At 41.5% G+C, this 71,404-nt stretch overlaps 4 protein-coding genes, 2 long non-coding RNA genes and 1 pseudogene across 12 annotated transcripts in view; 3 read left to right on the top strand and 4 right to left on the bottom strand.

The window, feature by feature from the left end:
• LOC106589226 (5-hydroxytryptamine receptor 7-like) overlaps positions 1-1,556 on the bottom strand; it is a 4,415-nt gene extending 2,859 nt beyond the window's left edge. Inside the window, exons 1-2 of the mRNA XM_014178943.2 lie at positions 778-1,556; positions 1-351 (exon numbers count right to left, since the gene is read on the bottom strand). The exon at positions 1-351 is cut by the window's left edge and continues 2,859 nt beyond it. Of these exons, the coding sequence (XP_014034418.1) occupies positions 1-351; positions 778-1,259 (833 nt within the window). The 5' untranslated portion in view covers positions 1,260-1,556. The remainder of the gene's footprint in view (positions 352-777) is intronic.
• Positions 1,557-3,231: 1,675 nt separating this feature from the next.
• On the top strand, positions 3,232-14,328 carry LOC106589384 (pantothenate kinase 1). Of its 3 annotated transcripts, none has more exons than XM_014179279.2 (7): positions 3,234-3,945; positions 6,779-7,131; positions 7,450-7,709; positions 8,201-8,377; positions 8,495-8,618; positions 10,854-10,979; positions 11,401-14,328. In XM_014179279.2, exons 1-7 carry the CDS (start codon positions 3,657-3,659, stop codon positions 11,458-11,460), a joined length of 1,389 nt encoding a protein of 462 aa, XP_014034754.1. In that variant the 5' UTR covers positions 3,234-3,656; the 3' UTR covers positions 11,461-14,328. The 3 variants fall into 3 exon arrangements, with proteins under 3 accessions (XP_014034755.1, XP_014034754.1, XP_014034756.1); XM_014179281.2 differs by lacking the exon at positions 3,234-3,945 and adding an exon at positions 4,664-4,904; XM_014179280.2 differs by lacking the exon at positions 10,854-10,979 and having other exon boundaries at positions 3,232-3,945.
• A 5,649-nt stretch (positions 14,329-19,977) lies between these two features.
• On the top strand, positions 19,978-49,142 carry LOC106589385 (monocarboxylate transporter 12-B). Of its 4 annotated transcripts, none has more exons than XM_014179282.2 (7): positions 25,525-26,053; positions 31,695-31,748; positions 33,119-33,222; positions 45,401-45,544; positions 45,741-46,329; positions 47,290-47,549; positions 48,333-49,142. In XM_014179282.2, exons 1-7 carry the CDS (start codon positions 25,926-25,928, stop codon positions 48,575-48,577), a joined length of 1,524 nt encoding a protein of 507 aa, XP_014034757.1. In that variant the 5' UTR covers positions 25,525-25,925; the 3' UTR covers positions 48,578-49,142. The 4 variants fall into 4 exon arrangements, with proteins under 4 accessions (XP_014034764.1, XP_014034757.1, XP_014034760.1 ...); XM_014179287.2 differs by lacking the exon at positions 31,695-31,748 and adding an exon at positions 32,690-32,922 and having other exon boundaries at positions 25,528-26,053; XM_014179289.2 differs by lacking the exons at positions 25,525-26,053; positions 31,695-31,748 and adding an exon at positions 19,978-19,998.
• LOC123731472 (uncharacterized) lies at positions 29,600-40,606 on the bottom strand. The gene is made up of 3 exons (XR_006762616.1): positions 40,328-40,606; positions 30,368-30,443; positions 29,600-30,154 (listed from the first exon to the last, which is right to left on the bottom strand). It is a non-coding gene; the product is annotated as an uncharacterized lncRNA (long non-coding RNA).
• Positions 49,143-55,756: 6,614 nt separating the features above from the next.
• On the bottom strand, positions 55,757-58,827 carry LOC123731414 (interferon-induced protein with tetratricopeptide repeats 1-like; annotated as a pseudogene).
• Positions 58,828-65,980: 7,153 nt separating this feature from the next.
• On the bottom strand, positions 65,981-68,921 carry LOC106589386 (interferon-induced protein with tetratricopeptide repeats 5). 2 transcript variants are annotated; one of them, XM_014179291.2, is made up of 2 exons: positions 68,901-68,921; positions 65,981-68,002 (listed from the first exon to the last, which is right to left on the bottom strand). In XM_014179291.2, the coding sequence occupies exon 2, from the start codon at positions 67,981-67,983 to the stop codon at positions 66,562-66,564; it is 1,422 nt and encodes a 473-aa protein (XP_014034766.2). In that variant the 5' UTR covers positions 67,984-68,002; positions 68,901-68,921; the 3' UTR covers positions 65,981-66,561. The 2 variants fall into 2 exon arrangements, with proteins under 2 accessions (XP_014034766.2, XP_014034765.2); XM_014179290.2 differs by lacking the exon at positions 68,901-68,921 and adding an exon at positions 68,659-68,859.
• On the top strand, positions 68,745-70,834 carry LOC123731473 (uncharacterized). Its single transcript, XR_006762617.1, has 3 exons — positions 68,745-68,840; positions 69,814-69,951; positions 70,083-70,834. It is a non-coding gene; the product is annotated as an uncharacterized lncRNA (long non-coding RNA).
• Positions 70,835-71,404: the final 570 nt, after the last annotated feature.

Here is a 71,404-nt window from a genome sequence, read left to right on the forward strand (position 1 = left end):
AGTTTCAGGGCCGCTGTCACGCAGTCAACACTGTTACGCTCGTCCTCCGCCTTGGGGAAGCCGTGGATGGTGTGCTTGGCGGCGCTCACCTTGGCTGCTCGGTAGATGCGGTAGTACATCATCAACATCACCGACATGGGGATGTAGAATGCAACGGCGGTGGAGTAGATGGTGTAGCCCACATCTTGGGTGATCAGACACACCTTGTCATCGTTGACGTTCTGGGCCCAGCCGAACAACGGGGGCAGGGTGATGGAAGCAGACAGCAGCCACACAGACAGAACTATTTTGGCCATGCATTTCCCACTCTGTCGCACAGGGTAGGTCAAGGGTTTAGTTATGCCTAGATACCTGTGACAGCAAAGAGATTAGTTTAAAATATTAGTATAGATCAAGAGGTGTCCAAATGTATTCCTGGAGAGCTGCTTTGCAGGTTTTTGCTACAGCCCTGCTTTAACACACCTGATTCTGCTAATCAAGATCCCGATGAGCAGCTCATTAGAAGCAGGTGTGTTAAAGCAGGCTTAGAGTAAAACCCTGCACACCCCAGTGACTCTCGAGGAGGAGGGTTGGCCACCGATAATCCATTCTTAATGATTCATTAATGGTAGAATAAAAAAATGTAAGCAAGTACTTTGGTGTTAATTGCTGTTGACATATTTTTTTATAAATTAGACTAACCTGCATAGATAATGGTTTTGGGAAAAGAAAAAAAAAAACATTTGCAATAATTGAAAGATTTGTTGGTTTATCATTAGGGACGGCATCTTGACTCACCTGTCTATGCTTATTACACACAGGGTCATGATCGAAGCAGTGCAACACATCACGTCCATGGCAATGAAAACGTTGCAGAACACCTGTCCGAAGATCCACTGCCCCCCGATGAGGTCCGTGATGCTGACAAAGGGCATCACCGCCACCGCTATGGACAGGTCAGCCACGGCCAGAGAGACAATTAGATAATTGGAGGGCTGTTTCAGCTTCTTCACAAAGCACACGGATATCACCACAAGTAAGTTCCCGCAAATAGTGAACAAAGTGAGCACCGTGAGAACTCCTCCGATAAGCACCTTCTCCACATTCCTGTGGCTAAGAATCTGCTCCCCGCAGCTGGTGTCATTTTCCGTGAAGCTCAGAGTTGGCAAAATTGCGATGGTTGTTTGGGGCGCTCTCAGCAGACGCAGATCCATCCCCGCTGTAGTCATGCTGGTCCTGGCAAATTCCTTCATCAGGTCTTTGGTCAAATATGATCTCATAAGATGAATACTATTTCATTGGAACCATTCATTTAATGCCTATTAATCCGTTATTAATAATGCATTGGGTATCCATCAAATCACAATGTTAATTTCCTCCCAACTAAATAAATTGATACCTTTGTCTTTTCCACAACTTCCAAATTACCAGTCCGGGTAGGCCAGTTATCCATCCACCGGCGCCAAATCAGCAGGTTAATGGGATAGAGCAGATTAATGGGATAAACAGATTCCGGTTAACAAGCTTGGTTTGTAATACATTGTCAATGTAATGCGATTCATTGGTCACCATCACGCGAGTGGCTACCGCAGCAAAGAACTCACTGAGAAAATGTTTTATTGGCGAAAGGGAATATACCGGGATGACGTCAGAAGAACCCGTGTAGATGTAGCCTAGTCTGGTTGGACATTATTCAATCAAAATAAAGTATATTCATAGGCCTATCACAGAACTTCATGCTCTATTTGTACTTTTTTTTTTACGGAGCAACACATTTACATTTAAGTGTGTGTGTGTGTGTGTGTGTGTGTGTGTATGAGAGAGAGAGAGAGAGAGAGAGAGAGAGAGAGAGAGAGAGAGAGAGAGAGAGAGAACAGAAGCTGGGGAGGGGGAGGGGAGATGGGAGGGGAGATGGGGGCGATTGATACACTTTGAAACACATCCTTTGGCGCCATCCTGTGGCTTTATTTTAGGTATACGTAACAATATCACATTTTTTTTCACATAGATTTATATAGGTCATATTATAGCCTATTTAGGATTAATCTATTTTAATGGCAAGGGGCAATTTGGGTAGGTTAAATCTATAAATGTAGTCCTAATCAAATGTAGGATAGCTATTTTTTTCTATTTAAGTTTTTGAAAAATATACTGGACACACCTTTTGTTCTAGCAGTACTGGGTTCTTATTAGGCCTACTTGTAGGTAGGATACAACACAGCCTATAATTGTAATGAGGCTTTTTACATTGTTCTTAAGTAGACCTAGAGTGTAACAATGTAACATAATTAGCCCAATTCTTGATAGGCTACACTACAAGAATAATTACACAGTAATACACTGTTAATTTAGCCTAGTCAGTTCATCAAATCAAATTTTATTGGTTGAGTACACAGATTTGCAGATGTTATCGCAGGTGCAGCGAAATGCTTGCGTTTCTAGCTCCAACAGGGCAGTAGGCCTAATACCTAGCAATAATAACAATAAAAAACAATACACACATAATCCCCCCCCCCACCCAAAAAAAACAGTAACTGATTTGGGCAAGGGAGATAGAAATAAGAGTCGTTTAGAAATGTAATAAACCAACCTGGTCTCAGAGGATTTCGTATTATTCTGTACATAAATCTGACACCATTTAGTATGATATGCTACGTTTCGCATGATATGTACTAGTTTGTGGATGTCCATCAATGATATGTTACAAATTACAATTCGTTTTATATGTTATGAATTTGCAAAACGTACAATATCTTACGAATTTATGAAACCTACAATGGATTACGAATTTGCAAAACGTATATTTTAAAAATGTGCAAAACATATGACATGTTACAAAAACTAGCTAGGTGGCTAACGTTAGCTAGGCTAGGGGTCCGGGTTAAGGTTAAGTTTAGGAGTTGGTTAAAGGGTAAGGTTAGGGTTAGCTAAAAGGGTTAGGGTTAGGTGAAGGTTTAGCTAAACAGGTTAAGGTTAGGGTTCGGGGAAGGTTTAGTTGACATGTAAATTAGTTTGCAGAGTAGCTAAAAAATTGTAATAGTTGAAAAGTAGCTAATTAGCTAAAATGCTAAAGTTGCCCATGATGAGATTTGAACTCTCAACCTTTGGGTTGCTAGCCGTTGGTGTTATATGGCCACCGATCCACCGTAAAATTATGTAACTATACCAAATGTAACATATCATACGAAAAGTAGTGTATCGGATTTACGTACAGAATAATACAAAATGCTCTGAGACCTGGCTGATGAAACAGCCTGTACAATAACATAGGCTGCCGGCTGTTTTAACTCGGAAGCTGCCGCAAGAGGAGCATGTTAAAGCAATGTAATAATAATACCCCCAGGGGAAATTGGGGGTTGTAAGAAACAGCCTATATACAATGACGTAGGCTGCTGGCTGTTTTAATTCTGAAGCTGCCGCAAGAGGAGCATGATGAAGCAAGATGACCGACAGTGACCCATAGATTGTATAAAGACAGTGACCTCAGTCAAACGTCCTAGCAGTTGTTGTCCCATTATCCTCATCGACCAAAAATCATATTTTTTTTATCGTCGTAATAGATCTTTACCAAATAGCCTGACATTCTTTTGAAGAAACATCGCCGAGGAAAGCGGACTGATTTCGCCTTTCTGAGACTGCCCGCTAGTGCTTTCCCTGCGCAAAAAAAAAAAAAAAAAATGGATAATGGCAAAGCATCGGATCAGAAAAGAACAGGCGCTTGCCAAGAGAATGGTTTGACAAATGGATTCAAGCCTACACAAACTGACAACGGGAGCTGCAATGTTTTAGGTTCAAACGGAACCAGTAGCTGTGGTAGTGGAGGGTGTAGTAGTAGTGCTGGTGGTTGTAGCCATAATGGAATTGAAAATGTCCACCATCTTCAGGAGGATGCCCATAATAATGGGTCGCCTCCAAAGCGGTGCAGACTCAGGAGAAGGATGGATTCTGGCAAAAAGAACCGACCGCGTAAGTAGGACACAATATGAATTGTTTCCACACTGTTTCAGACATGTCAATCATGTCGGCTGTCTAAAATCGGCTACTTATGTGCATTATGAAAATGATACGACATTGAAACTACACATTCGGGTCTTTATTGATTGCACATAACTCTGGGTGTCCAAAGTGACAGTCGCCTAGATTTTCTATGGTGCCATATCTAGTCTATTTGTATGATACAATGAACCAGTTAAGACATTATGCTGCAGGATAGAATATCGCTTTATCGCGTTGCGAGGCTTTTCCAAGAATGTAAATAAGGAAGCCTATCCGCCCAATTCTCTTATTGATACTGCTTCTGCAATGAATAATGGGCCTGGACGCCTATGTGGAGAAATTATTTGTTTTCCTGTATCCTCAAACTACATTCCATAAGCTATTTATGTCTATGAGAAATGCACAATTTAGCAAGCAATGAGAATCAAGCACCATATTCTGTGTTATTTATACATGTTTTAATCATACGATGCAATAATGATTTGTAGTTTACACGAATGTAACCCTCCTGGTAATAGAGCTGTAGCCTCTCTTTCTCTCCTCCCCTTTGTTATTGTGAGATCTTTGATGTTGTCCGTCGAGCCATTTTTCATTGGTCGCTCCAAAGTCAGGAGGTGTGCTGAAATCGCTGCTGATATGAGAGCCAAATCATTTCGACCAATCAGCCGTCAGCATTTGCCTAAGGAAGTTGGCTGAAGAAATTGACAGAGCAGTGAGCTCCATGAATAGCACAGATCTTTCTTTGTCTCCAATATAACACTGTAAAACAAATGTGTCACTATGTCAGGGAAATGTAGTGTGACTTATTGCTGTGATGACATCATGCCACAATTCATTAGGATTGAGTGATACTACTTGGTATGAAGTGAATTTGACCTTAAGCAACTTGACCTGAGGATCACAATTAAGTTTGTTGTTAAAAAAACCAGGTACGAGTTTTTACTCTATTTTAAATGGATGAAATATACGTATTTGCATACTTTCATTTATTTGTTTATTTACATCTCCTGCTACCTCGGCAGAATCAAATCTAAGCAAACAAACAGCAATTTTACAAATTTTACACTTTGGCGCCAGGAACTATTTGGCTGGTGTAGTAAGAAGCGGCCTTTATCTGTCTTCAATGCATGCAACCCAGCCATTTGTCCAAGAGGTTGCTTCAACACTGCTGGCTTGTCTGCATTCCTCTGGGAACTGTGGAAAGAAGTCTGGAATCCCAAAATACCACTTCTATTATATAATTGAATAGAAGGGATTGTGGACAATTGCTGCAAGTTGCTAAAATGCACTTGGCATGAAAACAAATAACCACATTTTTACCTTCCTGTATGATCAATTAAATAAGCATCATATGCTTTGCTGATGTCTCTTATTGGTAGTTCCCACTTGAATGCAACAAACTGAATCCGAATTTATTGAAACTTTATTTAACTAGGCAAGTCAGTTAAAAACTAATTCTTATTTACAATGACGGCCTACACCGGCCAACGCTGGGCCAATTGTGCTCCGCCCTATGGGACTCCCAATCACGGCCAGTTGTGATACAGCCTGGAATCGAACCAGGGTGTCTGTAGTGACGCCTCTAGCACTGAGATGCAGTGCCTTAGACCGCTGCGCCACTCGGGAGCCCAAATAGACTTAGGCTTTGCCAATCAGACTCAACGATGAAAATTTATGCCATTAAAGTCATTTCCATTGACTTGAGCTTTGGTCCTTTGTTGCACATGCATGTGACCACTGTGAAATTATAGTAAAAGCAATATAGCTCAGCCATTACTTGAGAATGAGTGGCAGAAATTCGAGCATTCAGTCCTCTGTAAAATTACAGTGAAACCATTGCAATGCAGGATCTGTCTGTAGCACAACTGACTGAAGATATTGAATGCAGGTGATTAAGTCAGTGAAGATTCCAGAGTAGACACTCACACATTTGCTGAGATCAATATATTCATGTTATGTCAAGTTCCTCTATTAGAAATTGATTGTCCAACCCAGATTACATCACCAGTACACCTCTGATATATTGGATCAACCATATATCAGAGGTGTAATGGTGTTGTAATCTGGGTATCATTGCAAGCCAGAACCAAATCAACAATTACATCTCAAATTTGACTATTTTAAGCACCTCAAGCATGTCTTTTGGTTACTGATTTTCTGTAGCTTCACACATAGTTGAATGTAACCAGGCTGGTTGGTGGAATGAGCCGTAAGGGACGTATAGTCTGTCAAATGAAGTGCTATTGAACCAGTTTGCCTGCCGATGTATTGACTATATAATCATTGTACTGTACACTCAAGAGTTAATTGAGAGTTAGGCAGGATATCCAGGCAATCTTCTCTCCATGCTGGTGTTTCCATGGCAACAAAGCCCTCATCTTTTGTTGCAGAACAAACACACTGCTGTGAATTTAAGACGACCCTCTTTCTCTCCCCTCCTTCCTCTCTCCAAAAAAAAGAGAGAAACATGTCACAATGATCTACTAATATGAAGACATGATGTGTGCATAATATGCCATCATGCTTTCGTCTTCAGTGAAATCAAGTTAGAAAATGCAACAGGTTTGAGTAAATTTCAGTTAGCACAGTTCATTGGTGGACTTATATGGAGCAATAGCTTAGTTGTGACATAGACAGAATACTAGAGCCCTCTGTTTTGAGCGCTTGTGTATGCATTTCTCCATAGAGGATTTTGCACAATTCCAAAAGAGCTAAACAGTGCTTTTCTACAGGCAACGGTGACCAAGCTTTTCCTGAATCTACTAACTTAATCTCTCAAAATACCTTTTGTTTTCTGTTCCAGCCTTCCCCTGGTTTGGGATGGACATCGGCGGCACCCTGGTGAAGCTGGTTTACTTTGAGCCTAAGGACATCACAGCAGAGGAGGAGCAGGAGGAGGTGGAGAGCCTGAAGAGCATCCGCCACTACCTGACCTCCAATGTGGCCTACGGCGACACAGGCATCCGCGATGTCCACCTAGAGCTGAAAAACCTGACCATGTGCGGCCGGAAGGGCAACCTGCACTTCATCCGCTTCCCCACCCAAGACATGCTGGGCTTCATCCAGATGGGCAGAGACAAGAACTTCTCCAGCCTGCACACCACACTCTGTGCCACCGGCGGAGGGGCGTACAAGTTTGAGGATGACTTTAGGACGGTGCGTGGTGGTTGCTAGAACGATTGGGTGTTGTCAGCCAGGGAGAATGACTGAAAGTGACAGGCGATGTGAATTCATGTCCTATTGCATGTTATTACATGTCGTTAGTCAGTTAAATATATTGTGGCATGATCATTACAGGCAACATGGTTTCTCATGTGATTAGATGGGAGTAGGTGTTGATGGTTCAGGCTTGCCTGGTTGAGGTGTGTTATAGACAGTTCATGCTCTTGGAGGAGTTAACATTGCATATCAAAACCACTCCAGTTTCTCTTTCTGTCCTATAGTCTTATAGATCTTCTGCTTTCCATCTCCCAGATCGCCAACCTAGAGCTACAGAAGCTAGATGAACTGGACTGTCTTATCCATGGTCTTCTCTATGTGGACTCAGTGGGGTTCAATGGCCATCCAAAGTGCTACTTTTTCGAGAACCCCTCTGATCCCGAGAGTGAGAACTGTGTCAAGAGAGCATGTTGCCTTGACAACCCCTTCCCCATGTTGTTGGTAAACATTGGCTCAGGGGTCAGCATCCTGGCAGTCTATTCGAAGGACAACTACAAACGGGTCACAGGCACCAGGTAAACAAATGTAATCTGTTGCTGTTTTAGTGTAGGCAAACAGATGTAATCCTGTGTCACTCCACGTCATGATAGCTGTATTTATTTGATCTGACATTGGTAACACAGTCCTCTCATTGCTCACATTCATCTGTATTCAAAGTATTCTTGTTTTGAGTCTAGATAATAGTTACCGTGGTAACTAGTTAATAACTTCTTAATCAAATACAACTTTCCCACTGGGCAAAAACTGGTGTTTCCATGTAATCTCAACAAACGAAAAATGTAATGTGATAAAAGAAAAAGCAATCAACGTAAGGGAATTTTGTATTTTATTTTCACCAAATTTATAACCTAAATCCAATGACATGGTGATATTTTTTCTTGAATTTACGTTAGTTGACAACTCAATCAAATGTAAACCAAAACTAGACATTGACATGATGTCTCTGCCCAGTGGGTTGTTTCCTGCAAGCTGAACAGTAGGTCACATAATTGCCTGTCCCCCACAGTTTAGGAGGTGGTACTTTCCTAGGCCTGTGCTGCTTGCTGACTGGCTGCGAGACTTTCGAGGAGGCCCTGGAAATGGCAGCGAAGGGGGACAGCAGCAACGTGGACAAACTGGTGAAGGACATCTACGGAGGAGACTATGAACGCTTCGGCCTCCAGGGGTCTGCAGTTGCATCTAGGTGAGGTTCAAAGTTAGCTGATACATGATACATGTTGCAACCTCAAGACTTCCAGTAACAGTATGCTTTGAAAACAGGAGTATTATGGAAACTAACCCAGTGAATAATTCATTGCAGTTTTGGTCATATGATGAGCAAGGAGAAGCGTGTCAGCATCAGTAAGGAGGACCTAGCCCGAGCCACTCTCGTCACCATCACCAACAACATTGGTTCTATTGCTCGTATGTGTGCGGTGAATGAGGTACAAAGTAGATGTATTTACTTGTTTCTGTGGAAGTCTTACTTCAATGAGTAATTCTAACCCGTGTTAATTTCGTCAACAATAACTCTGACAAAAAATACTTGCCGACAACCTATTTTTTCCTGACTAAAACTGTGACAATAACGAAACGAGATGCTGAAAAACCTATTAAATAACTGTTACTAATTACTTTTCATTTTAGTCTACAGAAATGTGACAAGCTGAGAATTCCACATGAAACTAATTAACGTTTAATTTGACATGAAGCGTACATGTATGCGGAGTATTTCATGCAATCCTCTCATTGGCAGAATTAACATCTTTCAGTTGCACGGTCTGAGCTGATCGGCCCGGCTGTCCCACACAGCTCCCAGGTGATCACTTCAATCAGTCGTCAGTCTTTTGAACTGATGAGAAGCCAGGACACTTGACTTGTAACTAACCTCAACTAGAAACAATAATGTTTACTCTCTCTTGTACTTTCATGTAGGCTATTTTCGCTTTGATCACATCAGAAGCTCTATTTACCCTTGTGCACTGTTATTCTCATGCCGCGGTCTGCAGATGCGAGTTGCGGTAGCTGGTTCCCTATCGGAAAAACATGCTATTTGTTGGATATTACGAGTAAAGTAATACTTCTAGCATTTTTAAGTTCTCCTCTTTTCAAGGAAACCACTGTTATTTACCCCCCTTGACAATTATGATGGGGAGAAAATCTGAGCTCTAAATTGTTTAACCTGTAGCCAAGGCTTATAGCCTACATGGTTAATTATGGCTGTTATATTTTACAATCTGCCACAATATCAATGTAGCCAGCTACGGTATACATGGGGATAGTAGGCCTAGTTGGAAAAGCCTATCTGAATGTGCACATGATGGAAGTTAGAGGTATCCTAAATATTCATTATTTAATAGTCTAGTTTTAGTCGACTGATAATAACTAAAACTAACAAAGGATGAAATGACTAAAACGTGACTAAGACTAAAATGTATTTTAAGACTAAAACTATATCTAAAATAGCTGCCAAAATGAACACTGATTCTAACAGTGAGAATATACCATACTGTGGTGTGACTGTAACACAAGTGTCAACTTTCTCAAAGTGATTTTCTTTCACCGTAAAACAAAGGAGTGAAGTGGAGTCAGCAGCCAGTATGATGGATGATGGGAATGGACTCTGTGTGCTTTCAGCTTCTTTACAGTGTTGCCTTGTGGCATGGAGATCAAGCAGCATTGTACAGGGCTATCAAAGCACATAGAACAACAACAGGAAGCTTTCTGACACAAATATCAAGTGGGCAAATTATCTGCCCCTTGAGTAACCCCATTGTAATGTTTTGAGCTCGAGGTACACAAATGTTCATTTGATTCAGCTTTCTAGCTACCTATGCATATAGAGTACAGTGTATGAATTGGGGGAAGTCTTAAAACGAGCCTGCAAAGTGCACCGCTTTTTTACTGCGCCGAGTTTTACTTAGAATGAGCGGGCTTGTAACTCTGTTAGCCCCGCAACTATGTCATTCACGGGAGTTGAGCTGTTCATTCTTGGCTATTGCTCAATCTTTTTCTCCCTTGCTGCTGAGTCACTGAAGCATGAGACAGCTCCTCCCACTGCTGTAATGTCAGGTTCTCTTCCCTAGATGGCAGCAAGACATCCATCTAATCCAGGTGTCAAACTCATTCCATGGAGGGCCGAATTAATGTCACTGATTGGTAAGGAACTCCCCTCACCTTGGGCTCCCGAGTGGCGCAGTGGTCTAAGGCACTGTATCTCAGTGCAAGAGGCGCCACTACAGTCCCTGGTTTGAATCCATGCTGTATCACATCCGGCCGTGATTGGGAGTCCCATAGGGCGGCGCACAATTGGCCCAGCATCGGCTGGGTTTGGCCCGGGGAGGCCGTCATTGTAAATAAGAATTTGTTCTTAACTGACTTGCCTAGTTAAATAAAGGTTACATTTAAAAATGTGAATGTTAAGCCTGGTTGCCTAGGTCTTATTCGAAAGGAAAAAACTAAAACCAGCAGACACTAAACCCTCCATGGAATGAATTTGACGTCCCTTATCTATGGCTATTAGTCTGAGAGAGCTGGCCTAAGGTCATTAAAAAAAAATATATATATTTTTTTTTACGTCTTACTTTGGAAATATCCAATTCTGTCTCGCTTTATGAAACAGTCATTCTTGCAAGCTCTAAAAATGTCTGGCTTACCAATGGTTCAATGTTGTCTTTCAGAAAATTGAAAGAGTGGTGTTTGTTGGGAATTTCCTGAGAATCAATACTGTGTCAACGAAGCTGCTTGCGTACGCCATGGACTTTTGGTCCAAAGGACAATTAAAAGCTCTCTTCTTAGAGCATGAGGTAAGCAGTTTGCAATATATATGTGTTCTTTTTATTTAACTAGGCAAGTCAGTTAAGAACAAATTGTTATTTACAATGATGGCCTACCGGGGAAGAGTGGGTTACTGCCTTGTTCAGGGGCAGCACGACAGATGTTCACCTTGTCAGCTCAGGGATTCGATCCAGCAACCTTTCTGTTACTGGCCCAACGCTCTAACCACTAGGCTACCCGCCACCCACGTTCTGTGTTATGTGAGGGATGTTCAGCACACTTGTTGTTTTAGTCTAATTTTACCATAAAAGTGGTAAACAACAGATCATCTGCATATATTTTTGGATAGGTTACAATAGGGGCTCAGCATGAATATCAAGGTTGCTGATGATAACCTGGTCAAATACCTAAACAGATAATGAACTAACCCGAGCCCTCTGTTTTTTTCAGGGTTATTTCGGGGCCGTCGGTGCCTTCCTGGAACTATTGAGGATAACAGATGACCTTTGAGACAGAGACAGACGAAACCCTAACTCTCACCACAAGACACTGCTACTCTACGGTTGCGGAAAAGCTACTGACCGGATGAAATGGGGAAAACACATTTGAATAATTTAACTGTTTTAAGAGGTTCTACTAATTATCCTCCTCCTCGTCTGCTGATGTTTTAGAAAATTGATTTTTAATATTATGAATGCAGGCTGGAGGAGATGAGGTTGGTGTTTTATTTGCCACTGAAAAGCAAACCTGGGTACTTATTGTTTATAAAAACCCTAACTGTATATTGAATGTGTGATTAAGCCAAATGCTACTGATCCCTGATCCTTCATGTGTTTTTGCTTTTGTTAACTTTTTTTGTGATCCCCCCCAAAAAAGATCTTATTGTCCCTTATTTGTTTAATTTAAATTGTATAAAGTACTTACAAGATGTAAGTAGATACATTGATCTTTAACCTATAGCATTAGCTTACAACTAGCTTTTGCACTTTTTTCTAATCAATCGTCCGATCCCAATGTTCTGTGATATGATTTGAGATATAATCAAATATATTACCCTACCGAATATGTGAATCGTAAGCAGTTACTCTTATCAACCCATTCTGTCAACCCATCATCTGTGGATTTGCCAATTTGTGGAATATGGACCATTAAGCAATAGCTAAATTTGACTGATAATGTTGCGGGTTGATTTTGCGTAATAATACGCTGCAATACCTTACAACATTTTACATAATGGATCTATTTTTATCAGTGGCAGTAGAATGACCAGTGCCCAAAATCCTACCTCTGTATTCATTTGAATCCAGTATTATGTATATTCTTTCCTGTCCCATGCCTTATAATTCCATTGCTGTTTTACTGAAACAGCTAACTTTGGAACCAAGCCTTCAGTACTAAATTATCCTTAGAAACCTCACAAAATAGACCCTGTCTGTGACTCCACTTTCCAGGGGAGTTGGGATATGCAGAAAAACAGATTTTCAATTCACACATGCGTATTAATACACACGTGTACGTGTGTGAAATAGGACAAATATAAGCACCCACCTAATTATTATTATTAAGTACATGTTCCTCAGCAAAGCCAAATCACTGACTCACTAAGCAGTGCTACGCAAAGTGTCCATTGTGAGTCATGAGAAACCTCTATGTGAAGAGACTTTAAAAATATTTACTTACTACAGATGTTTTCATTGTCATCAAAGATGGGGACCATTTATGCCTGCCTTCCTACCTGTAATAATCAGCATGTGCTTTATGATAGTAATTTCATATTTGTTTTGGATGTACTGTGTTGAGTACTCTAGTCGAAAGGAGATTTGACTCTCCTACTGGATCTCTTGGTTAAATTTCATGACATTTCATGATGGCATTTTGGTTTCAAGTGAAACTGCATAGCTGGCCTGTGAACCGCTGTGAGCTGCATATCCTTCTGCCTTCCTGCCCACTTCAGAGGGAACCCCCCTCCCCTGCATTTTTTTTTAGATGCATGCCAGCAAAGGCACTACACTACACAACACAACACTAAACAATACATTAATTGCACTATAACGGTGACAAGCGGTGCCCACAAACTGTTAGGGCCTACATAAAGCTGTCCCAACAACAGAGCTTTCTTTTCAGCACCATGGATTGAATCCTTTCCACCGCTATACCTGGCTATCAGCGGAGCCTTGTCTGGCAGCGAAACAGTTCATTCAGCCTGGTTTACTGCCTTTTAAAAAAAGCATAGCTGATATGTCTGACCATATCTCCCTGGCATATTACGTCATTTATGCAGCAGCATTTAAGACATTTTTGGACTCACCTTGTTCTGTGCGGCGGTCGTATGTCGGCAAATTTTGTCATCAAAGAAAAAGATTTACAATTCCGAGTTGGATGACTGTTCAAAACGTATCTTCCCAGTCTGACTTCCCAGTTGCAATGCTTGCGGTTAGCCACTGTCACTGATTCCTTCCAAACAACTCACTGTTGAATTTGCGATTTCCAAGTTGTTGTGTAATGTTTATGTCTAAGTACCGATACATTTTATCTTTAGTTCATCTTCATTATTTCTCTTCATGTGACAAGGATTAAAAAGGATTTGCCAGTTGATTTATGATGATGACTGCTAGCTAAGATTTTGAAAGTAAGATGTTGACATGATCAGTCCAATCAAAGCTACTGTACATATAACGTGATTTGACGTCATTTTATCTGTGGTCATTGACGTTGCGCCTTCTTGGAAGGGCACTTCTAATGTAACTCTATGGCAGCACCCAAAGGGCTCACATTCTTGATGTCTACCCTTGCTAAAGGCTAGTAACGTAGTGTCCCCATGAGTGACAGAACACTGAGCCAATCACGGTGCAATGCTCCTATTTTCTGCTGGCCTGCCCAACCACCACAGAAAGCACTGAGCTAGGCTGAAACACCTGCATTTTGGAGCTGCCTGTTTGTATGCGGCTTTAATAACTCAATGATATATATATTTTTTGCATTGTTTGCAAACTGATATGTGACATGTATTAATGTCAAAATAACGTGCAAAACAGGCAACCCCAACGCAACCCCCCCCCAAAAAAATACATCTGCCCCACCTACCATGATTTTGATCAATAGTAGTGCACTATATAAGGAATAGGATGCCATCTTGGACTCATCCCCAAACTGACTTCCCTAACATCATACTTTTTTTAAAATCCCAATTTAACCTGGTGGAGTTTTCAGCTATACGTTAGGACAGATTTTCAAATGTGCTTTATGAATTGAATTACTGCATACATGTCATGGCGAATAATATATGTAACTCTGAACCTGATTGAACTGGATTACAGAGCTGGGTCTTGCTATAGATTCAGTTTTGCTTGTGGTCATTAAAACTGTTCTCTAACCTGATGATATGTTCAGTTTGTTGCATTCACTTTCTGATGTACTGCCTTGTCCTGTTGTGTGTGTCTATAAGACTTGCCTAGTGAAGACTTGGTACAAAACATTAAGAACACCTGCTCTTTCCGTGACATAGACCGACTATTCCCAAACTGGGGGTACGCACAATAAAAATAGGATTCACATTTTCAAACAGTCCATTTAGATTTTTCAACTGGCTATACATTTGGGTGATGTTTTTTTCTCGCCTGAGTAGCCTCGTTTCACTGCCAAAAATAAAATTGAACCATCTAGTGTTCAGCGAAATAACAACACAATGTCAAATTCAGGTAGCCTAGTCAAATTATTAATATCCAATCCCATTAACCATTACTCTCTCATGGGAATTACACTAACGGTCCGTAAGTAGGCAAACGTAGCTGCTGCTCATTCCGTTTGCTCGAAAATTGATAAATGGATAAAAAGTAAGGCCCGCGTCCATAGAGACACATACCAGCTCTACTGGTAGTACTGCTACTACCTACAGCAGTACTACACCTGCACCACGACACAAGTTGTTCTGCTTCCACGAGTACATTCAATGCTAGCATCAGGAGTGCTACATTTGTTGCTAGCCCAGCTAGCATGGACACTGACAGTTGTGAATCTGATGCAGCTGAAGAGCTACTGCCCCCTTACCTGGGAGAACACCGAACAAATGACAGGGATGTTGGACCATCGAAGAGGCACAAGTATGATGAGAACTACATTGATTTGGGGTTCACTTATGTTGTGAGTAGTGCCTTTCCTCAGCCACAGTGTGCTATATGTGCAAAAGTACTATCTAACAACTTGATGAAACCTTCACTCTTGCGCAGACATTTAGAAATAAAACATGCCAATTTGAAAAATAAGCCACAGGAGTTTTTGGAGGTGAGAATTAAGATGACTTTTGAGTAGTAAGACTAAAAGCAACAGATACCATTAATAAGAAGGGGCTAGAAGAGTCTTATATGGTGAGCTACCGAGTGGCTAGGACAGGCAAGCCCCATGCTATTGGAGGACTTAATTCTTCCTGCTGCCGCGGATATGGCTGGGACAATGCTGGGGGAAAAGTCCAAAAAACTATACAGACAATTTCTTCATCAAACAACACTGTTTCACGGGCTCCCGGGTGGTGCAGTGGTCTAAGGCACTGCATCTCAGTGTTAGAGGCATCACTACAGACACACTGGCTTGAATCCAGGCTGTATCAGAACCAGCCGTGATTGGGAGTGTTATAGGGCGGCGCACAATTGGCCCAGCGTCGTCCAGGTTTGGCAGGTGTAGGCCGTCATTGTAAATAAGAATTTGTTCTTAACTGACTTGCCTCGTTAAATGAAGGTTAAATAAAATGAATACAAATTCACGACACATCAGTGACATGGCAGGAGATGTTTTGAACAATTACTGCTTCGCATACAAGCCAGTGAATTCTATACGTTACAGCTGGATGAGTCAACAGACGTGGCGGGCCTGGCACAGCTGTTACGTTTATGGGTGGTCAATTAAAGAAGACATCCTCTTCTGCAAACCACTGGAAACCAGGACAACAGGAGAGGATATTTTTAAAGTACTGGACAGCTTTGTGACATCAAATGGACTTTGGTGGTCAAGATGTGTTGGTATCTATACTGTTGACGCAAAAGCCATGACAGGGAGAGATAGCGGAATGGTAACGCTCGTGCAAGCAGTTGCTCCCGACGCCACTTGGGTACACTGCAGCATCCACCGAGAGGCTCTTGCTGCCAAGGTAATGCCTGACAGCTTGAATGACGTTTTGGACACTACAGTGAAAATGGTTAACTTTGATAAAGCAAGACCCCTGAACTCTCGTGTATTTTCGGCGTTATGCAGTGATATGGGCAGCGACCATGTAATGCTTTTACAACATACAGAAGTGGGCTGGTTATCAAGGGGCAAAGTATTGACAAGTTTTTTTGAATGGAGAGACGAACTTAAAGTTTTCTTTACTGACCATAATTTTCACTTGGCTGACCGCTGGCATGATGACAAGTTTCTCACACAACTGGCCTAGCAGGGTGATGTTTTTTCTCACCTGAATGATCTGAATCAAGGATTACAGGGACTCTCCGCAACTATATTCAATGTGCGGGACAAAATTGAGGCTATGATTAAGAAGTTGGAGCTCTTCTCTGTCTGCATTAACAAGGACAACACACAGGTCTTTCCATCATTGTATGATTTTTTGTGTGCAAATGAACTCAAGCTTACAGACAATGTCAAATGTGATTTAGCGAAGCACCTGAGTGAGCTGGGTGCGCAATTACGCAGGTACTTTCCTGAAACGGACGACACAAACAACTGGATTTGTTATCCCTTTCATACCCTGTCTCCAGTCCACTTACCGATATCTGAACAAGAGAGCCTCATCAAAATTACAACAAGCGGTTCTGTGAAAATAGAATTTACTCAGAAGCCACTGCCAGATTTCTGGAGAGGGCTGCGCTCAGAGTATCCTGCCTTGGCAAATCGTGCTGTTAAGACACTGATGCCCTTTGCAACCAAGTACCTATGTGAGAGTGGATTCTCGGCCCTCACTAGCATGAAAACTAAATACAGGCACAGACTGTGTGTGGAACATGATTTAAGACTCAGACTCCAATACAACCCAACATTGCAGAGTTATGTGCATCCTTTCAAGCACACCCTTCTCATTAACCTGTGGTGAGTTATTCAGGGTGTAACTCAATATTTTGTATACTCAGTGCCTAGTTAAAGTCTACACACTCTTGCACAGATTTCACATTTTGCGGCCTTAAATTTAAATCTAAAAAGGGTATACATTGGGATTTCCTCCCAACCTACTCCACATTTTCAGTGTTTTTTTTTTTTTAATGTTCTGAAATTAGTAAAAAACTAAAATGTATGCTTCTTATGATTCCAGATCAACTCCCCCTGTCTGTGTAAGGTCCCTCAGTTGTATAGTGAATTTCTGAAAATGATTTAACCTGAGCCACCAATGATATTCATGAGAATGTCTGGGATACATTTTTAGGCAGGGATAGATCAGGGGAGGTTAAGAAATAATTCCAAGACAATGAATGTCCCTCAGTATGGTCAAGTATGGTAATGAATCTATGGATGGTGTATCATATCACCCAGACACTGCAAATATCTGGCCATCCTAACTGCGGGAGAGAATTGAAACTGCTTAGGGATATCACTATGAGGTTTAAGATGATTTTAAAGCTGACATAATTTATCGGCGGAGCTGAGAGAACTGCATGGATCAACAACATTGCATTCACTCAACATTAATGGCCTGTATGACAAAGTGAAAAGAAGGAAGCCTGTGTTTAAAAAAAAAAATATATATATTGCAAATCATCCAATACTAAAAGACAACATTGTAAATAAATGAATTTTTTTGCCTAAATGAAAAATGTCAGGTATGGGTCAAATCCATTTAGACTGAAACCCTCTGTATTTTTAAACATTGTGGTGGCAGCCATAGAATTAGGAATTAGAACACTTTATTTAATGGGATATCTATGGTGGCAGCATCTTGTTATGGGTATGCTTGTCACCGACAGGGACTGGGGAGTTTGTCAGGATCAAAAGAAATATGAAAGGAGCAAAGTCCAGGTAAAAACATAGAGGAAAATCTGCTTCAGTCTTCTGAAAACCTAACCCTGGGTTAGAGTTTTATTTTTAAGCCGGCACACTAGAATGGCTTTCCAAGAAGTGTTGAAGGTCTCAGTGCTGACTTAAATCTGCTTGAAAATCAGAGACACGGGCTGTCCATCCCCAATCAATGATTCCCAACCAAGTTGACTGAGCTTGAGCAATTTTGACAAAATGATTTACAGCTTTAATCACAAATTAACTCTTAGGTGTGAAGACCTATGCAATCAAGACATCCTTGCTTTTGATTTTGAATTCATTTAAAAAGCCAACTAATTTGAAGCAATATTGCTCCTGTCTGTCTGTTTGGTGTGCGTGTTTGTCTATCACTCCATATGTAGCCAGTTAGCGATGCAAATGATAACCGTCTTTGTGGGTAGACAGAAAGACTTTCCCCAAAGACATTTCTCAATAAAATGTTAACTGCAAAGTAGGTTTAACCAAGGGAACAATATAATGATTATTTGTATCAATTGGGTGGTGATTGTTTGCAAACTCTGCCATATGCTGCAGCAGTAGGCCTATCAGCAGAAACATAGCTAGATCAACACATTCCTCTCTTGGTAGATGCCCAATTAAAGGGGAATTACACTCAAATCTACATTTGTCAGTTTATTTTTCCAAAATGGTCTTCTGATGTAATTTAAGCCTTGACATGGACGTAGAACATCCATTTTCTTTGTTTCTCTATGAATAATTGTAATATTGAGAGTAAAAAACTGAAACAAATCTCAAACAAGAAAACAGAATTCAGTAAAATACAAAATATAATTTGATGAGGCCCCCTTGCAGTTGTTTATTAACCATGATTTTACCAGGTATGACAGCAAACACATATTTTGTACACCAAGGACCCAGGGAAGAGTTGCAGGGTAGAGAAGAAGAGAAGAATGTGCCCAATTGGTAGTTACAGTTTTGTCCCATCGCTGCAACTCTTGCACGGACTCGGGAGAGGTGAAGGTCGAGAACCACGCATCTTCTGAAACACGACCCCGCCAAGCCGCACTGCTTCTTGACACATTGTTCTATTAACCCGGAAGCCTTCCGCACTAATGTGTCGGAGGAAACCCAGTACAACTGGCGACCGTGTCAGTGTGCATGCACCCGGCCTGCCACAGGAGTCACCAGAGAGCGATGGGACAAGGACATACCGGCCGGCAAAACCCTCCCCTAACCCGGACGACGCTCGGCCAATTGTGCATCGCCTCATGGGTCTTCCGGTCATGGGCGGCTGAAAAACTGCCCGGGATCGAACCCAGATCTGTAGTGACGCCTCGAGCACCGCAGTGCCTTAGACCGCTGCACCACTCGGGAGGCCAGCGTGTTTAGTATGGTTACATAGGACAAAAGGTTACTTAGGGCAAAAACGAATGGAGGGTGGTTGGTCGGGTGTATAATGTGGACGTCTAGCAACCAAAAGGTTGCGTGTTCGAATCTCATCACAGCCAACTTCAGCATTTGAAATAAGTAGCAACTTTTAGCTACTTTGCAACTACTTAGCATGTTAGCTAACACTTCCCCTAACCCTTTTAGCTAACCCTTCCCCTAACACTTTAACCTAACTCCTAACATTAACCCTAACCCCTAGCCTAGCTAACGTTAGCCAGCTAGCTAACGTTAGCATTACCAACCCAGCCTACTAGCCAATGTTAGCCACAACAAATTGGAATTCGTAACATATCATTAGTTTTGCAAATTCACAAAATATTGTATGATTTGAAAATTGGTAACATTTTGTACATTTTTCCAATTCGTAACATATTGTACATTTAGAAAATGTGTAACAAATCATACGAATTGTAATTTGTAACATATCATACTGATGGCTGATGACATCAGGCTGATGGACATCTAGAAATTAAAACATACCATACGAAACGTAACATATCATACCAAATGGAGTGTCTCGGATTTTCGTACCGAATAATACGAAATGCTATGAGACAAGGTTGGCTGTAAATGACTTGACTGAGCTATGCAATTCAACAACAGCTGATGTGTGTGTCTGGAAAGGTAAGAACCTTATTGCTCCATCTCAGAAACTGTGAGGAAAATGTTTATTGGAAATATTTTCAAATATTTGTGCTCTGTGTATTATTTCCAATTGATTGTTTAAAAAAAAAAGTGTAGCCTACGAAGCCAGCAGCCTCTGATGTTCTGTTGGCGCTTTGACCGATGCTGATGAGAACGAAAGGTATTCATTAGAAGAACAGAAAGTTACAAAGTCGCCGAAGTTGTTTATTCCGTCACTTACTGATTCACATGTTTTGTTTGATATAAACTGGAAATGATTTCACGCTAAGATAACACAAAGAGAAAAGGAGGTGTGAAAAAGTTTTACACATTTTACTACAGCTGCACGTTTTGAGAACTTGCCATTTCCTGAGGAGGAAATATGGTGAACATGGCTGATATATTTAATTACAGACCCAGTCCACATTGTCGATAGTTCAGCCGCGTGAACCCACCACACAATATCTGCCTTCTGTGATGTGTCAATTCGACACATACTATATATTGCTTGCGTTGTCTTGTTTTCTGCAGCCTCAATTATATGAGGCTCAAACATTTATCGCATGATCCCATGTTTTTACCTGATGAATTTTAAGTGCAATATTGAATCTCCTAAACTTCAGAATCAATACTTTGCCGACTGTGGCAAATGTCTAAGTTCTAAGGTTAACAAAACAATGATATACAAACATGTCATGAAATGATCTATTATTATTTTTATCAGCAACATTTAGATGGACAATTTACCTAGATTGGACTATGTAGTAATAGTTTGGATTCAATGAACTCAAAAGGATATTCAGTAGATTATTCTCCCTGCTGTGCAATAATGTAGCTCTGGCCATGTTGTACCAGGCATGTGGTTGCCATGGGCTCAGCAGCTCAAGCAATGGAGTCAGACAGGTTTTAACCAACTAGAAATGTAGACAATTGTTTTACAGCCTTAAAATGTATTAAATCGAGAATTTTTCACTGACCTACATACAATATTCCATAATGTCAAAGTGGAATTATGTTTGTTCACATTTTTACAAATTCATAAAAAATGAAAAGCTGAGTACTCTACCCCTTTGTTATGGGAAGCCTAAATAAGTTTAGGAGTAAAACTGTATTTAACAAGTCACATAAGTTGCATGGACTCACTCTGTGTGCAATAGTAGTGTTTAACATAATTTTTTAATGGCTACCTTATATCTGTACCCCAAACATACAATTATCTGTAAGGTCCCTCAGTTGAGCAGTGAATTTAAACACAGATTCTACCACAAAGACAAGGGAGGTTTTCCAATGCCGCGCGAAGAAGGGCACCGATTGGTAGATGGGTAAAAAAAAATGACATTGAATATCCCTTTGAACATGGTAAAGTTATTAATTACACTTACACCCAGTCACTACAAAGATACATGTGTCCTTCCTAACTCAGTTACCTGAGAGGAAGGAAACCACTCAGGAATTTCACCATAAGGCCAATGGTGACTGAGGATGGATCAATACAGAGTGAAAAGAAGGAAGCCTGCACAGAATAAAAATATTCCAAAACATGTATTCTGTTTTCAACAAGGCACTAAAGTAATACTGCAAAAAATGCTTGTAATTGTGACCAACCGCCTTGATTTGGTCTTATGTAGCAAAATTTGAAATAGTGTTTTTTTACATTGGTTAAAAGCAGAGACACAGAGCTACAAAATGGTATATCATACACTGCATTTGAGGAACAATGGGAAAGTAATTATGCTTTGAAAGTTGATAAACTTGTAACCCCACTTTTGAGAAAATGGCCTTTGAATGTTTTGATACCTACCGGAGAACTCTTCTTTGTTTACAGCCATTCAGCATTGTTCACACCCTCTTAAGCTTTAGCCCACTCCCAAACTCTGAGCATTTTACTCATCCTTGCAGAGCTGGTTAGGCTGTTTTCTTGTTATCCAGAGTGTTGGTGACTGTAACTGTGCTGCTGGCAACAATTTAATTATGCTTTTTTTGCCAACGTTTACTGACACCGGTCATATTCAGCGTGTGTTGAGCGTTCGTAAATTCATCCATAATTCTGCGCTCTGGCACACACAGACCAGAGTGCACTGAAATCGAATGCACCCAAAATTGTTACTTGAATAGTTGAGTCTTTTGTTAACCTCTTACATCTAGACGTTCCGCTAGCGGAACACCTGCTCCAATATCCAATGATGGGCGTGGTGCGAAATACAAACTCCTCTAAAATCCGAAAACTTCCATTTTTCAAACATATGACTATTTTACAGCATTTTAAAGACAAGACTCTCGTTAATCTAACCACACTGTCCGATTTCAAAAAGGCTTTACAGCGAAAGCAAAACATTAGATTATGTCAGCAGAGTACCCAGCCAGAAATAATCAGACACCCATTTTTCAAGCTAGCATATAATGTCACAAAAAACAAAACCACAGCTAAATGCAGCACTAACCTTTGATGATCTTCATCAGATGACAACCCTAGGACATTATGTTATACAATGCATGCATGTTTTGTTCAATCAAGTTCATATTTATATCAAAAACCAGCTTTTCTACATTAGCATGTGATGTTCAGAACTAGCATACCCCCCGCAAACATCCGGTGAATTTACTAAATTACTCACGATAAACGTTCACAAAAAACATAACAATTATTTTAAGAATTATAGATACAGAACTCCTCAATGCACTCGATATGTCCGATTTTAAAATAGCTTTTCGGTGAAAGCACATTTTTCAATATTCTCAGTAGATAGCCCAGCCATCACGGCCACGAGCATGGCGCAATTCGTGACAAAAGATTTCTAAATATTCCATTACCGTACTTCGAAGCATGTCAACCGCTGTTTAAAATCAATTTTTATGCCATTTTTCTCGTAAAAAAGCGATAATATTCCGACCGGGAATCTGCGTTTAGGTAAACAGACGAAAGAAAACAAAGCATTCTGTCGACGCGGGCACGCGCCTGAGTCTCACAGTACTGTAACCAGCCACTACACAAACGCGCTACTTTTTTTCAACCAGAGCCTGCAAAGCCACGATTCAGCTTTTTGCCGCCTTCTGAGAGCCCATGGGAGCCGTAGGAAGTGTCACGTAACAGCAGAGATCCTCTGTAATGGATAGAGATAATCAAGAAGGGCAAGAAATTGTCAGACAGGGCACTTCCTGCATGGAATCTTCTCAGGTTTTGGCCTGCCAAATGAGTTCTGTTATACTCACAGACACCATTCAAACAGTTTTAGAAACTTTGGAGTGTTTTCTATCCAAAGCTAATAATTATATGCATATTCTAGTTTCTGGGCAGGAGTAATAATCAGATTAAATCGGGTACGTTTTTTATCCGGCTGTGAAAATACTGCCCCCTAGCCATAACAGGTTAAGACATGTAGCTAGTTAGCTAGCTAAACAATGAACCATAATCCCAGCTCATGGCATTACTACCCTGCATGAATCTGCAGGTAGCTAACCAACCAGGTACAATGTTAGCTAGCTAACATTAGGCTATAACTAGCCAAACAAATGGCTCTGAGATACGAATAATAATATCATAAACGTACCATTAGCTAGTGAGCCAGCCAGCTAACGCTAGCTAACAGTGCATTTTAACTTGAAATGAAACCACTTTCTGTCAAAATTAGAAACATGTAATATCTGAAAATGTAGCTAGATAGACTATCTTACCCATATACATCATGGATGGACGCGTCTCCTGTCGGATGCCATGGCTGCCCTTAATTTGAAGATGTAATCCGGAGACAGGTGTTTTCTCCATCTCCTTAGCTATCATACTCGAATTCCACAGATTTCAAAACTCGGTCCTCCGGAAAGTGGAGAGCAACACTTAAGCAGTTTTACTATGCAATACATTTTTTTAAAGCAGCGTTAGACAGGTTTAACTAGACATACTGACCAGCTCAAATAGACAGAAGCATGCTATATGGCAAACCAATCCAAACTTATCTCTCGGCATATCCAGCCCACTCATTATCTCAGCCAATCGTGGCTAGAGGAAAGGTTGCTCTCTTTTTCTGCCCTACCAAGCAAAAACGCAGTAGTTGCTTATAGCGTGGAACTGAGAAAAATGTATTTTATTTACCTTGGTTTCACAGTAACTTTATGCAGTTACTGCTAACATGACCCCCATTTTCTCCAAAACACAATACAATAGAGGCAGGATACTTGTCCACATGATTAAGCATGTATTTAATGTAGCAAAAATGACATTAACTCATTTTCGACCAAAAAAGCAGTTACTGCCTTTTTGCTTGGTATGGCAGTTTTCTGTGGCTAAACTAACTAGGCTCATAATTTTACAATTTTATTCGTATTTACAGATGGCATACAAGTTTGTTATAAAGGCACGTGAAAGTTCACATGTTCAAGAAGGCATTTCTGCCAAACGGGTCACAATTGTTAAGGACTGGTACGTTTTTCAGGAAACTAAATAAATGGAATGGAGCTAAGAACAGGCAAAATCCGGAAAATCTGGTTCAGTCTGCTTTCCACCAGACACAGGGAGATGAATTCACCTTTCAGCAGGACAATAACCTAAAACACAAGGCCAAATCTACACTGGAGTTGCTTACAGTGAATGTTTAAGACAGTGAATGTTCCTCAGTGGCTGAGTTACAGTTTTGATTTAAATCAATGGAAAATCTATGGCAAGACTTGAAAATGGTTGTCTAGCAATGATCAACAACCAATTTGACAGAGCTTTAAGAATTTTTAATACAATAATGGGCAAATGTTGCACAATCCATGTGTGGAAAGCTCTTAGAGACTTACCCAGAAAGAATTACAGTTTTAATCACTGCCAAAAGTGCTTCTACAAAGTATTGACTCAGGGGCGTGAATGCTTATGTATTTAATTTCTGTGCTTATGTATTTAATGCTTATGCTTATGTATTTAATTTCTGATATTTCTGTATTTAATTTTAAATGCATTTGAAAAGATTTCAAAAAAATATGTTTTCACTTTATCATTATGTGGTATTGTGTGTAGTAGATTGCTGAGAGAAAAACATATTTAATCAATTTTGAATTCAGGCTGTAACACAACAACATGTGGAATAAGTCAAGGGGTATGAATACTTTCTGAAGGCACTGTATATCCTCCACATTCTTATTTAAAAATGTTAACTCTTTATTTAGTTTCCATATAAAGATATCATAGAGCTAGTGCGTTTGGATTACTGATTTAAATTACACTGGATTACTGATTAAGATTACTGATTTAAGTACTGACATTAACTGACATTCGTCAATCAAAACCTTTTTTGCTGCACGTGGGAGTACATTTAAGGGAAATGAAAGTTGGCCAAATCAACTGGCCAATGGACATCTGAGGAACCAAAGCTGCAGAGATGGAAAGTGTTATAGGGTAGCACATGTCACAGCTTTTCAACAGGGTCCGAAGTCATGCCAGCAGACGGCTGCTAGTGTCTGAAGTTAATATTGTACCACCCCGAGTTAGCCCTGACACCCTGCCAGTAAACACCTCCTCTCATGGACTCCTACGTCATTACCCTGTCGCCTCACTGTGCTGCTTGGGCCGGGGAGTGAAGTATTTCAACATGCGCATCAGCAGTGACTAGCCTTGTTTGTAGGCTAGCTCTTCAACAAATGCTGAATGGGCTGGACATGTTTTTGACCCAGAGAAGATGTCTGAGGTTTTTTGTTTATGGATACTGCATCTCAGTTGATGCCTGTCAATGATTCCAAGCCTCCTTTTGACTTATTTATAGAGTCTTAGCTAGTATCTTTGCTTCTCCCTGTGTTCTACAACAGTGTAACTGAAGTGAACTGAACAGCCTCTTCAACAATCAGTGCAACCCATTCTAGGTGTGACTGTGTGAGGCTGTCTGTCTGCGAGGTGTACCTGGGGCATCTTGGCTGAGAACAGGAGAAAACCGAGTGAACAGAACAAGGATCTGAGCATGGTTCATGCTGCGGCTATGGCTCAGGGGAAGAAGAGACCAGCAGTCCCCCCTCCTGATGGGGGCTGGGGCTGGGTGATCGTGGCCGGCTGCTTCATGGTCACTGTTTGCACACGTGCCGTCACTAGGTAAGTCTGGCAGCTGGAGAGAGTCACTGCAGATCCCCTGGGACCTGACCCAACTCTGGGAACTGTGGAGTGATAAGCATGTGTGTTTATGTTACAGTGTATGTGGGCATCCTAACAAATCAGTCTATTAGCAATTTTATTACATGTTTGAGTACAGTTAAGTTTGTGGGACAAATTATGATTTCAAACAAAACTCAACAATAATTCTAACCAAACTTGATGCAGGTTATCCACCCATTCTATAATGGTGGGCTATGTACCTAATAAAGTGCGTGAGTTGAAAGGTATTCAAAAATACTTATTCTCCAATACTTATTATCATCTTACACAGAAAAATTGTATGTCCTTTTAAATACATCTGAAAATGATTTTCAAACTATAACACTATTATGGTATGATGAAATGTTTATAATATATGTAGTACAGGTCAAAGTCAACTCTATATTTAGTGCAATTTGGACTGAGTATAACTTGAGAAGAAGACTCCGGTTTACTAAAGTGGCAAGTGGTATCTTGTGTTTCTGCCATCACACTTACCAGTTCAGGTTACACTGGGTGCCTGGTAAACAACCTGCAGGTCAGGAGCAGGCCTTCAGTATAGAACTACATTGAAGCGCAATACACTCTGACTGAGGATGGTTGTGTTTTAACATCTACCCTTACCCGGAAAAAAACAGGCTTAGTTCTGGCAAATAGTTGTGACAAATCTTTGACAATATTTTCACATGGAAATTAGTTTTGTGGCAAACTGTTGCGGCGACTTGTGAACTTCTGGCAAACAATTCTGGGAAGCATTATGTATGCAAATGATATCAGGTTTTTGGTTACTTTGTGTATTAACAACATTGCTCCACCCACATTCTTTCAATGCATCGAATGGGGTTGGAGTCAAGGGAAAATAAGCAGGTGTTACCAAATATAACAATGTGCATTTCATAAGTATTCTCATAAAGCGTGTACGTAAAACGCATTAAACAAGTCTGTAAAACCACAATGAGGACATCGACCTATCATCTAAGTTTTCACAAATCATTTGGTACAGTGCAAGAGAAAACGTCAGAGTAGTCTGAAGTAGTGGCATTAATTCATGTTCACATTTACAACATAACATGCATGGGCATTTCATCATTAAGACCTTTAGGGTATTTTCCTCGACTCCAACCCCATTCGATGCATTGAAAAGATGTGGGGGGGGGGGAGCAATGTCTACATAAGGGTGCAAATTATAAACACTCACAAAAGCTCTGACAAAGGCTTTGAGGCCGATACGTAAAGCTTATTAAAGAGCAGTGATACTAGCAAGAGCAGGGTGCAGGTTTCTTATTTTTTCTCATCTTATTCAAGTGTTGGCATGCACCTGCAACAAAGATAGCTCAGATGTGCGAGTGCCTTTTGAATTTTGTATTAACATTGAAATGTTGTATCTACGTAAACCAAATCACATATAACTTTAAATGAACTTACTTCTCACAGAGAAAACTGAACTAAACTTACTAAATATTCTAAACAACATGTATTCGATGTCTAAACAGATCAAAATAAATCAATACAACTTGAAATCATCAGCATGCTAATGAAGAAAAAAGTAAAGACTGAATATTTCCCAAATAACATTTACATGAGAGAAATGTGAACACATTGGGGATGTTGACCTTAGGATGACCTTCCCTGTAGCTCAGTTGGTAGAGCATGGTGTTTGCAACGCATGGTGTTTGCAACGCCAGGGTTGTGGGTTCGATTCCCACGGGGGGCCAGTATGGAAAAAAATTAAAATGTATGAAATGAAATGTATGAACTGTATTCACTACTGTAAGTCGCTCTGGATAAGAGCGTCTGCTAAATGACTAAAATGTAAAAAAAAAAAATGTAAATGTAAAATGATGTTTAATGGATTAACTACAGAATTTACATGAGCCAAGTGATGACTGAGCAATAGCTTTTAACCAATGGAATTTGAAAAGATAATAAAAAATATATATAATTTAGATAACAAAAACTGAATCAAACCCAGTTCAGAACTATTGCCTTTTTGAGTGAACTTTGGAGATAGTTCTTTGTGGAAGTCCTTCGTCCAAAGCTTCTTGAATGCATGCACAGAAACAATCAGAAAACACCAAACAAAAACAACATTAGGATACTGAAAACAATTACTGGAAACATTTTTATTGGTAGACTCAGCTGCTAATGGGCGGATTTGACTTTGGAAAAACAGCGTCAGCTGTTACAATGTTACCTTGATGTTGCTATGCTTTTCACTGAAACATACATTCTATATATTTTTCAGCAAGGAAGCAATGTTTCTGTCTTGTATAAATGCTATATAAACAAATGAGGTAGCTAGTGTAAACTGAGGCTTAGGCTTACTGTAGCTACCTTTAAATGTGTGGCGAACTGCTCCTAGAGAGCCACAGTATACAATATTTTTCTCAGCCAAGCATTAGCACAAGTGATTCAAACTAATCAACTAATTATGATCTTCAATCTAGACTGGGGACTTGATCATTAAGAGCCAGTTATCTACTAAACTCAGCAAAAAAAGAAATGTCCCTTTTTCAGGACCCTGTCTTTCAAAGATAATTCGTAAAAATCCCCAAAACTTCACAGATCTTCATTGTAAAGGATTTAAACATTGTTTTCCATGCTTGTTCAATGAACCATAAACAATTAATGAACATGCACCTGCTCATCTGCGTGAACGTGCCTTAGGCATACTGCAAGGAGGCATGAGGACTGCAGATGTGGCCAGGGCAATAAATTGCAATGTCCGTACTGTGAGATGCCTAAGACAGCGCTACAGGGAGACAGGACGGACAGCTGATCGTCCTCACAGTGGCAGACCTCGTGTAACAAGACCTGCACAGGATCGGTACATCCGAACATCACACCTGCGGGACAGGTACAGGATGGCAACAACAACTGCCCGAGTTACACCAGGAAGGCACAATCCCTCCATCAGTGCTCAGGCAGTCCGCAATAGGCTGAGAGGGGCTGGACAGAGGACTTGTAGGCCTGTTGTAAGGCAGGTCCTCACCAGACATCACCGGCAACAACGTTGCCTATGGGCACAAACCCACCGTCGCTGGACCTGACAGGACTGGCAGAAAGGGCTCTTCACTGACGAGTCGCGGTTTTGTCTCACCAGGGGTGATTCGTGGTCGGATTTCCGTTTATCGTCGAAGGAATGAGCGTTACACCGAGGCCTGTACTCTGGAGCGGGATCGATTTTGAGGTGGAGGGTCCGTCATGGTCTGGGGCGGTGTGTCACAGCATCATCGGACTGAGCTTGTTGTCATTGCAGGCAATCTCTGCCATGGCCAGCGAAGAGCCCGGATCTCAATCCCACTGAGCATGTCTGAGACCTGTTGGATCGGAGGGTGAGGGCTAGGGCCATTCCCCCCAGAAATGTCCGGGAACTTGCAGGTGCCTTGGTGGAAGAGTGGGGTAACATCTCACAGCAAGAACTGGCAAATCTGGTGCAGTCCATGAGGAGGAGATGCACTGCAGTACTTATGCAGTTGGTGGCCACACCAGATACTGACTGTTACTTTTGACCCCCCCTTTGTTCAGGGACACATTATTCAATTTCTGTTAGTCACATGTCTGTGGAACTTGTTCAGTTTATGTCTCAGTTGTTGAATCTTGTTATGTTCATACAAATATTTACACATGTTAAGTTTGCTGAAAATAAACACAGTTGACAGTGAGAGGACGTTTCTTTTTTTGCTAAGTTTAGTTGTCCTGTGTGGCTCAGTTGCTAGAGCATGTCTCTTGCATTGCCAGGGATGTGGGTTTGATTTCCACGGGGGACCAGTATGAAAATGTATGCACTCACTACTGTAAATTGTTCTGGATAAGAGCATCTGCTAAATGTAAAATACTAGTTGTCTCTTCTTCCTGACTCAGGTGTACAAGGCTTGGGTGGAAGAAATGCAACATAAAATGTATTTATGCCTAGTATGGGAATTCATATTATTTTCCAAAATTAATTATTGTTAACAAAGCCATGCATGCAAGAAACCTTAACCAGGTACGCACATATTTCTCTGTCCTCAGTCTGATTGAAGGCCTTAATCTGTCTTCTTGCATTGTAGCTGATTGCTTCTAGAAAGAAAGAGAGAATTAACAACACGTGATTAAGATGAGTTAGCTACTAGTTTAAAGCAATGAGAGATCTAATTGTTACAAAGAATGAATGTATGAAGGCTACATTTATCAGAATAATACATCCATTTACATAGCTTCCTTTTCAAGCTTGAAGACGATACATTCATTTATCACTCAAAAACAAGTGTTATGAGGGAGTGCACCACTAACATCTTTCTAGGTTGTTGATGCATCCTCCTCCCATTGCAGCCTCAACCAACACCACGGGTAGGGGAACGGTATCCATCTGCAAAAGTAAAGTTTTGCTTTGATGTCAAGTTAGCTCATATTGTTGCTAACATGCTACTGAACGGTGACACTAGCATATTGACATGCATATTGGTACTAAGACAGCAAGTTATTCACCTAAAAATATAAGTGTCTAGGCAAATCATTAGTTAGCTAGCTAACTATCACATTAATTGTGCAAAAATATGATAGCTAACGTTAAGCACTAGCCAAAATGTGTTTCACTCTATCCGATAAAACATGACATTGCTAACTAAGCATCAATTCGCTAACACCATTTTAAAGTTTCTTATGATGTTTAATGAATAAGTTAGACACTCAACGGCAGGGGTTGGAACCAACATTATTTCCCAATTGTTTTGTTCCGACTATCAAAATAAAGTTCTGAATCAGTTCGAACCCCCAAAAAGTTACGGTTTATATTGTTCTTGTTTCTTTTTTAAACCCTGAAATCAATATTCACTACCGTTCAAAAGTTTGTGGTCACTTAGAAATGTCCTTGTTTTTCAAAGAAAAGCACATTTTTTGTCCATTAAAATAACATCAAATTTATTAGAAAGTGTAGACATTGTTAGTGTTGCAAATGACTACTGTAGCTGGAAACAGCAGATTTTGGATGGAATATCTACATAGGCGTACAGAGGCCCATTATCAGCAAACATCACGCCTGTGTTCCAATGGCACGTTGTGTTAGCTAATCCAAGTTTGTCATTTTAAAAGGCTAATTGATCATAAACTAAGCTAACAAGCTTAGCTAGCTAACAAGCTTGCGTGTTCAGAGCGCCACCAGAATTAAAATAAAAACACATCTTAGCTTTTTGTAGATAATAAATCCAATGTGAAACATGACAACTATAGTATCCTTAACTATCATTGAAAAAGTTAATCCATTATTCTCTAATTAAACATTGCTCTCCCTAATTTCTGAATCACCCCTGTAACGTCAGTAGCTACAGTAGACTATGTATGCTTTGGAAGGAGGGGGAGGGGCAAGTACACCACACACACACTGGCAAAGATTTTCAGCTGGCAGGCAGGCAGGCAGACACTGGAACAAGTTTGAGTGACAGTGAGGGCTTTGCACAGGCACTTTGTTGCGTTTTTTGTGGGACTGAAAAAAATGCCCATAAAATAACATTATTAACCGATTCCCATGCTTTTAAAATAACGGTTCTGTTCTGGAACAATATTGATCACTTTAGTTCTCGGTTCTGGTTCTGTTCCTCTAAAAATGTTCCTTATTTTTCAGTTTTCGGTTCTGTTCCCTGAACCGGTTCCAACCCCTGCTCACTGGACAATTTCGGTAGGTAGCTAGGTAGATGGCTTTCCAAATTATTTTCCTTCTCCCCCTGACTGGTCACCAACGGTTACTGGTCTTGGAACTTATGTGTTCACCAGAAACGGCTTCTGGTAAACGGTTTGTCACTAATGGCAATGAATATTCTTGCCACAGGTTTGCCACAGATTCAAATAGAATCTTGAGAGAATTGCTTGCCAGAAAAAAAACTCTGGCGAACTGTTTGCTGGAACAAATACATTTTTGTAGGTCTCCTCTAAAATGTTGTTTTTCAAGGTTTCACATTTCATGCTTTGTTACCCAGGTGAAGGGGGTTTAGTGAATTGCGTTACTGAAAAAAATGTGTTCAGTCAGATGAAGACCTGTTGGGTGAGTGATAAAGGAGATTATAGTCTCACATTTCCATCAGACAATCCTTTGTGTAGATTAGAATTGGAAAACATTTAAACAAGGAAGAGCATGTTGGAATGTCCCTCTCAACATTATTCAATAATTTTCAAACAGCAACCTGGTCACTGATGGTTGTAAACTGATAATGCCTGCCCAGATTGTCACCTTGAACCTTTACCCTATTGCACATTGCAATATTAGGTCAGAATTGGAAGGAATGGGTGAAATTTTCCACGGGTTTGAGAGTAACCAAAGGTAATAAGTCTAGGCAGTCCGATCCTCTACTTTCTTGATATGCATAAGTGATCCCAAGGTCCTTTGAGGTCTAGTGAGTGAGTTTAAACCCCTAAACCAGCTGTAGCGGACAGCGTGTGTGTATACACGTTTGTGTGTGTGTAAGGAAACAGCAGGCTGACGGAGGGCCGCCCTATGTAGGTCCCCACATGTGCGTTCTCTGGCCAGTGCTGGGGAGGACATGAGGATCAGATGGTCGTCACGTTCACACTGAGTGATCTGGGCCTTATCGCCTGACTGGTGCTATTCCTCTGTTTGTACAGGTGCAGCCTCTCTGCAGACTCGGACGTAGGAGCTTGTGGTTCATTACCCCCCAAGCAGGCGTTCTTCCCACACGTCCCAGGCTTTTTACAGCTCTCCCCTCAGCTTCGTGATTACACAATTCATTACGGTTGCATCGCTCCCTCCGACCGCTCAGGTCATCACCATGTCTAGCTGGAAAAGAGTAATTACATAATCGAAGAAACCTCAGTGTGTTCTGAGAACACCAGAAATGGTGTGTTGGTGTGTATGTGCTTGTCAGACCGTGTGTGTGTGTGCGTGTATGCACACCATTGAGACTTGTGTCAAATTTGTGACAGATACACCACTAGGAAACATACATGTTTAAGTTCTGAGACATTTTAAAATATGCAAGATAATCCTTATTTGTCATGATTTCTCTTCATCTTGATCTTTTTCTTCTGTTCCAGATGCATCTCAATTTTTTTTGTGGAGTTTCAGATGCACTTTGGTGGGGACTATTCAGGGACAGCCTGGATCCACAGTCTGGTGGACTGCACCACTATGCTATGTGGTAAGTCATCATGTTAAATACTGAAGTAATATGGCTACAAGGTTCATCTGCCACACCTAAAGTTCATTCTTGTGGGAAGCTGCTATATACCATCTACTGCTAACAGTCAGTATCTGGATAACATGTGTGAAATGCTTGATAATGTATGTGATATCAACAGGGTATATTTTCTGGGTGATTTAAATATTCATAAAGCTGCCCACTCAAGAAAAAACGTTAAACTGTAACCAGTGCCTGCAACCTGGTACAAACAGCACAGGGATGAAATCATCAATATGTATTGATCACATTTTTACTAATGCTACAGAAATGTGTTTGAAAGCAGTATCCAGATCCATCGGATGTAGTGATCACAATATAGTAGCCATATCTAGGAAAACCAAAGTTCCAAAGGCTGGGCCTAATATAGTGTATAAGAGGTCATACAATAAGTTTTGTAGTGAGTCCTATGTTGTTGATGTAAAGAATATTTGTCAGTGGTGTGTAATGAGGAGCAAATAGATGCCGCACTTGACACATTTATGAAATTGCTTACCCCAGTTACTAATAAGCATGCACCCATCAAGAAAAGGACTGTAAAAACTGTTAAAACCCAGTGGATTGATGAGAAATGTAAAAATTATATGGTTGAGAGGTATGATGCAAAAGTAATGGCAAATTAGTCTGGCTGCACAACCGATTGGCAAACGTACCTCAAATTGAGAAATCATGTGACTAAACTGAATAAAAATAAGAAAAAACTACATTGTGAAACAAAGAAATTATAGTAAAAATCTTTGGAGCACCTTCAATTACATTTGGGGGAAAAAAGCAAACAACATCATTCATTGAATCAGATGGCTCATTCATCACAAAACTGACTGATATTGCCAACTACTTTAATGATTTTTTTTCATTGGCAAGATTAGCAAACTTAGGCATCACATGCCAGCAACAAATGCTGACACTACACATCCAAGTATATCTGACCAAATTATGAAAGACAAGCACTGTAATTTTGAATTCCGTAAAGTGAGTGTGGAAGAGGTGAAAATATTGTTGTCTATCAACAATGACAAGCCAATGGGGTCTGACAACTTGGATGGAAAATTACAGAGGATAATAGCGGACGAAATTACCACTCCTATTTGCCATATTTTCAATTTAAGCCTACTAAAAAGTGTGTGCCCTCAGGCCTGGAGGGAAGCAAAATTCATTCCGCTACTTAAGAATAGTAAAGCTCCCTTTACTGGCTCAAATAGCCAACCAATCAGCCTGTTACCAACCCTTAGTAAAGTTTTGGAAAAAATGGTGTTTGACCTGATACAATGTTATTTTACAGTAAACAAATTGACAACAGACTTGTATCAAGCTTATAGGGAAGGACATTAAACAAGCACAGCACTATACAAATGACTAATGATTGGGTGAGAGAAATTGATGATAAAAAGATTGTGGGGGCTGTTTTGTTAGACTTCAGTGCAGCTTTTGACATTATTGATCATAAGCTGCTGGAAAAACTTAGATGTTGTGGCTTTACATCCCCTGATATATTGTGGATGAAGAGTGACCTTTAACAGAACCCAGAGGGTGTTCTTCAATGGTAGCCTCCAACATAATCCAGGTAGAATCAGGAATTCCCCAGGGCAGCCTTCTAGGCCCCTTACGTTTTTCAATCTTTACTTATGACATGCCACTTGCTTTGAGTAAAGCCAGTGTGTCTATGTATTCGGATGACTCAACACTATACACGTCAGGTACTACAGCGACTGAAATGACTGCAACACTTAACAAAGAGCTGCAGTTAGTTTCAGAATGGGTGGCAAGGAATATGTTAGTCCTAAATATTTCAAAAACTAAAAGCATTGTATTCGGGACAAATCATTTACTAAACCCTAAACCTCAACTAAATCTTGTAATAAATAATGTGGACATTTAGAAAATTGAGGTGACTAAACTGCTTGGAGTAACATATCAAACATATCTAAACGGCTTGGAGTAACATATCAAAACATATTGATACAACAGTAGCTAAGATGGGGAGAAGTTTGTCCATAATAAAGTGCTGCTCTACCTTCTTAACAGCACTATCAACAAGGCAGGTCCTACAAGCTCTAGTTTTGTTGCAGCAAGACTACTGTTCAGTCAGGTGGTCAGGTGCCACAAAGAGGGACTTGGGAAAATTGCAATTGTCTCAGAACAGGGCAGCACGGCTGGTCCTTTGATGTACACATAGAGCTAACATCAATAATATGCATGTCTCTCCTGGCTCAAAGTGGAGGATAGATTTACTTCATCACTACTTGTATTTGTGAGAGGTATTGACATGTTGAAAACACCGAGCTGTCTGTTTAAACGACTAGCACACAGCTCTGACACCCATGCATACCCCACAAGACATGCCACCAGAGGTCTCTTCACAGTCCCTAAGTACAGAACAGACTATGGGAGGTTCACAGTACTACATAGAACCATGACTACATGGACCTCTATTCCACATCAGGTAACTGATGTAAGCAGTAGAATCAGATTTGAAAAAACTGATAAAAATACACCTTATGGAACAATGGGGACTTTGAAACAACACACACATAGGCACAGACACATGCATACACACACACAATAACATACATACACATGGATTTTGTGTTGTAGATATGTGGTAGTGGAGTAGGAGCCTGAGGGCACACACTTAGTGTGTTGTGAAATATTTTATGAATGTATTGTAATGTTTTTAAAATTGTATATCTGCCTTAATTTTGCCAGACCCCAGGAAGAGTAGCTTATACCTTGGCAGCAGCTAGTGGGGATACATAATACATATAAATACAAATGGCCATCAGTCAAGTGTTGCTTCAGCAACAGTGATCTGGCATCACACTCGGCCTGGCACTGGCTTGGAATGTGTGGTCTAGACAGGTTGCTCAATGACCAGGGTAGTCATGAAATGGATTTGGTTCATAGGATGTAAACATATTCGGGTGGCAGGTAGCCTAGTGCTTAGAGCGTTGGACTAGTAACCAAAAGGTTCTAAGTTCAAATCCCCGAGCTGACAAGGTACAGATCTGTCGTTCTGAACAGGCAGTTAACCCAGGGTTTTTATAGGCCGTCATTGAAAATAAGAATTTGTTCTTAACTGACTTGCCTAGTTAAACAAAGGAAAAATAAAAACAATATAAGCTTTTAAGCCAGTTTGATATTTGGTACATAATTTTGCTTCCAATTAGGACACATGATGAAGACAATGTCATGTAAATGTGCTTTTTACAATCACACAGCAAAGTTACTGTATGCTTAAGTTGATAAAGTCACAGGCTGCTGACTGGCAATGTGTCCTTGCAACTCAGCCAACCCATTGGTCAGTTTTTGCTGCGTTCTTAGATTGGGATGTTCCCTGTTTGACCCCCTTACATAGAACAGAAGTTATGGTTTAGTGTTTTTTAAGTGCGTGGATCTTCTTTGGATCTTCTATAGATCTTTTGGACATGTTGATTGCTCTTAAAAAACATTTTGGGTTGAATCATAGGATTGTATTTTATTAGTAGGTACACATTAGTGCAGTCGAATGAAGTACTGAGAACCCCATGTCTGACTAAAGCAGACACCAGAGAGAGGAGTTTGCTTCTTTTCCTGTTGATTTAGCTCTTGAGAGAACAAAGTCAGCAACACACAGAGAACATCTTGAAATACCAAAACAGTGTCACAACACTATGACCCAACATAGAGGGAGTTTGTTTATTTCGCTTGCTCCCAGTGAAATTTGACACCATGATAGAGACTGTTTTGAAAAAGCATGTAAAAATAGACCCTTAAACTGACTCATAGCAGACTCAAGGCTGACTTAGGTAACATGTTCAGGCAGGTGTATGCCAAGGCCAGTCAGCACGGGCCACAGAGGACTTCTGCGGATCACAAACCTCTCTTCTAGGTTCACATTTTGCAACTCTTTGTCTTGTATTTACTCACAGTATCAATGGTCCAAAGTGACAATAAAAGTGGCAAAAGAGAAAAATGTACTTGCATCTATTTATACATGTTGAAACTGGCAGTGAGGTACACTATATGTGACCCGATTCAGGAAACTAGGCGTATGTCGCAAGTCACGACTTCACAGTAGAACCGTTTGAATGTAAAAAGTATTTTTTTATCAAAATGCATTTTTTGGCAGAAATGCCTTCTTGAACATGTGAACTTTCATGTGCCTTACTATCAAACTGTTATGCCATCTGTAAATATGAATACAATTGTTAAATTACGAGTCTAGTTGGTTTAGCTACAGAAAAAGTCAGCAACCTTCCCGCTAGCCATGATTGGCTGAGATAATGAGTGGGCCGGACATGCCAAGAGATGAGTTTGTATTGGTCTGCCATATAGCATGCGTCTGTCTATTGGAGCTGGTCAGTATGTTTAGGTAATCATGTCGAACACGGCTTTTAATTTTATTTATTTTTTATTGCGTAGTAAAACTGCATAAACCTAATGTCAAGTTAAAGTTTACTGTTAGCTAGCTCTGACTGTCGTGAGGTCAGAGCTTTTGGATCAACCCTACTTTTTGGCCAGAGCGCTCTGAACGCGAAACACTCTGAATTTACGAACAGACAATCTGACAGCACAGTTGCAGTCACCAACGCTCTGGATAACATAACAGCCTAACGAGCTCTGCTAGGGCGAATAATGTTCAGTTAGCTGTTCTCTCTCTCTCTCTCTCTCTTAGCTGTCTGGAATTAGCTGGCAAGTTAGTACAGAACGCTTGGCTAAGGCTTAAGAGGGTGTGACTGTGAACAATGCTGAATGGGTGTAGACAAATAAGGGCTCTCCTATAGAAGTACCAAAACATTGAAAGACGGTTTTCTCAAAAGTGAGTTTACAAGTTGATCAACTTTCAAAGCAGTATTACGTTCCCATTGTTTCCTCAAATGCAGTGTATGATATACCATTTTGTAGCTCTGAGTCTCTACTTTATCCAATTAAAAAAACAAACATATTTTGCTACATAAGACCAAATCCAGTTGGTGAGTTACATATATAGAAAAGGTATGTGGTCTCCCCCCTTCAAATTAGTGGATTTGGCTATTTCAGCCATACCTATTGCTGACAGGTGTATAAAATTGAGCACACAGCCATGCAATCTCCGTAGACAAACATTGGCAGTAGAATGGCCTTACTGAAGAGCTCAGTGACTTTCAATGTGGCACCGTCATAGGATGCCACCATTCCAACAAGTCAATTCATCAAATTTCTGCCCTGCTAGAACTTCCCCGGTCAACTGTAAGTGTTGTTATTGTGAAGTCAAAACGTCTAAGAGCAACAGCTGCTCAGCCGAGAACTGGTAGGCCACACATGCTCACTGAACAGGTCCTCCGAGTGCTGAAAACCGTGTTTCCTCAATTGCAACACTCACTACCGAGTTCCAAACTGCCTCTGGAACAATGACAGCACAAGAACTGTTCGGAGGGAGCTTCATGAAATGGGTTTCCATGGCCAAGCAGCCGCACACAAGCCTAAGATCACCATGCGCAATGCCAAGCATCGGCTGGAGTGGTGTAAAGCTTGCCGCAATTGGACTCCGGAGCAGTGGAAACGTGTTCTCTGGAGTGATGAATCACGCTTCACCATCAGGCAGTCCGACAGACGAATCTGGGTTTGGCACATGCCAGGAGAACGCTACCTGCCCCAATGCATAATGCCAACTGTAAAGTTTGGTGGAGGAGGAATGAGGCTGTTTTTTATGGTTAGGGCTAGGTGCCTTAGTTCCAGTGAAGGGAAATCTTAACACCACAGCATACAATGACATTCTAGATGAGTCTGTGCTTCCTATTTTGTGGCAACAGTTTGGGGAAGGCCCTTTCCTGTTTCAGCATGTGTTTCAGCATTTGTGTTTAGACCTCACAAAGTGAGGTCTATACACAAATGGTTTGTCGAGATCGGTGTGGAAGAACTTGATTGGCCTCAACTCCATTGAACCTCAACTCCATTGAACACCTTTGAGATAAAGGCTATTAGCCAGGCCTAATAGCCCAAGTCCCCGCAGCAATGTTCCAACATTTAGTGGAAAGCCTTCCCAGAACAGTGGAGGCTGTTATAGCAGCAAAGGGGGGACCAACTCCATACTAATGCCCATGATTTTGGAATGAGATGTTCAACAGGCAGGTGTCCAAATATTTTTGTTCATGTAGTGTATCTTATCGGAGCTTAATATTATGCTGAATTGGTGTTCCACCCTTTTTTCCTGTATCTGCATGTGTTTTATTGTGTCAGGGTGTGAGAAAAGTAAAGCTCTGGTTTGCCCATATTCCCCCTGGGCCTCAAATCATTCATACACCGGTCTTTTGGCAGCAGTTTGCCAGACATTTGCTTGGATAAAAACAAGACACTATGTACTGCTCTAGTGCAGTACACAATCCGAAGGGCGTAACTTTTTATGTTGCATATTGGTGGGGGTCACGGTCAACATGTTTCGGTGTCAACACCCCTTCTAAGGGGGTCCGGGGGACTGATAGTGCCTTGTAACTCAAATTCTCACCTGATGACCTGTTTGTCCTCTCCCTACATCAACATGGGCAGTGCTCTATTTCCCTCTCTACTGTAACGGTTTTGACTTGAGGTTATTGTTTGTAGGGTGCCAGGTAGGTTGTGCCTACCAAAGAAAATAGAGATTTCTCCTTTTAGTTTGAGAGGGAATGAGTCCCATCCGGTCCGTCAAGTCTACACCAATACAAAGGACTCATGTAAAAGTCAGTGTGGACATACACTTTTCATAAACTCTTAAAACATTGGAAATAACTTCAAAACAACTTTGTTCTTTTGCGTTGGTTGTATTACCAAAATAAATGATCACACACATAATAATATAACAAACCATGATCTCTGGTTCCTCAAGAAAAGTTCCTTACCTCAGGCATAAAAAGTCCAGCCCGGTAAAGGAGTTCAGTGAACCCAAGTGACCTTAGTCACTCAATGTTTGTCCGCTCATAAAGTGTAGCGTAAACCCAGTCTCAATCATACATTCACCATATCAAACTATTTTACTACACAACCATAAAGAGTATCACATCTCAGAAGTCTTCAACTACAACTGACCACATAAATCAACACGGTATAAATCACACTCAAACAAATGAAATACCGTATGCAAGTAAGTTGTAGTCTGTCAGACAATCCAATCAGCCAACAGATATCCAGCAGAGAAAGGCCATGAAGAAACAGCGGAGACTAACTGAGATGTGTAGTCCAAAGGAAGAAATGAGTGGATCCGATCCTGGTGGTTAAACTTGAGACAAGGCTACAAAGCACTCTTTTAAATACAACAAAACAAACAGAGTAAAAAAGCTTCAGGAACTGAGGGTTGAACACATCCACGTTTGCACCACCATCACAACCCCACTTTTGCTTAGCTGATGCTGGCTATTTAATAGGGAATTAAAAGGGGAACCGCACCTATTGGAAGGAGAAGCACTGAGACGGTTCAGACAAATTCAGGGCCGTCACAGTACTGCCTGTCTCTGACCCCTGCCATGACAACCAAATGAAATTAGAATGTAGGCAACAACATTTGTTATAGCACTTGGGCTACAGTCGGCAAAGATGGGGAGTTGTTGACGACCCGTTTGCCCTCTCCCTGCCTCAACATGGTCGATACTCTCTCTCTGTCACTCTCTCTACTGTCTGTCTTTGACCCCTGCCATAATCATATGACCAAATACCATTATCATATGACAAAAATGTCTGGCCTTAACAATGATGGGGTTAGATTATTAACATTAATTCGATTCTGCTTTTTTTAGATAAATAATTGATTCACTGGCAGGCATTATGTATACAGTGCATTCGGAACGCATTCAGATCCCTTGACTTTTTCCACATTTTGTTACGTTACAGCCTTATTCAAAAATGTATTAAATAGTTTTTTCCCCTCGTCAATCTACACAAAATACCCCATAATGACAAATCAAAAACAGGTTTATAGACATTTTATCAAATGGATTTAAAGAATTTAAGGGAAATATTACATTTACATAAGTATTCAACACAATCCTGTCACGGAGCTCTACGGACAATTCCTTCGACCTCATGGCTTGGTTTTTGCTCTGACATGCACTGTCAACTGTGGGACCTTATATAGACAGGTGTCTTAAGGTGCCTTTTGGAAAACTCCAAATGTGCTGTCATGTGCCTTTTACTGAGGAGTGGCTTCCATCTGACCAATCTACCATAAAGGCCTGATTGGTGGAGTGCTGCTGAGATGGTTGTCCTTTTTTAAGGTTCTCCCATCTCCACAGAGGAACTCTAGAACTCTGTCAGTGACCATTGGTCACCTCCCTGATCAAGGCCCTTCTCCCCCGATTGCTCAGTTTGGCCAGGCGGCCAGCTCTAGGAAGAGTCTTAGTGGTTTCAAACTTCTTCCATTTAAGAATGATGGAGGCCACTGTGTTCTTGGGACCTTCAATGCTGCAGAAATGTTTTGGTACCCTTCCCCAGATCTTTGCCTCTCAGAGCTTTACAAGACAATTCCTTTGACCTCATGGCTTGGTATTTGCTCTGACATGCACTGTCAACTGTGGGACCTTATATAAACAGGTATGTCCCTTCCAAATCATGTCCAATCAATTGAATTTACCACAGGTGGACTCCAATCAAGTTGTAGAAACATCTTAAAGGATGATCAATGGAAACAATCTGAGCTCAATGTTTGCAGAAATGTAAAAAAACAGTTTTTCCTTTGTCATTATGGGGTATTGTGTGTAAATTGATGATCAATTGTAGAATAAGGCTGTAACGTAACAAAATGTGGAAAAAGTCATGGGGTCTGAATGATTGATGAATGATGATTTCCGAATGCACTGTAGCTAGCTAGCTGACTACATAGTACCAGTCTATTATGAATTGTACAGTGTAATTAGCTAGCTAGCTACAGGTAACTGACAAAATAAAGGAAACACCAACATAAAGGTATTGGGCCACCACAAGCTGCCAGAATAGCTTCAGTGCACCTTGGCATAGATTATACAAGTGTCTGGAATAAGCTTTGGTGATATACCATTTTGTTAATGGTGGTGGAAAACGCTGTCTTAGGCTGCCGCTCCAGAATCTCCCATAAGTGTGTGTGTGGGTTAAGATCTGGTGACTAAGACATGCGCACACACACATTGGGTTGAGATCTGGTGACAGACACACACACCCTATGCTGCACCATTGAGAGCATCTTGACTGGCTGCATTACCGCGTGGTGGGGAAACTGCACGGCATCCGACCACAAGGTGCTATAGAGGGTAATGCATACGGAGTACTTCACTGGGTCTGAGCTCTCTGCCATCCAAGACCTCTATACCAGGCGGTGTCAGAGGAAGGCCCTACAAATTGTCAAACATTCCAGCCACCCAAGTCTGGAACCAACAGGACCCTAGACAGCTTTTACCCCCAAGCCATAAGACTGCTAAATAGATAGTTAAACATTTAACCAAATAGCTGACCGGACTATCTACAGTGACCAGTTTTTGCACTAACTTTTTTGACTCATCACATATGCTACTACTGTTTACTATCTGCCACTTTGTTCCTAGTTATATGTACACATCCACCTCAATTACCTCGTACCCCTGCACTTTGACTCGGTACTGGTACCCCTTGTCTATAGCCAAGTTATTGTCACTCATTGTGTATCTATTATTACTTCTATTATTCCGTGTTTTACTTTTCTATTATTTCTTTCTCTATGCATTTTTGGGAAGGGCCCGCAAGTAATATTCCCTCAAAAAAAATTCAGCACTGAGCAAATTTCAGGTCTTTGAAGCACAAACTTGAACATTGTGAAATTTCTGTGCAATTTCCGACGCGCGTTTACTGTAAACACTGAGGCTGTCCCTGCTTTAAGTTACAGTTTTAGCAGTGGCCAAGTAGACTACTTGATCATAATGTAGGCCTAGCAGAGTGGCCTAACATAAACAACAATGAGAAAAATGCATCCCATAACATTTTAACATGGAAATAGCTGTTCTATCATTCAGCTTACAGTAGCAGCAAATGCGTGGTGTTCAATGTAGGCCTACATTCCATGAGACTTTTGAAAAAAACATGTAGGGCTTGACATTAACCTGTTTACCCACTTGTGCTTCAGACAAGGTGACTGAAAAGGATGTGTTGTTTGATGCAAGAAACCACTTTATAAAAAACAAAAACATTATGATTCCCATACCACGAATACAGAGAATCAGACAAATTATGCTACCCTCTGCCTATTGACTACTTAGCTTATTCAAGACTGTCTCAAAATACAACAATGCCCCTTTAAGACATAAAAAAAGCTCTTCTCTGACTTGCTTTTCAAAGATGGCTAGAAATGCACACATTTTGTGCTCTTGTAGGAAGCAACAGCTCCCCCATTGTTGACTAGAAATTAGCTAAAACTGGGCTAATAACTAACTAGCAAAGAATATGAACAAATGTGCACAGGTGGCTACATCCCAGGGGTGGCAAAAGTACCCAATTGTCATACTTGAGTAAAAGTAAAGATACCGTAATAGAAAATGACTCAAGTAAAAGTGAAAGTCACCCAGTAAAATACGACTTGAGTAATAGTCTAAAAGTATTTGGTTTTATAATATACTTAAGTATCAAAAGTAAATGTAATTGCTAAAATATACTTAAGTATCAAAAGTATAAATAATTTCAAATTCCTTATATTAAGCAAACCAGACGGCATGATTTTCTTGTTTTTTAAAGTTATGGATTGCCAGGGGCACACTCCAACACTAAAGACATAATTTACAAAGAAAGTATTTGTCTTTAGTCATTCCGCCAGATCAGATGCAGTAGGGATTACCAGGGATTTGTCTTTAAGTGCTTGAATTAGACAATTTTCCTGTCCTGCTAAGCATTCCAAATGTAACGAGTACTTTTGGGTGTCAGGGAAAATGTATGGAGTAGAAAGTACATTATTTTCTTAAGGAATGTAGTGGAGTAAAAGTAAAAGTTAGTAAAGTACATATACCCCAAAAAACTACTTAAGAGTTACTTTCAAGTATGTTTACTTAAGTACTTTACACCACTGCTTCATGCAGTTCTCACTTTGATCTCAAAACAAGCGCATCTACTCATGACTGCTCATGCTGTCCAGTTCAAAGGAATGGCACAAATCACAGAGTACAGGCCTGAATCGTGGCATGTCAATGCTATAGAATCCTACTCCAATGCGCTCTGCCTACAAGAAAATCTCTTGCACAGTTAGTTTTGCATAGTTCATTTTGTTTTGGTTTGTTACATTGAAAGTGTCTAATATTGCGTTGATTTGAGCACATTTCCCACAGTAGAGTGAAACGTTTATAGTGTTAACTAAAGGGGAATACTCTAGAAAGTTAAGTGAAATTCAGTCTCGTGATTCTCTGCGCGGACTGATATTTCATTTGTGTGGCAGTCCATGGCACAGTTCAGTTTAGAGGGAAAATTGCCCCTGTGTAAGCATTTCATTATTAGTCCAAACCTGTTGTTTATGAAGCATGTGACGAATATAATTTGATTTGATTTTGATTTACAGTACTCTGCACTCCCCCAAAATATCTTATGTTCTGTACTTTTCTCCTCTTTGATGTTGGCACCTCCATTACGGGCAATAGCTACTTTTTCTGTAGGGTGAACACTGACTCACTAAGAGCTGCTCATCTAAAACTGCAATTCAAAAGGAAAAGGTCCACATACTGTGCTTTAGGTGCAAGCTTAGGCAGCTAGCTAACGTTAGCCTAGCAAAAATAGCCAACCTAACATTGCATGCATCAGTATCACTCGGTATAACACTCTTTTTACACAATGTTATCTCATCACCAATAGTTCACTAGTTACACAACATAGGAATACATGTATAAAATGTTAATGAACTTTTACTCGTTTTAAACTTTCAAAACATGTCGCTACCTCGCCTCAGCAAACACCACAAAGAGAAAGAGAGAGCGGGGTAGCGCGTGCTGCTGAACTGTTAATGCAGACTAAAACAATACATGCAGACCGATGAAAAGGGAAAGAGAGAAAAAATATTGCATTTCTCCGTTATCCTTACAAGCCATGCTCAGCTCTTTTTCCCTTTACTGTGAACGGGTTGCTGCCTCTGGAGACCGGGTGCAACCAAATCGTATTTGGTGGCGAGGGGATCCAATCATAAAATGAGGAATTGAGTCCCATACTAACATGTGTACTGTGTTGTGATTGAAAGCTCCTCTAGGCAGCTTCATTGGGAACCGTCTCTCGTGCCGCATCGCTGTGATCCTTGGGGGCTTCCTGTCCTCCATCGGCCTGGTCCTCAGCTCTTTCGCTACCAGCCTGGAGTACCTGTACCTCACCCTGGGGGTCCTCACAGGTGGGTCTTCCCTGACATCCTCCTGCCCCACTCACTCAGACAGGCACCTAAAAGGGCAACTGCAGTATCATTAGGAACCCCTATAATTCACACGTCATATAATTCAGGGATACTGGGTAGACATACTGTACCAAAAACATGCCCTAGTATGGATCATGGCATACCAACAACAACCTTTTCCTCTTTTGATTTTCAGGTATTGGATTTTCCCTCTGTTACACCCCTGCCATTGCCATGGTGGGGTCATATTTCTGTGAGAGGAAAGCCCTGGCGTACGGGATCGCCATGTCAGGCAGTGGCATCGGGACCTTCATCCTGGCCCCTGTGGTCCAGCTGCTTATAGAGCACTACTCCTGGCGCGGGGCCCTACTCATCCTGGGGGGCGTTGTCTCCAATCTGTGTGTCTGTGGGGCCTTACTGCGCCCTATCACTCTGAAAGAAGAAGAGGAGGCCCATGGTCCGGTCCCATTGGATACCGACTGTGGATATAGGGTCAAAGCTCAGGTGGTGAGCACGTTAGAGGAACCTCTGGCGATTAACAACAGCAAAGGCAGCCGCTGCTTCAAGTCTATGCAGGAGTACCGCTTCCTGCTGATGCCTGACTTCCTGATGCTGGCGGTGAGCTTCTTGTTTCTAGCCAGCGGCTGCAGCCTGCCGTTCGTCTACCTTGTGCCCTACGCACTGGATGTGGGCGTAAGCCACCACCAGGCCGCCTTCCTCATGTCTATCCTGGGGGTCATAGACATCGTGGGGAACATCACCTTCGGCTGGCTCGTAGACAGGAGGTAGGCCTGAGTTAAGATTTTGTTCCATTGAACATGCCACCACAACAAAGGTATTTTAATTCCATGAAGAGTGCCTCTGTCCCGCCTTGCTCTTTGATAGGCCGGCATTCCTTTATTTGGACTGGAAGACAGGTCCAAAACATACCTGTATTTGTTGAGTTGTGTCTTTCTGTAGGTCTTCCTCTGCAACATTCCACTTGGAGTTTGTATGAAATCAGAAGCTGTGCTTTAACATAAAAATGGATCCAGCCTTTTCTTATTCAGTTTTCACTTGGTTTTTGCCGTGTCACTTTTTACTGAACTGTCACCTAGTTTTTGTAGTCTCACCTTTAAGCAGGGATCTCCAACCCTGTTCCTGGAAAGCTAATGTACCATCCTGTCGGTTTTCGCTCCAACGCTGATCTAGTGCACCTGATTCTAATAATTAGCTGATTGAAGCTGAATCAGGTTAGTTACAACTGGGGTTAGATTGAAAAGGAAGGTAGCTCTCCAGGAACAGGGTTGGAGAGCCCTGCTCTAAGAAATGGAGCTGTTACCAATTTTATCTTGATGGTGAAAAACAGCTGGTTTCGTCTTAGAAGTCACACTTAAGGAAAACCCACATGAATTTCACATGATCACGTGAATTGTTCCAAACACACATGTTTTCATGTGATCACATCTGATCTTATGTGAAGTTAATGTGATAACGTGACAACATGTAAAGCAACATGTGATAACGTGATTTTCCACCTGAAATCATGCGGTTTTTCTGTAAGGACATGAACAGTTGAGCCGCAGATCATTCAGATGGTCAATATGGGAAATATCCCACTGGGCACAGACGTCAAGTCAACGTCTAGTGCACGTTGGTTCAATGCAATTTCATTGAAATGACGTGGAAACAACGTTGATTCAACCATTGTGCCCAGTAGGATGTGTTTTTAGACTGATTGTATGCCCTATTCTTCTTCCCCCCAGGTGCCTGAAGAAGTATCGTAATGTGTGCTACATGATAGCAGTGGGCATGGAGGGACTTTGTTGCCTCTTCATCCCTCTCCTGCGGACGTTCGCCCTGCTGGTGCCTTTCTCTGTGCTTTATGGGTACTTCGATGGCGCCTACGTGGCCCTCATACCTGTGGTGACCTCAGACATTGTGGGGACAACTAACCTCTCCTCCGCTCTGGGGATTGTGTACTTCCTACATGCCATTCCTTACCTGCTCAGCCCTCCAATAGGAGGTGAGTGTCCTTGTGTTGAAAGGAAAGGGATTAAGTACTAACCGATCATAGCACAGGAGGTGAACAAAAGATATGGGAGGAAATGTCCACGCGTTGTTTGCTGATCGCAAATGTGGTCTTTATGAAAGCTTTTAGTGGTAAAAAAGCCATGTTTTGGCCATTGTTATTGCTTCACTAAAAGCTTTGCCAAATACCACATTTGCGAGCAGCAAACAATGAGCAGACATTTACCTCCCACTGGGTACAGATGTCAATTCAACATCTATTCCACGTGGACACAAAGTTGATTCAACCATTGTGTGCCCAGTGGGCTTCTTTCTAGACCTCTCATATACTCCCTCTCATCAGGTAGAGAAAGCCTGCTGGTCTCTTTGAGATAAGGCAACAGCAAACAATCTCACTTATAGTATACCTTATGTCATTCTTAAGTGACCCGCTTATTCAGTCCTGATTCGGAAATGATAGTAGTTGTTGAGTTATTAAAGAAATATTTTGTCATGAAGGGCTGGTTTCCCGGGAACAGACGAAACCATTCCGGGAAACCGTCCCGAAGAGTACACCATGGATGTTAGATGTTCACTATACTTAAAAAAAAAAAAATTGTCATGGATGCAAAAATGTTGCATTAAGTGCACCAATAGCTTGTTAAATTACCCACCAGTGTACTTTTACTGATTTAAAAATGATTTATTTTGTATTTATTAATACATACATTATAGTCAGCAAGTCTTCCATCCATCAAGTTAAAGCCTAAGTGAATGTTCATATCTCCTCCCTCCGCAGGCTGGCTAGTTGACACCACAGGCACCTACACGGCCACCTTCTTCCTCAGTGGCTTTGCCCTCATCTCCAGCTCCCTGGTCATCAGCACAGTGACTGGAATACGCCACTGTCGCAGGACCCAAAAGCACAGAAAAAACAATAAAGACACAGACCCCAAACAGGATCCTTGCCAAGGCAGCCGATCAGACTTCTACATAGCCTCAAGTAAAGATGTGAACCCTTCAATCAACACAGCAAATTCTTAACATTGGACGCTTTTGCGTAGTTTTGCATTTGTTTTGTTGGAATACCAAAGTATATTGAAGATTATAAGAAACGATGGTCAATTGGTACACATAATCTAGCGTGATAGTTCAGAAAGAATTCTGCCGGAACCAGAACAGCTTCAGCTGAATTATGGAATTTCCCTGATGATCTCTCTATCAAAGCTGTGATATTATTGCTCATTTTATGTGCCTTTCTCTTTCAGGGTTTCCATGTCTGTCAATCCAAATGTAACGGAAGAAGTTGATCAATTTCAATATCTGAAGATTCAGACAGGGTGTTTGAAATAGATTATTTCTGAAGACAACAGTCTTCCCAGTTGTTTCGTTAATACTTTATATTGACATGGGAGGGCAGTCATAGTCTTTCACTCCTTTGTGAACGACTATGATCTATTGAAATGAATGATAATGGAAACTTCCTTCAGACGGGAACGTAGAAGTTAATAATGAATTCGTCATTATTCATTTATAAAGGTATATGCATTTTCGTACCAATTTCCTATACAATAATTGATGACATTAAAAGACAGGATGATTTGCTTTATATGTGTACACCAAATGTATAGTTTTGTAAAGATATACAAAATGTATTATTACATTGCCACTTGTTACTTTGTAGTTACACCAGAGGGCTAGGAGGACAATTATCTTGTTCTATATTAGAACAACCCTTGTCTGACCTTTCTGAGCTTAACGTAAAAGCTATAGGCCATCTCAGCAATATGACATAATAATACACATTGGATCCACTTAGAAAAAAGGTGTTATCTATACTGAAAAAAATATATAAACACAACATGTAAAGTGTTGGTCCCATGTTCCATACACACAAAAAAAGCTTATTCCTCTCAAATTTACATCCCTGTTAGTAAGCATTTCTCCTTTGCCAACATAATCCATCAATTTGACAGGTGAGGCATATCAGGAAAGGGAAAGGGGGATACCTAGTTAGTTGTACAACTGAATGTATTCAACTGAAAAGTGTCTTCCACATTTAATCCAACCCCTCAAGAGGCTGACTGAACAGTGTGATCCTTACATAGGTGCACCTTGTGTTGCAGACAATAAAAGTCCACTATAAAATGTGCAGTTTTGTCACAATGCCACAGATGTCTCAAGTTTTGAGGGAGTGTGCAATTGGCATACTGACTGCAGGAATGTCCACCAGAGCTTTTGCTAGAGAATAGAATTTTCATTTCACTACCATAAGCCACCTCCAATGTCGTTTTAGAGAATTTGGCAGTACATCCAACCAGCCTCACAACCGCAGACCACGTGTAACCACGCCAGCCCAGGACCTCCACATACAGCTTCTTCACATGCGAGATCGTCTGACACCAGCCACCCGGACAGCTGATGAATCTGTGAGTTTGCACAACCGAAGAATTTCTGCACAAACTGTCAGAAACCGTCTCAGGGAAGCTCATCTCTGTGGTTGTTGTCCTTACCAGGGTCTTGACCTGACTGCAGTTCAGCATCGTAACCGACTTAGGATCCTGAGGCCCATTGTCAAGCCATTCATCCTCCCCCATCACCTCATGTTTCAGCATGATAATGCACAGCCCCATGTCGCAAGGATCTGTGCACAATTTCTGTAAGCTGAAAATGTCCCCAGTTCTTCCATGGCCTGTATACTGAACAGAAATGTCACACATTGAGCATGTTTGGGATCCTCTGGATCGACGTGTATGACAGCGTGTTCCAGTTACCAACAATAGTTAAATAAAGGTTAAATAAATTAAAATAAATAAATATCACCAACTTCGCACAGCCAATGAAGAAGAGTGGGACAACATTCCAAAAGGCCACAATTAACAGCCTGATCAAGTCCATGCGAAGGGGATGTGACGGAAATGGTGGTCACACAAGACAATGACGGGTTTTCTGATCCATGTTCACTTTTTTTTAAGGTATCAGATGCATATATGTATTCCCAGTCATGGTACATCCATAGATTAGAGCCTAATGAATTTATTTCAATTGACTGATTTCCTTATATGAACTGTAACTCAGTAAAATCTTTGAAATTGTTGCATGTTGCGTTTATTATTTTTGTTCAGTGTAGAACCTAAAAGAGTTCTTTGCTGTCCCCATAGGAGAACCTTTTGAATAACAATTTTGGGTTCCAGCTAGAACCCTTTTCAGTTCCATGTAGAACCTTTTCCACAGAGGGTTTAATGGAGTTAGCCTGTAACACCAGGGTAGTATGTTCAATTCCAATGACCACCCATACGTAAAATGTATCCACCCATGACTCAGTCACTTTGGATAGAAGCTTCTGCTAAATGAAATATATCACAATTTAAAATGTTTACTCTGAAAACTGTTACAATGTCCAGAAGAAACCGAAGAATTTATGTTGATTTTTCTTTAAATAAAAGTATTATTTTTTAAATCATACAGTAGTGGAAATATAGCCATTTGTGTATTGTAAATAAAAGCACATATAGAATACAATATATTTAAATTTCACAACTATATCTTCAGATGACACAAACCATATTTCCACACAAACATAAAGTTTTCATAACCATCATAACTGCGATATCTTCATAAATACATCTGCTCAACGAATGTGAGACAAGGTGAAATCCCCCAAAAATATCAGAATTGAAAAGGCTCGCTCACCATTAAACATGCTTTGTTTTATTTAAGCAAGGTCATATCCTCACATGGCCTCTCCTATCATTGTTATGCAGATGACACAACTTTTCTCCTCCCCCACCTTCTGACACTCGGGTGGCGACACGCATCTCTGCATGCCTGGCAGATATCTCAACTTGGATGTCGGCCCACCACATCAAGCTCACCCTCAACAAAATAGAACTGCTCTTCCTCCCGGGCAAGGCCTGCCTGCGCAAAGACCTATCCATCACGGTTAACAACTCCATAGTGTCGCCCTCCCAGAGTGCAAAGAATCTTGGCATGACCGTGGACAACACCCTATCATTCTCTGCAAACATCAAAGCAGTGACCCGCTCCTGCAGGTTCATGCTCGACAACACACTACCAGTCAAAAGTTTTAGAACACCTTCTCATTCAAGGGTTTTTCTTTATTTTTACTATTTTCTACATTGTAGAATAATAGTGAAGCCATCAAAACTATGAAATAACACATTTTTTAATTTCACTTTTATTTAACCAGGTAGGCCAGTTGAGAACAAGTTCTCATTTACAACTGCGACCTGGCCAAGATAAAGCAAAGCAGTGCGACACAAACAACAGAGTTACACATGGGATAAACAAGCGTACAGTCAATAACACAATAGACGAATGAAAATACACTGTGTGCAAATGGCATGAGGAGGTAAGGCAATAAATAGGCCATAGTAGCGAAGTAATTACAATTTAGCAAATGAACACTGGAGTGATAGATGTGCAGATGATGATGTGCAAGTAGAAATACGGGTGTGCAAAAGAGCAGAAAAGTAAATAAAAACAACATGGGGATGATGTAGGTAGATTGGGTGGGCTATTTACAGATGGGCTATGTACAGCTGCAGTGATTGGTTAGCTGCTCAGATAGCTGATGTTTAAAGTTAGTGAGGGAAATATAAGCTATTTTTGCAATTCGTTCCAGTCAGTGGCAGCAGAGAACTGGCCAAAGGAGGTGTTGGCTTTGGAGATGACCAGTGAGATATACCTGCTGCAGCGCGTGCTACAGGTGGGTGTTGTTATCGTGACCAGTGAGCTGAGATAAGGCGGAGCTTTACCTAGCAAAGACTTATAGATGACCTGGAGCCAGTGGGTCTGGCGATGAATATGTAGCGAGGACTAGCCGACGAGAGCATACAGGTCGCAGTGGTGGGTGGTATATGGGGCTTTGGTGACAAAACGGATGGCTCTGTGATAGACTGCATCCAGTTTGCTGAGTAGAGTGTTGGAGGCTATTTTGTAAACGACATCGCCGAAGTCGAGGATCGGTAGGATAGTCAGTTTTACGAGGGTATGTTTGGTGGCGTGAGTGAAGGAGGCTTTGTTGCAAAATAGGAAGCTGATTCTAGATTTAATTTGGGATTGGAGATGATTAATATGAGTCTGGAAGGAGAGTTTACAGTCTATCCAGACACCTGGGTATTTGTAGTTGTCCACATATTCTAAGTCAGAACCGTCCAGAGTAGTGATGCTAGTCAGGCGGGTTGGTACGGGCAGCGAACGGTTGAAAAGCATGCATTTAGTCTGACTAGCATTTAAGAGCAGTTGGAGGCCAAGGAAGGAGTGTTGTATGGCATTGAAGCTCGTTTGGAGGCTTGTTAACACGGTGTCCAAAGAAGGGCCAGATGTATACAGAATGGTGTCGTCTGCGCAGAGGTGGATCAGGGAATCACCCGCAGCAAGACCGACATCATTGATGTATACAGAGAAAAGGACAATGACCCAACAGGACAATGACCCCATAACTCAAATCAAATCAAATTGTATTGGTCAAATACACATGGTTAGCAGATGTTAGTGTGAGTGTAGCGAAATGCTTGTGCTTCTAGTTCTGACAGTGCAGCAATATCTAACATGTAATATCTAACAATTCCACAACAAATACCTAACACACACAAATGTAAGTAAGGAATGGAATAAGAATATATAAATATATGGATGAGCAATGTCAGAGCGGCATAGGTTACCTCCAGGTTGTGTAAGGGCTATTTTACCAAGAAGGAGAGTGATGGAGTGCTACATCAGATGACCTGGCCTCCACAATCCCTCGTCCTCAACCAAATTGAGATGGTTTGGGATGAGTCGGACCGCAGAGTGAAGGAAAAGCAGCCAACAAGTGCTCTGCATATGTGGTAACTCCTTCAAGACTGTTGAAAAAGCATTCCAGGTGAAGCTGGTTGAGAGAACGCCAAGAGTGTGCAAAGCTGTCATCAAGGCAAAGGGTGGCTGTTTCAAGAATCTCAAATATAAAATATATATTTTGCTTACTACATGATTCCATATGTGTTATTTCATAGTTGATGTCTTCACTATTATTCTACAATGTAGAAAAAAGTTCAAATAAAGAAAAACCCTTGAATGAGTAGGTGTTCTAAAACTTTTGACTGGTAGTGTATGTAGAGTACAACCCTACCTCACACAGGAAGTGGCGCAGGTCCTAATCCAGGCACTTGTCATCTCCAGTCTGGACTACTGCATCTCGCTTTTGGCTGGGCTCCCTGCTTGTGCCATCAAACTCCTGCAACTTATACAGAATGCATCAGCCTGCCTTTTTTTCAACCTTCCCAAGTTCTCTCATGTGACCCTGCTCCTCTTCACACTCCACTGGCTTCCAGTTGAAGCTCCCATCCACTACAACACCATGGTACAGAACAGCAAGAGGAACTGCCCCTCCCTAGCTTCAGGCTATGTTCAAACCCTACACCCCAACCCGAGCACTCCGTTCTGCCACCTCAGATCTCATGGCCCTCCCGTAGGCAGCTCCCGCTCAGCCCAGTCCAGATCTTCTATGTCCAGGCACCCCAAAAGGTGGAACTAGCTCCCCCCTGATGATAGGACAGCAGAGTCCTGCCGATCTTCTGAAAACATGTGAAACCCTACCTCTTCAAACAGTATTTTAAATAATCCCCCCCCCCAACAACAACAAAAAACACTTAACCAGCACTTTAACTTGCACCCTTCTAGTTCTGACTCTACTGATAGCTACATTGAGTAAAAATGTTCTTTCTATGCCTGTGATATGTGGTTGTCCCACTTTGCTATCTTAGGATGGATGCACTAACTGTAAGTCGTTCTGGATAAAAGCGTCTGCTATATGACTAAAATAAAAAGAATTGTAAATGCTAAAATATTAACGATTCGGCCTTTGGTTGTCACTGGCCTAACAAAGAGAAGGGGCCCTTTGATACCCTTAGTTTGCTTAGCCTTGTTTTTTTCCAAATACCTAACATTCAACATGTATTCTATAGTAATGGTTTTACATCAATTATAAACCCTGCAGGTTGAAATATACTGTCTTCCCAATTGTTTTACTGGTTCCATTTCTGTATTTTACCACTAGGTGGAGACATAGTCCACAGTACCCCTCACCCTGAGGACCAACATGTGAAGTCTACCACATACTCTCTCATTAGCACCTCCAGCTGAAGAGTTTTCTCCCCAATTGTCAGTGGTGTAAAGTATTACAGTAAAAAATACTTTAAAGTTGTCCTTAGTCGTTTTTTGGGGGTATCTGTACTTTACTATTTATATTTTTGACTACTTTTACTTTTTCTTCACTACTTTCCTAAATAAAATGATGTACTTTATACTCAGTACATTTTCCCTGACACCCAAAAGTACTTGTTACATTTTGAATGTTTAGCAGGACAGAAAATGGTCCAATTTGCACACTTATCAAGAGAACGTCCCTGGTCATCCCTACTGCCTCTGATCCGGCGGACTCACTAAACACAAATGCTTTGTTTGTAAATTATGTCTGAGTGCTGGATTGTGACCCTGGCTATCCGTAAATGTTAAAAAACAAGAAAATTGTTAATATAAGGAATTTTTAATTATTTATACTTTCACTTTTGATACTTAAGTATATTTTAGCAACTATACTTTTATTTTTGAACCTTGCTTAATAAAATAAATATTTTGTTATGGTGTGCAAGTGTTGCGCCTTTTCCTTTTCAATAAATACATTGGCTAAAATATATTTTTTAAAGCTATTATAAAACACATCATTCTCCACTCAGAGAGAATCTAAACTATGTCTAATAAAGTTGATGCATGCACCCTTGCAGGATTTATTACTAGATCACTTTGTAAATGAATGTTTTACTCTGGTATATTATTACTGCAGTGAGAGACGAAGTTCACAGTGCACAGAGAGGTATTTGTCATTCTCCATATCATACACCACAGCCATATCATACCACTCTATGGCCTGCTGTTTCTCCCCCTGTTATTTTATACACAACCCCCAGAATACCACAGGCCTTTTCATCTGTGGGGTCTTCGGAGAAACGCTTCTCTGCGATCATCTTCAGTTTCTGGATACATCTATTCTCTTCAGCAGTGTCCTTCTGCAGCTCCAAACCTTCTTTGTAGTGCTTGATGGCCAGAGGTTCACATTTGTTGTGATACTGGTGGAACTGGCCGTAGCATAGGCTGACCACTTGCAGAATGTCAGTCTTGTCTAAGACTTTTTTGAACAGTTCCTCTGCCTTGGCGGAGTCTTTATCCTCTCCGTAGTGCAGTGCCATTTTTCCTCTTGTAGCAGAAAGCCAATTGATGATGTATTATGGCAGACTAGCTTGTACGCTTTAGTGCTCTATTCAACAGATCAATGGACTTGCCACCGTGCTCCTGTTGGTCGGAGAAACTTCCCTACATATCGTGTCACATGCATGCAGTCTTGGGACATCTCCAGAGCTTTCTCCACTAGCTCCTCTGTCTCGCCAAATATTTTATAGACAGCCGGTTTCAGGCCCAGTAGGACCATCAGGACTGCGACTTCTGGGTTGATATTTATGGCGCGTCTCAGCTGTTTGATAGCTGGCAAGTCAAAATTAGAGAGCTCTTGTTCTGCATAGCCTGCATTTTACTCACTCTCCTCAGGCTCCAGTTCCAGAGCTTTCTTGAAGCACACTACAGCTTTGTCATAGGAGAACTTGAGGTAGGTCCAGCCTTTCTCCCCGATAGACCTCAGGGTACAAGACAGATGTGGAACCAGTTGGAAACTTCTCCTTGATCTTCACTTCTCTAAGTAGCTCTGGCACTTCATGTAATCACCCACATGGTAATATAACCAGGTGAGGTCTCCATAGAAGACACAGATGTTTCTCACAGTTCTCTCCATACTGCTCTCTTGTGAGCTCCTCAGCCTTTAACAAATTAGCCACGGCCTCCTCTGGGTAACCCTCCAGGTATTTGATGTTGGCAAGAAAGCTGAAGGAACCTGCAACCCCAGCCACTTTCCTTAGAGTTTTTTTTAAATGAACCTCTGACTCCTCTGAGTTGCTCGCTATGCAGTTGTCAGGGCTTTCGGAAGGATCGGACCAATACGCTGTGTGATCGTAGTTCCACATCTTTTATTCAGTCGTGAAACTAATGCAATAAACCATAAACTTCAAATACAAAAACAAGAAAGCCGTGACGCAGAGCAGGCATACACTAATCACAAAATAATCACCCACAAAACACCAGTGGGACAAACATCAACTTAAATATGGCCTCCAATTAGAGACAACGACAACCGGCTGCCTCTAATTGGAGGTCATGCCAAACAAAAACTAACCTAGAAATACAAAACTAGAAACTAAACATAGAAATACAAAAATGGACAAACACCCCCTGTCACGCCCTGACCTACTCTACCATAGAAAATAACAACTTACTATGGTCAGGATGTGACAGTACCCCCCAAAGGTGCGGACTCCGACCGCACCTACAAAACAAAAACAAAAAACCTAAACAACAAACCCTCCCCCCAAAAAAAAGACACAACACAAAGGGAGGGTAGGGTGGGTGACTAATGTCTATGGCGGCGGCTCTGGTTCTGGGCATAGTACCCCCACCGCCCGCTGATCCCCCTGCTTCTGTATGTCCGGAGGAACCAGACCATGGATCATCGTCGGAGGCTTCGGACCGCCAACCGCCGTTGAAGACTCTGGGCTAAAGGCCGCCGCTGAAGACTCTGGGCTGCAGACCGCCGTTGAAGGCTCTGGGCTGAGGAGCGTCGCTGGAGGCTCCGGGCTGAGGAGCGTCGCTGGAGGCTCCGGGCTGAGGAGCGTCGCTGGAGGCTCCAGGCTGAGGAGAGTCGCTGGAGGCTCCGGGCTGAGGAGCGTCGCTGGAATGGTAACACGCACCTCAGGGCGAGTGCGGGGAGCAGGAACAGGACACCCCAGACTGGGCAGGCGCACTGAAGGCCTGATACGTGGGACTGGCATAGGAGGCGCCAGACTAGTAACACGCACCTCAGGGCTAGTGCAAGGAGCAGGAACAGGACACCCCGGACTGGGCAGGCGCACTGGAGGCCTGATGCGTGGGACTGGCATAGGAGGCACAGACTAGTAACACGCACCTCAGGGCTAGTGCGGGGAGCAGGAACAGGACACCCCGGACTGGGCAGGCGCACTGAAGGCCTGATGCGTGGAGCTGGCATAGGAGGCGCCAGACTAGTAACACGCACCTCAGGGCGAGTGCGAGGAGGAGGCACAGGACGTACTGGGCTCCGGAGGCGCACCGGAGGTCTGGAGCTTAGAGCTGGCACACCCCGTCCTGACTGAATGGTGATTTGCGCCAAGCAAGGGCGGAGCGCCGGCACAGGACGAACTGGGCTGTGCTGGTGAAAGGGGGTACCGTGCGTAGAGCAGGCGCAGGATAACCTGGACCGAAGAGACGCACTGGAGACCAGATACGCTGAACCGGCGCACTTCTACCTGGCTGGCGGCCAACTCTAGCACGGCAACGGTGAGGAGCTTGCACCGAGCGCACCGGGCTGTGAGTGCGCACTGGCGACACAGTGCGCACCACCGCATAACAAGGTGCTTTCTCGGTCACTCGCTCCCCACGGTAAGCACGGGGAGTTAGCTCAGGTCTTAAAATCGCCTTAGCCAATCTGCCCGCCTGCACCCCCAAAAAATGTTTTGGTGCTGACTCTCGTCCTTGCCTCTTGGTGGATATCGCGCCTCATAGTATTGCCGCTCCACTCTTGCTGCCTCGATCTCCTCCTTCGGACGGCGATACTCCCCAGCCTGCCTCCAGGGTCCTTTGCCATCCAGGATTTCCTCCCACGTCCACGACTCCCGCTGCTCCATACCACGGTGCTTGGCCCTTGGTTGGTGGGTGATTCTGTCAGGGCTTTCAGAAGGATTGGACCAATACGCAGCGTGATCGTAGTTCCACATCTTTTATTCAGGCGTGAAACTAATGCAATAAACCATAAACTTGAAATACAAAAACAAGAAAGCCGTGACGCAGAGCAGGCATACACTACTCACAAAATAATCACCCACAAAACACCAGTAGGACAAACATCAACCTAAATATGGCCTCTAATTAGAGACAATGACAACCGGCTGCCTCTAATTGGAGGTCATGCCAAACAAAAACTAACCTAGAAATACAAAACTAGAAACTAAACATAGAAATATAAAAACAGACAAACACCCCCTGTCACGCCCTGACCTACTCTACCATAGAAAATAACAACTTACTATGGTCAGGATGTGACAGCAGTCTATACTTCAAAATGTAAATTATTAAACCCTTTACCTTGTACCTATGTTTATCCTCTGTTGTTGCATGCCTTTATTTGCTGAAATCTATACCTTTCAATAAAATGTTAATCAAAATAGGTCTACAACCACTGACTGTTTCCTTGTTGAGATTTAATTGGCACATGCAGCAATGAGGAAAGTCAGTGGTTGTTTTTTATTAACGTTTTAAACAAAGGCACATGGTAAGGGTTTAAGAATGTACATTTTTAAAGTATCGACTGCATAGCGATTCAAGTTAATAAAAAAATGTTTTGTCTGCGAGCATCTTCACTTTGGAAGATATGCAGTGTTCAAACCAACTGGGAACTCGGAAATCTCTGACTTCAGTGCATTCAAAACAGCTGGGATCTCTGGAAAATAAATTAGCTCCAAATGGGAGAAGAAGAAAAAAGAAAAGAAAAAAAAAGATTTGAACGGTCATCCAACTCAAACTTTCCGACATGAAGATCACTGAAGTGATAATTTGACCTTGTAGGTTTCCAAGTTCTCAGTTGTTTTGAAATTGGCATTAGTACAACAATTATCGTGCATTCAAGACAACTGGGAACTCTAGAAAAAAGATGTCAAATCATGACGTCAGTGATTCTCAGGTTGAAAAGTCGCAGCTCTAGAAAGATGCCTGAATTGCCGACTTGGAAATCTGAGTTGGACGACCAATTCAATACCATTTTTCCCAGTTGCTTATAGTAGCCTAATGCCACGTTCACATGCTAGTCGGAACTATGAAATTCAGAAATGTCCGACTTGCTAATTGGTTGAACCAGGCATGTGTAGAACTACCCCCAGTTAGCAAGTCGAAAGTTAAGTGTTCCCTAGTTACCACAACCACGTTCATGGCATTAATGTTGTTTCTTCTCAGCCAGTGAACAATTACCTCACACGCGCATCCCCAGAGATATACATTATAACTGGAATAGGGTTTTGCACAATCTGGTCCTCAAAGACTTGTTTACTGAGGACATGCTTTCAACTGTTTTTTAAGTAAATACCTATAGGCTTACTAGCTGTTCCATGCAGAAAATATAATTAAGGCTTCCTCCAAACTCCCACACAGATTGATATCTTTGTTTGTCACAGCGCCATCAACAGGCTTTTTTCCTTGTTCCAACTGCTGATTGCCTCTTTAAGACAAGAGATTGGTGATCTCTCACTGACTTTAATTCTGATGCAAGCTTTAATTTATTAATGGCTTTGAAGAATTCCCAGGGAAGTTGCATCGTACATACAATACCTGTTAGGCGGAGCAGCACAGGGGAACCCAAGAGCAGACTCAGACCAGGAAACAGGGATGAATGAACCAAGATATTTATTGTAACAGGGAGAGATGGAGTGCAGATCCGGGGAAGCTCGGATGAGTTGTAGGAAACCAGATGTGGAGGCTGAGGTTGGAGTGAGCTGGGTTGGGACAGAGTAAACGGGTCCAGAGGGGTATCCAAGGGAGTGATGGTGAGCTGAATCCAGAACAGGGTAGCAGGGTGGTGAGATGTGGAACAGGAGACAGGAACCAGAGTAAGAGCAGCAAAACAGTGAGAGGATAAACCGCGTAAGGCAGGGAAACAGGCACAACAGGATACAGAATCTTAAATGATAACAAATAGCTAGACGCATGACTGACTGAACGGCGAATACGATCTGGCAGAGTGGAAGTGGTAGAACTGAGCATTTGTACAGGTCTTGATTATGGAACGGGTTGCAGCTGGTGGGGATCCGCTCTGACTCCAGCACACCAGTCTCCAACCACACAATCACACACAAAGGGAGAGGGAGAGAGAGAGTGTACTGGGTAAGTGGCTGCAGGTCAAGGAGACACTGGATGACAATTTTCAGCCAGTTGGCTACATGCATATCCCATCCGTTTTTTCACATGCAATTCTTAAATTAGGCTGCTCTATGCCTTCACTTTTTCTGAATATTTTCATTGAATGATGTCAGCCATGATAATATCCATCTTCAAAAGCTGATAGTCAGCACTACAATTTCACTGTCACCAGAGACATGACCTATCCCCTTATATGTAGTCAACTCACTACACTTGATAATACCTGTAATGAAGACTGTTTTATTTCTTCAAGGAATATATCTTTTAAAAGTGAACAACTTTTAAGAAACTTTATTTTTGTTTCTTATTGTTCATTTTCGACTAAGTGGAAGGGAAACTCACTGTCAAACTCCGAGGGAGTCCCCCCCAAGAGTCTGTGCATAATGAGAACTATTAACGACTTTATCCATGGTCCTTTACTAACGGTGGTATTTCCCCCTTAGGGTAACTATCATTCTAACAACTAGGCTAGTAGGCTAAGTGAGCACACCCAATAAAAGGAATTATCTTGGGATTCTGGAGACCGGGGCTATGCGTGTGTATGTCCCATGTCAAACTGTTCTCCAAATTCGCTACAACACCGCTATTTTGCAGCACATTATACACCTATAGCGCCCACTAGATTGAGTACCCTAATCTGTAAATGTATCGTACATTACAGTGGGAGAGTTAAATTATAGGACTATCCAATGGCTGCGGGAGGAATGAACAATGAAACAGGGGTTTTACGCAAGTGTCTGTGGGAGGAGAGGACCACTCCTGCATGTGCAAACCAACAAATCTGAGGCGCTATTTAAATACATTCATGGTTGCATTCACCCTTTCTTGAAATATTATTGATCTAAATATTGCCCTATTAGATAGTGATGATAGGCTATATAGGCTATAAAGAAACAATCACTAATCTGACATGACTTGGTTGGTAGCCTAACGTAATATCTCATTTCACTATCCATCTATCGGTCTTCAAGGATGGGAGGAATGAAGGATGCATAGGTTATCCCAAAAACATGGGTATCTTCTCCGTTCTGCAGGCCATTTGTCAGAGATATACCGCTTAGGCTACCGCTTGTTCACTTTATAGAGGCTAGTAGCTAGACCTGTTGGCTGTTAGATTATAATAGTGGAACGTAAAATTACTGTCTCAGACGGGGCTTTATCCAAACCCCTGCCACCTTGCTCTGTGGCAAGGTCCATGACAGGGTTTAGGGGCAGCGCTTGGGTCCAGCAGGACGCGCAGTCCTTCTCCGCGCAATCTGTAACCTACACTGAAAAGATAATACCATAGGCCTATAAGGCTACTTCATTGGAATTATAGCGTACATAAAACACCATTCCATTACGTACAAACGTGTTAGTTAACCTTTCGTTTAGACATACAGTGAGGGAAAAAAGTATTTGATCCCCTGCTGATTTTGTACGTTTGCCCACTGACAAAGAAAGGATCAGTCTATAATTTTAATGGTAGGTTTATTTGAACAGTGAGAGATAAAATAACAACAAAAATATCCAGAAAAACGCATGTCAAAAATGTTATAAATTGATTTGCATTTTAATGAGGGAAATAAGTATTTGACCCCCTCTCAATCAGAAAGATTTCTGTCTCCCAGGTGTCTTTTATACAGGTAATGAGCTGAGATTAGGAGCACACTCTTAAAGGGAGTGCTCCTAACCGCAGCTTGTTACCTGTAAAAAAGACACCTGTCCACAGAAGCAATCAATCAATCAGATTCCAAACTCTCCACCATGGCCAAGACCAAAGAGCTCTCCAAGAATGTCAGGGACAAGATTGTAGACCTACACAAGGCTGGAATGGGCTACAAGACCATCGCCAAGCAGCTTGGTAAGAAGGTGACAACATTTGGTGCGATTATTCGCAAATGGAAGAAACACAAAAGAACTGTCAATATCCCTCGGCCTGGGGCTCCATGCAAGATCTCACCTCGTGGAGTTGCAATGATCATGAGAACGGTGAGGAATCACATGGGAGGATCTTGTCAATGATCTCAAGGCAGCTGGGACCATAGTCACCAAGAAAACAATTGGTAACACACTACGCCATGAAGGACTGAAATCCTGCAGCGCCCGCAAGGTCCACCTGCTCAAGAATACATATACAGGCCCGTCTGAAGTCTGCCAATGAACATCTGAATGACTCAGAGGACAACTGGTGAAAGTGTTGTGGTCAGATGAGACCAAAATGTAGCTCTTTGACATCAACTCAACTCGCCGTATTTGGAGGAGGAGGAATGCTGCCTATGACCCCAAGAACACCATCTCCACCGTCAAACATGGAGGTGGAAACATTATGCTATGGGGGTGTTTTTCTGCTAAGGGGACAGGACAACTTCACCGCACCAAAGGGACGATGGACGGGGCCATGTACCGTCAAGTCTTGGGTGAGAACCTCCTTCCCTCAGCCAGGGCATTGAAAATGGGTCATGGATGGGTATTCCAGCATTACAATGACCCAAAACACACGGCCAAGGCAACAAAGGAGTGGCTCAAGAAGAAGCACATTAAGGTCCTGGAGTGGCCTAGCCAGTCTCCAGACCTTAATCCCATAGAAAATCTGTGGAGGAAGCTGAAGGTTCGAGTTGCCAAACGTCAGCCTTGAAACCTTAATGACTTGGAGAAGATCTGCAAAGAGGAGTGGGACAAAATCCCCCCTGAGATGTGTGCAAACCTGGTGGCCAACTACAAGAAACGTCTGACCTCTGTGATTGCCAACAAGGGTTTTGCCACCAAGTACTAAGTCATGTTTTGCAGAGGGGTCAAATACTTATTTCCCTCATTAAAATGCAAATCCTTTTATAACATTTTTGACATCCGTTTTTCTGGATTTTGTTGTTGTTATTCTGTCTCTCACTGTTCAAATAAACCTACCATTAAAATTATAGACTGATCATTTCTTTGTAAGTGGGCAAACGTACAAAATCAGCAGGGGATCAAATACATTTTTCCCCCTGCTGGGTAGATCAGCATTAATATTGCAGATAGATTGTTGCTTCTATCAATATAATAGTCTTTTTCATTTCCAATCCCCCATATTTCTTTTTTGGTAAATATTTTTTTATATATATTTACCTTCATTATTTTCCTCCAACCCCAGTATATTTTACATTAATTGTCTGTGAGTGTGCAGTGACGCCTGTTTGAACGAGTTATTTGATCATTAGATTGATACAGGTGAGTGTGCAGTTACGCCTGTTTGATCGCGTGTATTAGATCATTAGATTGATGGCCATTTGTTTGTTTTGCCCCTACTTTTTACCGCCCACAAACACACACACAACCGACCCGTCTCAACCAGTGTATGTAACCGGATGAAATACCTCTTCCAAGTCGGTGTGGTTCCTCCTTCTGAAAATACCCAATTTGTGACACAACCTCTTACAGGTCCTTATACTTATAATAATATGGCTATTATGTGCTACAAGAGCAAGGATTTCGTTGTTACTAAAGCAACTTCTAAAGTATAGTTTCACCAGTCATCTAACTCAGGCATTTTAACCGTGGCGCGCCCAGCAACCAGGAGCCAGGGATGCATTGATCATTAACAACCAAATCTCCTACTCTAATCTTGAAACTGCGACTTTATTCTCAAAATGTCGACTTTATTCTCGAAATATTGCCACTTTATTCACGGTATTTAAATTTGACTTTATAAAATGAAAATTCTACTTTATTCTCGTAATCTCGACTTTATTATAAAAGTATTTAACGTTTTTAAAGTACTATCTGTGCAAAAAAAATGTATCAGAGTACTTCCATCCATCAGCATGTATTCATTTGTATTTTTCACTTGGCACTAATACTCTTCCTTAGGCTACTCTATGCTTTCATTTTTTCGGAACATTTTATTTTCATATTATTATTTTTGTTATATTTAGTCCCACCCTTCAGCTCCGCTCAACCCCTCCCATCTATCTCTGAACATCATCCAAGTTTTTATTTCTATTAGTCATATATTTTTCATCTGTGCTGTGATGTTTCCCAAAAGACCTGTAGCTTTATATTCTCATAGTTTCTACAGATTGTGAATTAAAGATCAAATGTTTTGCTAAGAGTATTATTATATTACTGATTGATTGACTATGACTTTTCAAATCACCCAGCAGTGCTATTTGCAGTTAGATCCTTGTAAATGTTGTAATTCTTTAGCCATTCCTGAATCTGCGACCAAAAACAAGCTACATGGGCAGTACCAAAACAAGTGATCTAATGATTCTCTCTTCGCGGCAAATTCTGCAGAGCTGGGATGGTTGTATCCCCCATATATATATATATGATTCTATTGGGAGCAAGAATTGTATATAAAAAATAGTTTATTTATATTTTATCCCCTTTTTCAATATTGTCTCATCACTGCAACAGGCTCAGGAGAGGCGAAGGTCAAGCCATGCATCCTCCGAAACATTACCCACCAAACCATGCTTCTTGACACCCACCCGCTTAACCCAGAAGCCAGCTGTGCCAATGTGTCAGAAACACTGTTCAACTGATGACTGAAGTCAGCCTGCAGGCACCCAGCCCACCACAAGGAGTCACTAGAGCACAATGAGCCAAGTAAAGCACACTGGGACAAACCCTCCTATAACCCGGACAACACTGTGCCAATTGTGCGCTGCCCTATGGGACTCCTGGTCATGGCCAGTTGTGACACAGCCTGGGATCAAACCCGGGTCTGTAGTGACACCTCAAGCACTGCAATGCAGTGCCTTAGACCGCTGCGCCACTCGAGAGGCCATACCAATCTAAATTGAATCCGGTGCTGTTTTGTGTATCAGTTCATAAACCATTGAATCGGTACATTGAAAATCTCTTCCTAACTATTGTGCAACCTGAATGGCAGCACAACAGTTTGCAATTTTACTGTCACCAGAGCCATAGCCTAACCCCTTATATGAAGCCTACTCACTACAGTTGTTAAATGCCCAGTGCAGTAGAAACATGATTTTCCTGTGATTTATATATATTTCCACACTATGAGGTTGGAATAGTACTATGAAATTGTGAACATTTGTGTAAGTGCTGTTTGGAAAGACTGCCTGACATTTGGTGGGAGTTTTGGCCTTCCATGGTGACATCACCATGCGGTAAATTAGTTAATAGACCAATAAGAAAGAGTTCCAAACCTCTCTGCCAATAACAGATCATTTTCACTTTTCCCCTCCCCACTCAAACCACTCCCAGACAGTCCTAGCTAAATTCTTTCTTGAGAAATTGCTCTTTGCTATGAAGCAATTTTTGTTTATTTTTGACCATTTTAATTGAAAACAATCACAGTAAGGTACTAAAATGTTACCTACAAATTATTTGATATTGAGAGAAAAAAAAACAGCTGCATTGGACCTTAAATATCTGAAATGGAATTACTTTTAATTTTGTTATGGAATTTATCTTAAACAACATAAAAATAAGTACATTTCTTATTGTTCCCTGTTATGTAAGTGGTAGGTAGACTCACTGTCTCTCAAACTTCGAGTGAGTCCCTCCAAACTCCAATCAAAGTGCAAGCATGGAGATTCTTAGAGGGAACAACAGGAAACGTATATATCTGACGTGGTTCCCCTTTATTAAGCAATGTTGGCTTTTTGTTCTTGTTAGCAATTTAACAAGAACAAAAGATAATCAAGACTTTGGTACTGTGTTTTATTACCTCTTCAGAATGTTATTGTCAGTTTAAGCAACAGTTTAACAGTCAATGAAAATATCTAATCATTTACGCGATAGGGGACACATCCAAAGACATCAACAACAAAAAATCTCACAAAAGTAATAGAATCTTACTCAAATTTTCTTTGCAATTTTTTTACACAAAATCAAACTTAAGAAGCATACATGCAACTTGAAGTAAATGTTACTCCATGATTAAAACCATTAAAATGCATGTAGCAGTATTCTTATGTAAGCCATGCGTTGTGTTACAATAAAATATATCATTTGAGTTTCATTCCTTTGCCTAGGGCATCTGTGAGGTCATCTGTGTCTGGAGAGTGCACATTGACTCTCCTTGGCTCTTCAGCCTGTCTCTCCTCTTTGTCTTCAGTGGCGAGGAACGCCAAAATCTCAGAGGCCTCGCCAACTCTCCTCTTGTTAGCCTGGCACCTCTCTGCTATCTGCTTAAGCTTCTTCCCAGCCTCCTTCCTGTCCCAACTCTCAATATGAATCTGGTAGGCCTTTTTGAATTGTGTCACAGCCCTGCCCTCATCTTTCTTCTTGTGGAACAGAAACAAGCCAAAGCTGGTGTAGCAGTGCTGCTTGTCAGAGTCATTGAGGGATTCATCTTTCAACAGGTTCATGAAGATCTTCATCGCCTCTTCCAGCTGGTAGTTGTTCCCGTAGGCCTCAGCCAGGTTCACCCTGGCGTGGATGTTGGAGGGCTTCAGATCTACGGCTCTGGAGAAGTGACGGATGCAGTCCTCCACCTTTGCTTTGATCTGGCCCCCACTGACTCGTCCCCCTTTCCTCTTCTGCTCGAACATCTGACTGAGCTGTTGTTTGTGACACAGGCCAATTTGGTGATGGAGGAAGTGGGAGTTTGGAGACAGCTCCAGAGCTTTCCCCAAAATGTGTAGGGACTCATTGACGGAGCCCTCGTATCTGAAAAACTTTGCCACGTAACGCATGACGTGAGGCACATCAGGAGACAGTCTGAGGGCTTCTGTGATGAGTTTCATGGATTCTTGTTTATTTTTGTTCTGAAGCTTCAGGGCTAGGAGGACCATAACCTCCGAGTTATCAGGCTCCAATGACAAGGCTTTCCTTAGCTGAGTGGTAGCTTCACTTTCCTCTGACCTCACTTTGTTATCCCTAACCATGCCCTCCAACCTGTACAGGACTATGGCATAGCCCACATTGAAAGAAGCATTGTTTGGCTCCCCCTCTATAGCTTTCTGAAAGCTCTCTTTTACCCTCTTATAAAAGAATGCCCCAAGCCTGATAAGGCTCCAACCTTTCTCACCATGTACGGAAGGTAAGCTGCCTTGAATCTTTGAGGCACTTGGAATACCCTTATTGATGTTTTCCAGCTTCCCAAGGTAGGCATCCACCTCATCCATGTTCCCTAAGTGATAGTGAACCCATGCAAAGTTAGCGTAGGTCACCAGTAACTCTGTCTCATACTGCCTGTCCTTCAGTGCACTCTCAGCCTTGTGGAGATACTCAAGAGCACTAACATTATTTTCCACTAGGTGGCTCAGGAACGCTAGTAAGTTGAAATATGTGACATGGTATTTTGAAGGGCAGAACTTCATGATTCGATCCAGGAGTTTTTCAGGGATGCTGTCCAGTTCCTTAATGGCAGCCTTCCTTATGCCCCATGTGAAGTGACACTCAAGTGCTTTCAGCTTGACTTCCATATCTGCTTTGACCGAAGGGCTGTGAGAAAAAGGCAACAATACCATTATTAACACCCAGCATTTTAACTGTTGTTGTCACTTCTGCCTCCCAAGGTGTCGCACCATAAAGCTGAGGGTCACATAATCACAACTGTACCTAAGGTCGTCAGGTTAATCAACACCCTCTCCCCTGAGACCTGACCTACACTATCTGCCTATTCTATCCTTTCACACACTTACACTAATGCCTAGCTCCCTCTACTGCCCAAACATTAATATTGCACTAGCACTATCGAACTATACAGTATGACCTATTTTCTTCTTAATGTTTTTCTTCATATATGTTGTGGTAATTATATTAATCATTTTTCATGTGTAGTCCACCTGTCAACTGTCACCTTTAATTTCCAGCAATAATTGTCACTGGATAAATAAAATGTAAATTGAACTGAAGCAGCACACCACATGGATTATTACTGTGTCATGTCAAATCGATTATACAAATTATAGGTGTTATTAGCAATACGAAATTACACTAATGGTAGTATACGCTAAATAAATCCTGATTTCAAAGAGAAATATCAGAGGTGATGCCAAAGTGTGCCTTCAATTCATTGATGAAATACAATAAAAAATGCAATATATATTTATATCGCACCAAGAGATCCTGTCTAATTTTCGTAGTTAAAGTCTTACCTCATCTTGTTGAATACAGCGAGTTGTTTTTTGTAATGCACAAGTACGCGGACGTAGCCTACACAGCCGAAACAACTCACTCCCTGGCAATATATAGGCCTTCTGCAATTCGCAAAAGACAGGAAACCGAAACTGATGCGTAGCTGCTTTGCCAAAGTTTCGATTCTGACAAGTGACAATAGGTAATTTATTAACATTTTGTACTGTAACCTAACAAAGATGTTGGTATATAGTCTACTGACCTTCGATCATCACGTGAGAAAAGTTTTCAAACCGTGAATAGAAAAGCAGTGCCATCAACAATTTACTCAAACCTGCATGAAGATAATTCCTGTGATGCAATGATTGACCATGTACTGGCGCTGTGTACTATATAAAGGGGAAAGGAGAAGTTGATATAAGGGGTAAAGGAGATGATTGTAGAAATATTATTTTCCAGCGAGTATATATTGAAATAGTTTTTTCAACACTAGCGACTCTACAATCACTCGTTGTTTTTGAACAATGCTTATTTACATGATGAATAACCAAATTTGGAAATTATAATAACACTTACAAGTATTTTTTTTTTATTGCAAGATGTATCATCATCCATATGGTACAATTGCACAAAAAAACGGAGCTTTGTGACACTACATGACAGATCTTAATACATAGAAACATATGTATTCCGAAAGTAATACATTTGAACTGAAATGTTCTTTGCTACTTTTAAATTAAATAAAAAGAAGCGTACAGCCAGAGATGCATACTCCCAACTTGAACTTCACCATTAAAAACATGAAAATGCATGCAGCATGCAGCGTAGTACCGTGTGGCTCAGTTGGTAGAGCATGGTGTTTGCAACGCCAGGGTTGTGTGTTCAATTCCCACAGGTGACCAGTACGGGGAAAAAAATGTATGTAATGTATGCATTCACTACTGTAAGTCGCTCTTATTGTCTGCTAAATGACTCAAATGTAAACTGCACAGTTGGTTAGGGGCTTGTAAGTAAGCATTTCACGGTAAAGTCTATACTTGTTGTATTTGGCGCATGTGACAAAGATTCATTTGAGCGGTGTTTCAATGTAAGCCATGCATTGTCTTATAGCTACGTATATCATCTGAGTTTCATTCCTTTGCCGAAAGAATCTGACAGGACGTCTGTGTCCTCAGACTACCTCTCCTGTTTGAGGAACGACAAAATCTCAGAGGCCTCGCCAACTCTCTTCTTGTTAGCCTGCCACCTCTGTGATCCCCTGAGAAGTGCCTCTTCCCAGCCTGCCTCCTTTCCCAACTCTCAATCCAAATCTGGTAGGCATTTTTTAACTATGTCACAGCGCCATTCCTGTCTCTCTTCTTGCTATACCAAAGCCGGTATAGCAGAGCTGCTTGTCTGAGTCACTGAGGGACTTGTCCTCTAATATCTTCATCTTCTCTTCCAGCTGGTAGTTGTTCCCATAGGCCTCAGCCAGGTTCACCCTGGTGTGGTCGTTGGAGGGCTTCAGATCCACGGCTCTGGAGAAGTGAAGGATGCAGACCTCCACCTTCGCTTTTATCCTTGATGTCAGCCTTTTTTATTCCCCATGTAATGTGACGTTCAAGTGCTTTCAGCTTGACTTCCATATCTGCTTTGACCTCTGTGAGGAAAAAGAAAAAATACGAATTATTATAAATTATTATATTATTACTTTCAACATTGTTATCGTTGTTAACAGTCATAATCATCCTCATCTTCAACACAACAGCATTGTTTGTTATTGTGATAAAGTAGTTCAGAGAGATAGATTATGTGCATGTAATTCAATTATTTTACAATTGGTGTAAAATTCTTACCTCGTTTTATTTTCGATGGCAGATAAGATATATGACCACAGTATTGAGGTAATAAAAATCTGAGACTACTGCAAACCAATAATGTATATAAACCCTGGATTGTGATTTTTCTATGTATTGACCATTGAGAGGCTTTGAAGCCACCGGTTGGCCATATTGGCACTCCCCAGTAGGAGCAGTCCTCCATAGGAATGAATGGAAATTTACAGTATTTCAATTCAATGTTTCAAGGACAAAATTACATGTATTTAAGTATTTTTATTGTTGTAATGGTAACAGTACATTAGTTATCTAAAAAAAAGTACTTTAAGGAAAATGTTATACATATATATATATATATATATATATACACTGCTCAAAAAATAAAGGGAACACTTAAACAACAATGTAACTCCAAGTCAATCACACTTCTGTGAAATCAAACTGTCCACTTAGGAAGCAACACTGATTGACAATAAATTTCACATGCTGTTGTGCAAATGGAATAGACAACAGGTGGAAATTATAGGCAATTAGCAAGACACCCCCAATAAAGGAGTGGTTCTGCAGGTGGGGACCACAGACCAATTCTCAGTTCCTATGCTTCCTGGCTGATGTTTTGGTCACTTTTGAATGCTGGCGGTGCTTTCACTCTAGTGGTAGCATGAGACGGAGTCTACAACCCACACAAGTGGCTCAGGTAGTGCAGCTCATCCAGGATGGCACATCAATGCGAGCTGTGGCAAGAAGGTTTGCTGTGTCTGTCAGCGTAGTGTCCAGAGCATGGAGGCGCTACCAGGAGACAGGCCAGTACATCAGGAGACGTGGAGGAGGCCGTAGGAGGGCAACAACCCAGCAGCAGGACCGCTACTTCCGCCTTTGTGCAAGGAGGAGCAGGAGAAGCACTGCCAGAGCCCTGCAAAATGACCTCCAGCAGGCCACAAATGTGCAT

The sequence above is a fragment of the Salmo salar genome, chromosome ssa28 (genome assembly GCF_905237065.1).
Source record: "Salmo salar chromosome ssa28, Ssal_v3.1, whole genome shotgun sequence".
Taxonomy (NCBI): domain Eukaryota; kingdom Metazoa; phylum Chordata; class Actinopteri; order Salmoniformes; family Salmonidae; genus Salmo; species Salmo salar.

What these genes read in the sequence shown, in the direction of transcription:
- LOC106589384 (XM_014179279.2), top strand. Translation starts at nt 3,657, where the DNA reads ATGGATAATGGCAAAGCATCGGATCAGAAAAGAACAGGCGCTTGCCAA. An exon ending in TGGCAAAAAGAACCGACCGC is followed by an intron (nt 3,946 to 6,778) that starts GTAAGTAGGACA and finishes TTTCTGTTCCAG; the next exon opens with CCTTCCCCTGGTTTGGGATG. An exon ending in GTATGTGTGCGGTGAATGAG is followed by an intron (nt 8,619 to 10,853) that starts GTACAAAGTAGA and finishes GTTGTCTTTCAG; the next exon opens with AAAATTGAAAGAGTGGTGTT.
- LOC106589385 (XM_014179282.2), top strand. Translation starts at nt 25,926, where the DNA reads ATGGTTCATGCTGCGGCTATGGCTCAGGGGAAGAAGAGACCAGCAGTC. An exon ending in CACCCTGGGGGTCCTCACAG is followed by an intron (nt 45,545 to 45,740) that starts GTGGGTCTTCCC and finishes TTTGATTTTCAG; the next exon opens with GTATTGGATTTTCCCTCTGT. An exon ending in GCTCAGCCCTCCAATAGGAG is followed by an intron (nt 47,550 to 48,332) that starts GTGAGTGTCCTT and finishes CTCCCTCCGCAG; the next exon opens with GCTGGCTAGTTGACACCACA.
- LOC106589386 (XM_014179290.2), bottom strand. Translation starts at nt 68,855, where the DNA reads ATGTTAATAAATTACCTATTGTCACTTGTCAGAATCGAAACTTTGGCA. An exon ending in GCTGTATTCAACAAGATGAG is followed by an intron (nt 68,003 to 68,658) that starts GTAAGACTTTAA and finishes TTTTTCTCACAG; the next exon opens with CCCTTCGGTCAAAGCAGATA.